The following is a 72089-nucleotide window of genomic DNA, read 5'->3' as shown; positions in this document are numbered from 1 at the left end:
TCAATAAGCTGAATGACCTAAGGTTTGCTTTTGCATGTGCAGCTGTTTTGGGTGTTTTTGTGAGTTATCATAACAGAGGGAAGGGGATGCATTCCATTGTTATTTCTTAAAACTATCAAGACCTAGAAAACATGTCCAGAAAAGCTTACAAAAGTGAAGGAGAGGTTAACATTATTTCTACTCATCTTTCCAATGGTCTTGAGATACATAAGTGGTATAAAAATATTTAATTTTAAAAAATAACTCTATCATTACATACACACATTACAAATGATGATTCTTACGGGTCTCTTTCAACTCAGCAAATAAATAGATGTTCTTTATAATAAGAGGAAAAATCCAATAATGGATTTTGCTACTTCAGAGGACGATGAAGTTCTCTGGCCCTTAGGTCTAGTGAAAGTGTGTTAAGGAATCATATGCATACCTGTCAGAAATTGCTATTCAACAATACTGGTCATGCTGGAGCCTATAAAATACTACAATTATTTGAGTTTACTTCCTGCCAAAAGGGACTTCAGTTATGCCTCTTACACTTTTTGGAAGGGACTGCATTTGTGTAAAGCAAAATGCTTCCAGCTGAAAAGACAATCCCTATTAAATTACACTTGAATTTTCATAGGGCTTTCTCTCTGAGAGCTTGCAGTGTAAATGGTTATGCTATCTACATCTGCTGCCTATCTAGCTTAAGACAGACATCTACTTTTGAGATGATTTGACCTTTCCTCTTACAAATTATGTTCACAGAAATAAAGGCAAAAAACCACAGATTTAAAGAGAAATGTCAAGTCCTCCCTGCTTCACGCAATTTCAGCACTGTACCTCTTGACAATCTAGGCAAGTTTTCCCACTTTAACGAGACTAAAACTGACTTTCTCTCAGTCTCTCACACAGTGAAAATATGAAAATACTTACCTTTAAGCAAGAGGTTAACTTCATTTAAATGAACAGAGATTGTCTTTCTTAATATTAAAGACTAGCTTCATTTTTTTTTTCAAATTGACAGATTTTGACTGGTTTAGAGCCTTATCCCAGCACCATGCAAGGGAAACTCTTAGTCTTGCTCAAATCAGTGTAGATTTTACTATCAACGTCAGCAAATTTGAAATGTCACCCTAGGGTAACTTAGCCTTTGTGCTGTCTTTTTCAAAGCCACTTATACTATTTGAAATTAATGGAAAATCGAGCATTCAGAATACTCAGGGAGCTTTTGAAATTTCAGACCTATTTCTAAGCAATTCAGTTCAAGAAAGAAGAAAAAAAATCAAAGCGAAATTATTCTCAGAAGTTCATATCAACTTTCAGGCAAAAAAAGAACATGTAATGGATATAAGTTACATGAAAGTGTGAAACAAAGAAGCATTTCTGATAGATGTCAAATCACAATAGACTAATAAAATATGCATTTTATTAGATAATTTTTCTGCCCAACAGCACCCAATATTTAAAGTATAATAGCAGAGCCCAGGATTTTCTACCTAGAAAAAGGTCTTAGTGACCTGACTAAAATAATAAACTGCTGGAAAATAGTACAGTCAGGGAATGCTCCTAGAAAGCAGATTTTTGTCGAACTCTCTCAGTGTTAGTTCAGTCACACATAGCCTTTTTGGTATGTGTACTGTGAGCACTTCTGGAAAGTAAAAGTGTTTTGTAAACTGGTTTTAGTTCATGTGGTACTGGAAATTACATGAAAAACATGGAGACAAATGCTGTAGCTGTAGAATGTGTAGTAATAAGGGCTTCTTTGAGCCAGGTCTCATAAACTCTTGGAAATCTATTTCTCACCTAAGATAGCTCAGCTACCTTTGGAGGCATAAAATCAGCAGGATGGCTTCTGTTGCAGTGTTGGAAACAAAAAGGTTTAATGAAATGCAAAATAATAAACCCTTTACAGAGAAAAACTGATCTAAATGCAAGAAGTTCTTGCTCTTAGTAAAACACCTCACAAAAGCCATTAGTTTCTGTGTTCTTTTTCTAGTAAATTGACCAAGCAAGACTTTTTGGCTCCTGTCTAATTAGTTATCCTAAAACTTAAGGTGATGTCCTCCAGACCTGTAAATGACTTTTTCACCTAATTGAAGAAAAAAACTTCTAAGCTTCTTTCCTTTTTAAAAGGACAAAAGATAGTTTTGTCACTCCATGAACAAGAAGCACATTCCTATAATGTGTCTATTCCTATATACAATTGAAGGAAGGGAGGGAAAGAAAAATCCCTTGCCTTCTATTTACCTGCTGCTGACTTATTGCTGGATAAGAAATAACAAGGAGTACTAATCAAATAGCAAAGAACCTGAGCCTCAGGCCTTAAGATGGGTCTTTCTCATCTTCCTACATGAAGTACCCCATACCAGGAAGTCCGACAGATGGATAAAAAGAAATATTGAGACTCTGATGGAGACAGCAACACAGACATGGAGAAAGATTTGTACAGTATTAGTGGTAGGGTCTGCCACTCTTCGATCTCAAGTGCAAAGCTGCACTTGAAATTGTGAAAGGCTCAGCAAAGGCTTAAACACAAATGAGAGAAGCAGCTGTGGTGACTCGAATTTAGCCAAAGCAGATAGAGCGCCTCAAACCTTTAAAGAGCTGACTATGAGGCAGAGAATTCAACAGGAGATGCATCTTAATTGAACATCTTCCAACCTTTTTATGTCTAGAGATCAGACTTAAGGAGTTATCTTAAAATCAAATAAGAAAGCACCTTAGCAATGGTAATTAAATCAGGTAGTGCAGAACACAAACCAGAACACTGGCTGACTAACAAGGAATGTGTGCATATTTTGAATCTGTGGCTACATCTTATTATAAAGCAGTACACTGAGGATATTTTTCTGCTGGGAAAAAAACAAGTATTAAAAGTATTAACCAAAACCCTAGTAATTTTCAGCAATAAAAAAGTGAGTTATTCCAGGTCTGCACTGAAATATTGTACAGCAGTCTGCAAAATCTTCCTGCTAATTTCTTGAGTTAGAGCATTAATTTTTTTATTTATCAAAAAGGTATAACACACCTTTTCTCTAACTTCAGAAAGTATTACCTTTACTTAGAACTCAAATATCCTCCATAGTTCTGAATATTGAATTTTTTCTTTCTTTTTTTTTTTAGGCTCTTTAAAACAGTGATAAGTAGTTATTTTAATTTTGCTTATATATTACAGCTTTTTCATTATTCCAATGAAATAATCTCCTTACCTCTTTCCCAAACAACCCATCAAAACTTCTTGTCTTACAAATCTAAGGAATTGACAGTCTATACTGACTGGAAATTCCAAAAGGCATAATGTTCTGTTGGGGGTAAGGGTAGGGAAGACACCAAAGATGATTTTGAAAGTTTATCTCAACAGATGAACTACTTGGATTACAAATAAAGTGGCTTCATGACCAATTAGGGGCCCTTGGTTTATAGCTACTTAAGTGAGACTCCATTTCAGTTCAGAAATAGAAACATACCAGAAACAAAAAATGAAACAACTTTATTATTATTAGAGAAAAGTGTTTGCAAATAACTAAACAAATTCCTACTCTTCCTGTATTCCTAGTTGTACCAGTCAAACACAAGGCTTGTACATACCCAGGTGGGCACTTTGAAGTCATTCAATATTCAATACTAGTAAGTTATTCTGAGAATAAAACAGTATTCCTCCATCCTTGAAACGTAGGCTGCACATTTTATGTGTAGTGCATAAAAGTACTTTAGAGAACTATTGTAAAGAAAAATGTAGATTTTATCTGTGTTACTTCTTTCTAGAGATCTACTGTTTTCCCAGTTTTCGCCTACTCATTCAACTTTTTTTTTCAGTTTAACTAGATGGAGATATTAATTCTTTTGTCCATCATGCCATGCTCTCTGAGTTCTACATCTGGTGCTAGAATTTCATTTATAAGTCACCATATGGCCTTTGCTCCGTGTTCAGAGAGTGTTGTACCAAATTGCACTTTTCTCAAAGACAAAGGAATATGACTAAAATATTTCAAAGAAAGACTAAATTAGAATCATCTGTTTTAAAATTCCTGGCATCATCTTCAAGCACAATCAGTAATAAGCCTTTGGAAGGGCACATAGACTTGCAGTGAACAATTTAAATAGCTTTTGCAGGTGGTCAGTGCTCTTTCAATATTGAATAGCTGAAATAGCCTTGAAGTATAAGCAATAATGGTGCAATTAAAATTAATAATGATGCATACATATAAGTGTATGCTTTTAGACATTATGTTTTTAGAGACTGGACTCCATTATAATTGTTAGGTGCAGTGAAGGAGGAGCAGAGCCACACACACTCTTTACATAGGTGCAGAGTAAGTGACTGTGGATGTGCTTGAGCAGTCATTTGACTGACCTACAAAAGCACATTGACTGGGAGTATTGAGATAACAAACTATTCATCCCTTTTATGTATGTGCATATGCAAAAATTTAATTGTATAATAGACTGTAAAACTACCTTACAGCAGATCACAATGATCTTCATGACATCAAGACAAAAATTATCCAGAATACATGAAAAATATATATGGAAAGAGCAAATACATTACAAATTGTGTCTTCATCCAGACTGATAGCTTGGAAAACACAAATTTGTGTCCAGCTGCAAAAGAAAGAACAAAGAACAAGAAGATTATCTAAAACATTGACATCTTTAATTTTCTGACACACTGAGCTTGACACAGACTGTTTAAAAAGAGAGATAAGAATATAATGATTTAAGTCCTTCATCAAGAGAACTTAGTATTTTATAAAACTATTTATTCATAAATTACTATTCTTCCAAATAGGGCTGAAATTAAAGATACAGAGATAAACAGAACACACAAGGGTTAGAAGACAATGAATTGCCAGGCTAGGTCAAGATCCAGGACTAAAATTCAACAAGTAAACATTCTCATAATATACACTACAAATATTTGTGATCTAAAAATCAGAGCAAAAGTGATCTTAAAATAAAGTAATGCTAATCCAGTGAAGAATTTTACAGCAATGTATTTAGGACTATAAAAAATCCCAAATTAAGCAGTATAATATATTAAATGTAACTCACAGGAATTCAGTCTCAGCTGTATAGAAAGATTCTTCTACTGTCTCATAATCACACAGTGAAACCAGTCATACACACATATAATACACCCAGATTTTCTATTTACCTTTACAAAAAAAGGATTAGAATCAGAACCATTTATTTTTATTTTGGAACAAAATTACTATTAATCTCTCAGTGACACTATCACCATCCTTCTCCCTGATCCAGCTAGAACTTGGGAAAACTTATTATAAATTTACAAGTTAATTTTTATTATAAAGTTATAAGTTCTGGTTTTCAAATTGATAATTTCTAAGAATCTTATATAAGGCAAAATAAGGCAAAACATACAATCATCTGCAGCATATTCTATCACAGCAAAATATTTTCTAACCTGAAATAATGCTGTAAACAAAGAATTACTGCAATCTTAGCTTTCACCAGTGAGATTTGATAATGAAACAACAAATAAGCATTCTGCAGAAATCTGCCCATTGCAGCACCAATGACAATATGTAAACATGTAAGAAACATGAGGAAACCTACCAGCAGACACATGATGCTTCTAACTTGAGACCTCCCAGAATGATAAAAATATTATCAGAATATTTAATTCTGATAATACTTCAGAATTAAAATACTATGGGGGCATTTAATCTTCTTTAGACCAAAGAGTGAATAGTGAAATGGAAATATTTTGCTTGGCTTTTTGTTAAGATCCGTGCTGTTACAATTTTGCTAAAAAAATTCTATTTTCTTTATCTAGTCAGCCCCCTTTAATACTATTGGTTAAGCAGCATTATCTTCTCATCCTACAGCTTTTCATAAAGTTTGTGGTCATTCACAAGTTTATGGCCATTTGATAATGACAAGTTATTTATATTTCAAGAAAAACTATTGTGTGTCTCTCTCACCAATACAAAGTTTGGAATATACACACAGTATATTCCAATAGTCAGTGGGGAAGGGGGGAAATCACTCTAAACTGTGCTGCAATGCAAATAGGACAAGACTTAAGTAAGAAGGCCAAAAATTTATCACTCTACTATTTTGTTTCTATATTTATAGCTAGTTAATCCAGAAATAAATTTGAGACATTTTTGGCAGCCCAGAAAAATACAGGCAGGACCTTACTGTTAAAAATACTTTTAGAAGCATCATGTTTCTCCACAAAGGAGTCTGCAGGATCCATTAGCCTCTGTTTAATACCTACAAACTAAGGAAAACCACAATAAAAGTGGGTAGTCCTACAACTGCTATATTTAAAAAATCCTCTTTTTTAATTAATCAGGAATAATTTAGTGTATGTTATAGTTGTGGATATTAAAGCCACTTGAGTGTAGGACTGCAGACCAGTTTTTCATAGATCTTAGTGCCTACCAAGCCTTGTTTTTCTTGCAAACCCAAGGTTTACATTTTAATTCTGCCATCCCTCTCCACATCTGAAGAGAGGAGTTGTTTGACAAACAGTACAAAAAATAAGTTTTGATAAGAAACTGTTTTGCCTGGCCTACAAAGTTTAGGATTGTTTTAACAACATGTAAAGAATAAACCAACGTTACAGAAACTCAAGTTTACCAGCAATTTAAACAAGAATATAAAATTGACTGCAGTATGAGCTGACATTCAAGGATCAGTGGTTGATACAGAAAATTTATTATTTTCCAGAGATGTAGGTTTGCTCACTGGAAATGGACATGAACAAAAAAAAAACAAGAAAAAACACCAAACTACCCAAAACTGAGGTAAGATTAAAACAAGAAAGCAATTAATACCTTTAACGCCAGTGTTCCATAACAACAGCATATGTTTTTGCAACAAAACTTACAGATCTTTATGAAGCAGTGTCATAAATTTATAACTGTTTCCTGGAGAAGGCTGGGTTTATTAACTCTGTGTTCTTGAAGGACAAGATGGTTGCACACAAATTCTCTTAGCCAAAAAATTTGCTGTTTGAATTAATATTTGGGAAAAGGGAGATTTAGCATCTTAACAGTAGGGAAAAGGATAGCAGATGTATGGACAGCTACTGAGATTGGTTTAAATCAAAAATTCAATGAATAATTTCTATATAAGAAATAGGTCAACTTAAATCAATTTATAATTTTTTCCAGATTAGAAGATGAATGTTAGAAATAAAGTTGCATTGTTTTGGGTTTGCTTGGATTTTTCCTGGGTAACAAGTTTTAGTGAGACAAGATCCTTTATAAAGACAGTTCAAAATAACAGTTTACAAATAATTTAAAAGTGAGCTGAGACTTATACAACTTCCTAATAGTCAAGAGCATTCAGTTTTAATATAATAGAATAGTAGATGTATAATATAGTGTTCTCACTAAAAAACTCATTGAGCTCTGGCGCACACCATGCCCTCATGCGGTCTGGAATATCCCTTTGGTCAGTTTGGGTCACCTTTCTGGGCTGTTTCTCCCCCCACTCTCCCAGGCACCTCCAACTTCCTCAGCAGGGCTGATACCAAAAGCAGAAAAGGCCTTGGCTCTGTGTACGCCCTGCTCAGCAATAACAAAAACATCTCTGTGTTATCAACCCTGTGTTCATCACAAATCCAAAACAGCCCCATAGCAGCCTCTGGGAAGGAAATCAACTTGTACACAACTGAAAAAAAGTAAAATTAAGTAGTGAAAACAGAACCAAAAAAGGATAACGACATTTCTTTCATGGAAGACATGATTTCCTAGGTTTCCATCATATGAAATATAAAGTACGTCCAGGGAATCCCTAATCCAATATTTCTTCTACTAAAAGTAACATCTAGAGGGGCTACAGTTGAGAAGAGCTAAAAATTTTCTGTAAAATATGTTTTTAACAGCACACTATAAAGAATTAATAACAAATATGTGTGAATGTACTGAACATAGCAGGGGAAAATTATTTTTAATATGGATATTAAAACTGTAGGAAAATGGTTATGCATTTAATAACCATATAATGAATTATTAAAATAGATGCATATATTTTCATCTATTGCAACAAGACATTAAACTCTCTATTTAGTAATAGAATAGGAAAACAGCCAGAACATGCTGGTAAATAATGCAGTATTTAAGATGTTATAACAACTCTTAAATTCAGGAAGTAGAAAGCCATGTGGTTTTCATGCTTTCTAAAGCATAATAAGTACTCAACTAAAGAATTCCTTAATTTAAAAAACAAAAATATTTATTATTTAAATCACACAGAGCATGAGAAAGCAAATACCAAGCAGTAGCATCATTAATCACTCCATCAGCCAGTAGCTCCAAGAAAGAATCTCTAAGTACCTTGTACATATCAGAAGACAAAACTGAGGCACTCAAAACCTTTTATGGCTCAACAAGTTAATTTATCTAAAACTGGCAAACTGTACAGTCAGCCAAAAAAAGCAACATTGACAACAACTTCATCGGAAATAATTTTTTAGCTTATCACCATTGCTTCTTGAATATTAAGGGATTTTCTTGCCCTACCAAAGTCCTACCTACTCTACAAATTTTTGCAGGTACTGTTTAATTAAATTTTGCCTGTTGGAACTGGCAAAACCCATAGGCAGTCACACTACCAGTTAGTTCTGGAGTTGTACTCAACAGAAAGAATTATGAACGTTTGATTTCCTACAATTACCAGATAATATTAATTTCTTTTCTGGTTAAAAACAACATTCAAATAATATTTTGCATTAGGATTCGGCAGAAAGGAAAGTTTTTTAATGGAATCATCATGAGCAAGACACACGCACATGTTCAAAACAGAATACCATAACTAAGTTAAAATAGGAATTGAGTATGTCATTGAGTATGTAAGTAGGAATTTTGAAGTATGTCAGCAAAGAAGCTGCTTAGTCATTAATAGCCTAATCTATTGATCCTAGTACCTAAATATACTTCTTCAAAATTCCCTTTAGAGTTTAAACTTCACTTACCTTTCCACATTTCCAGTTTCCCATAAGATGCTAACCTAATATGCTCAAATCAAAAAGAAATGTTAGTATTATTTATTGGGTTTAAAAATAAAAATGAAGTACAAAACCTGATCATCAGCAAGGAGTCATCTGGAAATATATAAAATTATGCCCCAAAATTACAAAACTATAGACTAAATTATTGACATCTGTAAAATATAATCTGTGCCAAGATTCTCTGTGCTTGCAGAATTTTTCTCTGTAAACTATCTGACCTTCTTCTGTAATAGACATGAAAGTCATGGAGCCTTTAGAAATGATGAAAAATGTTGGACATCACATCAAACCAAAGCTCCTGACACAAGTGACTGTTAGTGTAGAATTTGAGAGAATTTCTATACACAAAATTCAATGCACTCTGCAAGGAGAATTAGAAGAAAAGGACAAAAATGTGAAAGATTGCCAAATTAAATTACAGTTATTTGAACAAAAATTTTAGAAGTCCAGTAGACTACGAAAAAAGGAAAAACAAAACTAAGGTGCTTCTCATCCACATGTGTACATTGACAAAACAGTTGCCATCCAGTCATGTCTCTTCCATATCTTTTATTCTAAACTATTTTGTTTCTGTTAAACATATTTTAATTGCAGTAGATGGTAGAAAAACAGTTCTTTACAAACTTAACTCAATATTTACTCGCTAGAATTGGGCTGCTAAGTAGAAACCCTTATTTAGACATCAGCCTTAGCTTCTCATCCTTGAGGTCACAGAAATTATTTTTCACAAGTCAGAGGCATTTGCATCACAAAGTCGTGTCAGGAAAATTTGCTTTTAAATAAATAACTGCAATTAGGGTTTGTTAAGTCAGTTTAATTCCCACCAAACAAGATATTATTAGAACTGTTATCTTCTGCCTTCTACTTTGTGACATTCTTCGTGACATTTTTTCATAGAGCATTGTGACGCTTACCATAAAAAGCGTTTCAAATCCACCTCAATTTTCCCCCCTTTCCCTAGAGTAATGAAAACACATAGCTAAAAAAAGAATGTTTGCTGTATAAGTGAGGCTATATTGCAAGACTCTCGCACAGAAGAAAATTTAAAACAAGTTTACTGTTCTTAAAAAACAGATTACTTGTGCAATACTAGGAAATGTAACACAAAATGTCTACCTCAGTAATATGGGACCATTTTTCTTCCCTCAATTACATTACAGCATCTGTAGACCTATGCTATAAATCTCACAAGAACAGAAATTGTCCTCTGTCAACTTTCAAGCCTGCACAGATTCCTAAATACTTCCAATACATCTGGAGAATCTGTACAAGTTATTTGCAGTTATCAATATTGCAAAACTTGACTTTTACATCTCCTCAGCTCATCAAGCAACTTAGGAACTTAGTTAAAAAACTTAAGTGAAAGAGGCTAGTAAGTATGTTATCAATTTAAAATAGAATCTTCTGCACTAAGAAATAAAGGTTTTCCTGCTGAGTTTCTAGATCCTGACAAAATACCAATCTTTCAAGACCCAGAATTCATTACTTTAAATTTACCTCTTTACTTTTGACTGAATTATAGGAAGAACAAAAATTTTTAGACCATTGCAATATACTCACTTGCTGAACCAATCCATCCAGCCTCCTAAGCAAATACATTTGTAGCAAGTTTTTGCTTAAAGTACCTGTTGCAAAGATCAAATGAACTAACTCTGGTTTTGGTTAGCTGTTTATTTTTTATAAAGACAGTGCCAAAAGGAATAGATTAACTTACCTGACTTGGAATAGCACTGTTTAAGGACTTAAATTTTAGCAAATATCTTGGAACATCCAAATGTTCTGGTTTGGTTTTGGTTTTGTTGTTTTTTTTAGTTTGGTTCTCTCCAGTAATTTAAATTGACATCGCCCACTGCTAATAAAACCCTTTTATCCCATTTATGTCAGATCTAGTCCAGTAGTGTAATGCTATTGATATTTGCATATTTTGCCTCAGAATTCTGTGTATTACAGTCTTTTTGCAGAGCTGATGTCCAAAGAAACTAAACACCTAGACAGAAATTGTTCTGTATGACAGAGCAGGCCACTGCACATTTTATTTCTTCCTTTCTATATTTGATATCTCTGAAGCAACCACAATCCAAGGTAGATGCACCAGGACCATCAGTCTCTCTATGGCTTCTTTTCCTCTTTGTTCATAAAACCTATTCTTCTTAAGAGAAGAGACAGAGACATATGCACACAGTCTCATATGTAGCTCATATAGAAAAAAGCTTTATCTGAAAAAAACATTAATCTCATTGGCCAACAACTAATCCATTGATTTAAATGGTGGCCACATAGCTAATTCACTAGAAAACAAGATAGGAACAATTCTAACTACAGGGGGAATGTGCCAAGAAACATTTTGTAACCACAAATGCCATCCTTTCCTTCATGAGTGAGATGTTTCCCTTAGATAACCTAAAAGCAAACCTGCGCTGAAAAACAGATACTAGAAATCAATAAGAGGCAGGGAGAATTGGTGACTGAAGCTTAGCAAAAAACATGTGCATTTAATTCACCCAAATTTTAAGTGCTAAAAAATAAGTGTTTTCTAATACATTATAATTCAGTGATAACATTATTACAATGTTTTAACAATAAAAAGTATGAAGAACCTCTCTTCAAAATTTGAGACCATGCAATTTATTGCAGTTTTGGGCAAAGTCCCCATATCCAACACTAAAAGTTCAGTTGCCAGACTGAGAAACTACAAACCAACCAATTTACTGCCATACAACAAGAACTTTTCTATCTATAGAGTCAGACAATACTTTATAGCACTGCTCAACATCTGCATGCCTTAACCCCCAAATTGCATTTCCTTTATCTTAAGTTTTAAATGGCCATGGTTCTGGTATAGTTGGCTATCAGGAAGGAGCTATCAGGAAGAGGCTGTTCATCATTTTATTTTAAAGTGACTTAATTGTCAGAATATTGCATAGAGAAAAACATTTAGGTTTTTAGCTCTCCTCTATCCAATAATTATAATGTACACATCTCATATAGAAACTCAAGACCTTTTTTTTTTACATAGATATAACCTAGGACTAAGAACAATTCAGCCACTTTGGGCCTGGACTCTGTCTTGGTGGTTTAAATCTGTATTTGAGATACTGGGAACAATTGATTTTGCTTTTTCTATTGGGGAAAAATTTTTATAACACTCGTTTAATTAGGTCATATTTCATTAACAGAAAGCATGTTTACCACTATTGACCTAATTTGTGCTTTATTCACTATCTTAAACTGACCAGGTATATTAAAGCAATGGGGAAGAAACAAATGCTCAACCAAAATAATCACTATCACTATCGCTATCACTTTTTTGCTTCAAATATAAATTGAAATGCAAAAGTACAGAAATTATTCAAATATTTATTACTACCTGAACATGTCATAACAAACCTACAGTAAATTAGCCTAGGATGCCAAAGTAGTTGTGATTTAACCTGTTCTTAGTCAGAATGGCTTTTTAGTGAAAACTTCATCAAACTCATCAAAGAAAAAGGGACCATTTTCAAAATTTGGGTTTCATTATCTTCACATGCAGCATAAAAGGAATTTGCATTCCTGTTCTATCAAGATGCCTGAAGTGTAGCTACATTTCTTAGTACTATTTATACCAGATGCAGCTGAATTGAAACCCCAGTAAAAATAATCTATACAGAAACTTTTTCCAGAGGGGAAAGTGCAAGTTCCTTCTTCCTCTAAGTTGAACTCATTCAGTCCCACATTGGGCTGTTATTTCCACCTTTGTAGAAATATATTAGTCAGAACTGGGTAGTCGCAGGTGTAAACCTTTAGCAACCAAGGGGTTTAATGAGTTAGAATAGCACATATTTCCTTAGGTGTGCAGAAATCCAAACACCTTTCTCCTCTCTCCAGCTCTGAGCACTTGTCATGCCCCCACAGTGTTTGTAGAAGGAAGGAACATAGAGGAGAGTTCATTTGTTGGTCCCTGGAGCAGCACACTCTGCTAAGATGCTGAGTGTAGGGATTCATCCAACAGTAACACAGTTACAACTCTGCTTAATATCATGTACTAAAGATCACTTGTAAATATCATGTACTGCAAATTTGGCAACAACTCTTCATTGCTTCTATCTAATAATGTGGGATTTTCTTTGGTTTAATTCTGTCTTTTTTCCCCGCAATATCATGCTATGATGACTGCATGTTTCCTTATACAAAATGCAAAGCCACTGACAAATCCAGATGTCAGGTTATTCTTGATATATCAGAGTAAATATTGGTTTCCATGGCACCAGGACATGCTGAGAGCTTTCTCTTGTTTTAAATACTCCAGGGATTTTAAACATCATTTTCAGTGTCAAGAGAAGATTGCTACTAATACCTGACTGTCATAAGGAAAATGCAGTGATAAACAATGGCAATCAAAGTCATAAAATAAACCATGATCTTGGTCTATTTTTATGTTGAAATAATTTTGAAAGTCACTGTTTAAGTAAACTCTCTGTTTTAATTAAACAAGAATTCAAAAAGCCTTATTAAGGATTGGAAAAAAATATATAGAACCTCCGGAAGAGACTAGAAAGATTTTTTTTTTTCTTTAAAATGCTTCTTAAGTGACATCAACACAGTGCAGAGTGTACTTTCAGAACTCTTCTTGGATATTGACATCCCACCAGCTGCAAATGACATCATGATTTTAACTTTGAGTTGAATACTTACAGCTGTAAGCCTATACTCATTAAGGAGTGAGAAAGGAGCTTCCCAAATAATTTTAATTCACTAATATTAATTCCCTAGTTTATTGATAACTGTATTCTTTTGTCAGGTAAAATATCTCTCTCTATGAAGTGTTCCATCGCAGAAACAGATATTTGTGTGCTGGAGTTATTAGAGTAAACTAAGGAACTGAGATTATAAATTATGTGTTTCTAATTCCTTCCTTCCTTCCTTCCTTCCTTCCTCTTTTCTGCTTCAGTTAGTTCTTTCACATTTTGTCATTAAAATGAAAATACAGGTTTACAGTTAATTAGACACAATCAATCAATGGTGTCACAACAGAAACAGATTTACCTTGGATCCAGGTAGTACTTTATCAAGCATAGCATTTGAATTTTCACTCAAATTTTCATCATAAATCCAGTATACTACAAAGATGAAAGATGGGCACAAAATTAATATTTTATGCAGGATTAAAGGAAATTACACAGTTTCATCTCTATACAAATGCCACAAAGATACATCAAAAGCTACCATATTCTGCTAAGGCATAAATCTAATTCCTAGCTGAAGAAAATCTCTCCCTCAAGAAAGTAACTCAATTACCCTGTCTCCTTCAGTGATCCCCAACAAAATACATCAACCGTAAACTTCAAATTAGGCAGAGCAACAGTCAAAAATAATGAGAAAAAAGCAGGTTGAAAAAAGCCAGCATTCTATTTATTTTAAGCAAAGGAATAGAGGAATATTTTCCCCATATTTATACTGTCTAGCACATTATATTTATGTGTTATGTTACAAAGCAGTATTGTTTTTAACTCAGGAATGTATCTATATTATCAAATTCTTGAAAAAGGTGCATTTTGAATATTCAATCACTTTTTAAATTCTGGCCATTTCAGTGCCAACCCTTGGAATTTTGAGGATCCCAGATTGGAGAACATCATTCATGTTCCTTGATAGGAAAGATGTCTGCCTATCTGGGAAAAATACCCCTTTCTCCTGAGTAATGTATAGACATATACAAAATGCAACACAGAACCAAATTTCAATCAACCCTCCTAGAACATGACCTCTGAGGGAGTGCTGCATCAGCTCCTTGGCCAAAGGAAAGGAACTTATTGTAAGGTTTTCTTTTTTGCTTTATCTCTTAGCTGAAGCTTCATCTTCCAAGGCTTGAAAAAGTTCCATGTTTTCAACTGTTTTATATAAGATTCTCAAGCACACACATGCTTTATCTTTTGCCAACAACCATCACTTCTGTAGATCTGTAATCATATACATTAGGCCTGTTATTTGTTACATAAAATACCTGTGTATTAGCTAATCAAATACAATTATCAAATTCAGATCCTTAATAAGGTTTTGGACAGCTTTTAAGCAGTACATACATCTGAAATGGCAACTGCTCTCTGTTCTCTTTTCCATGCAATTTGCTTAGTTACCTTGTGCAAAAAACCTCACTTTGGGTTACAAGATGACTCTTCTTCCTTGTGATGGCAAAAACAGATTACACAATAGCTTGATATTTCCTTATTTCATTTTTGACTAATCAAGATTCTAAAAATTAGTTTTGACTTAACATGAAAATAACATCTTTCAAAATTTCTCACCTAAAAGAATTGGGAGTTAAACACTTTATCTGCAAAATTTTGATCGAAAATGAGCAGAGGGATTTAAAAACCTTCAAATCACAGAAGAAAGAAATGTGAAATAACACACTTTCAGAGAAAAGGACAGGACAGTTAACTTGCAGGAGGAGACCTAAGTTCATGTTTGTCTGCTAACTTGCTTCACAACAGAAATTGAGCTCTGCCACTTTACTGCTAAGTGCTAATGAGCTATATTAGGTATTCTGCATGAGCCATGTAGTGCAAAAAGTCTTTTATTACTAGGTAAATGTAAAGGAGATCTCAGGTTTTCGCCTCTTGCACAGGTGTCCTTAAAAATGGCTACAAAGTAAATTTCTCCATCTTAATGAATATTCATTGAAGTGAAAGTGTTTCTGCAGGAAAGACAGAAAAGCACAATAATATTCTGTATACACAAATAAATGAGATAGCATCATGGAAGGGTGAAAATCTTCTTTCTATTTTCTTTTCCAATGAAGCAGAATGAAGAATTGAAATTACCTCTTCCAATATCTGCATATTGCAGCTGTTAAGTAAAATAATTTAAAAATCAACAGAGCAGATATTTATAAACAAATAGGAACCACAGAGTTTTCTCTGCTTTGGAAACAATATTTCCTTGCTCTTACAAGATTTAAGTCTCTAGCTGAGTGTATCTCTGGAAGTCCTTGAAAAACTTATACTTCTGGGTCTGCAACAAGACCTTCTGACAGAGGTTTATACCAGGTGCACTCCTTATTCTTTTATTCCTCCTTCCACTGTCCTTGTCTTTTGAGTTGCACAAAATTCTTGTTTTTTAACAACAAATGATTTTGATGTTAACTAATATGGACTTTTTACAACAAAGTTTGAATTAAAGCCTTAAACTTAAACTTAGCATAATTTAGAAAGAGCATAGATTTGTGAAGGAAATAAAAATTCAAAGGGAAATAATAATAATTTTTACAGGCCAAAAAACCCCAGATTGCATAATTTAAACTTGTATATTTAGTTAAATATAGAACTGAGTAAGAATTCATTATCATAAGATCATAACTTGGCATCATGGTTGAGAGGCCTAGAACAAAATTCACCTCCTGAGACACAAGGTTTGTGCAGATTCATAAGTGGGTTTTTCACTCAAAAGGAAGGCCACAGAAAGTGCCAGTACTCCTTCAAAGATCTCCAGCAATACTTTTGTCCCTTACTAGAAATGAATCGTAAACTAGTCTTGAAAATAATTTTCTATCTGTGTAAAAAATTGAGTTTGACGCACAGAACACTTTTTAACCATAAGAAAGTAACCTCTGGCTAACAGCATCTCCCTAACATTTCTACAAATCTCAAACTTGCCAGTTAGGAAAACCCTAGGGGAAAAAAGTTCAGTCTCCACATACTTTATCAGTTGCCCTGTTTCTTGAGAAAACAAGTAATGCCAATCTATGCCAACTGTAATTCTAGTTCCTGTAGCCTGGAAGCCAACTCTGGACTGGGAAAATTTTAGTTAAGTACCCAACAATCCTTTTACATTAATAGGTTCCTCAGCAAGATCACATCTTTGCTCATTTGGCACAGTAAAGTCTGATAAACTTAGTTAAATCCATAATATTTAGGAAGCATACTACAATTAGAAAACTATCACCTTGGAAATTAATTTAAACACTGACAGTTGAGAATCACCATTGTCTATAGAACCCTGACTGTAGTTCAAGATCCTTTATTTTTTCTTAAAAGCATTGGAAAATACACACTGCAACTTGAAATGAAGAAAGTTTGAGTTGTAATACCTGCCTTTAGAGCAAAGTTACAGGCACAGTGTGTCAAAAATCTTCCCTTCCCTTCCAAAAGGCAGAGGGAATTCATATGGATAATAGCTAACAGGTAACCTGGAGACCATTGCTAAAGATGTATGAATATTTTTCAAGCACATTTGTGGAGAAAGATCTACTTGATTTAGATCAGGGAAATAAAAATTATGTGCTTGAATCAATCCGTGTAATTTGTGGTTTGCTGGCTTTGAAGACTCTCCATTATAAATAAATGTAAAAGATGTATGGACATGTTCTCAAATTGACTGCTGATATAAGTGGGCACAACTCCACTTCTATTTAATGACATCATGCCAATTTATTCCAACACAGATTCTGGCCTCTTGCATCTCAGTTGGAAGCATCTCTAACACATGCAGGCAGCTTTATATGCCAATGGCAAGTCTCCAATTTGTCTTCCTTCTGAGCTTCAAAACTGCTATAGCTTCATTGTAAAGGGTCATTGGTATTCTCTGGATCTAGCAGGGAATTGCCTATCAAGTAAACATCTATTTTCCATTTATGAAAGTAAGCAGACTCAACTTTCAGTGACTGAAAATAAGCTGAAGATCTCTATGGATAAATTATTGATCCAAAATGATGCTACATGTAAGTTTTAAAACCAAAAAAGGGCCAAGTAGTGCTCTCAGAGATGAAAGTATTCAGTGAAAAATTTAGCGGATTTGCTTAAAAGTATGCTTTGAAGAAAACTGCATAAACTTTCTTCTATAAGGAATATAAAAACATATTTACAGGTTTAATAGAATATCCAAAGTTCTAACCTTTACATTTAAAGTGGTTAACTCACCAGTCAGTAGATGCTGGGAAGTTCCATGAATAAATAATGGCAGTAAATGAAGCAAGACTGGCCAACTTTCTGAAACAAAACTAAAAAATAATACATCTTTTTTTGAGAGGATGTAAATAATGTCAACTATAAAGGGTTTGGTGCAGGTTTGTGAATTCAGAAATACTGTTAAAATATTGAAACTTGGGTGTTACACTCTGCAGTTGCAAAAGAAATCCCACATTTTATTAAAAGGTTGCATTAAAAGTCTTTCCTGTTAGAGTCTGTCTCTAAAACTGTGAATAAACCTTATATGAAAACATCACATTTTGCAGGAATTTATTGTGAAACATAAGTTCTTTCCAGGAACTTGTCCAGATCCTGGAAACAGACTGACATTAATTCAAAATGTTTAAGCCTTCAATCAAATTTTGCAGAAGCAATTGAGTTCCAAATTAAAAAAAAAAAGAAGAAAAAAATCAGAAAGCTTTGCAGCTGAAGGCTTCACAGATGTCTGAAGATGCTTCAATGTTTCACACAGTACTTGTTAGCTTGTGAATTGTTTACATTATGACTCTAGAGAATTTAGATTCTGACAACCTGATTAAAACTGGCAATAGACTCTGATAGACTAATTACGTCTGGCACAAATGTTATCTGCATAACATAAGTAAAACATATTTTGTCTAACAGGCTGAAAATAATTAAATACAACAAAATCCTGTGAATTCATCACATAATCCACACCCCTATCCTGCTCTGTCTGTCCCCTCTCTTTTAAGTTTTCCAGTCCTCACCCTCAGTGCATTTCTAATGAAACTTCTGCATCTCATGTTATATCCTGCTGCCTCAGGATACAATGCAAGGGTTTGAGACCTCCATCTGCTTTACACTTCACATAATTGGATGTCATCCTTTGTAACAGATTCAAACAGCATCAGAGCCTTGAGTAATAGTGACAGTGGTGGTGGAAGGGTGGTCACAAACACAGCAATTGAGAAAACTAAGACATAATCCCCAAACAACCAGATAATGCACTGATGAACCAATCCCTACAAATGATATAGAATTAAATAAGTACAGTAAAGCTTCCATCAGCAGCTAAAATACCTGATATTGAACAGTTATGTACTTGAGTTCCCAAGGAGGGGTACGAACCAGCTAGGAAATTAGAATTTATAAAGTAATAGTCTGGATTGACTGGAGATAAAAAAAGACCATAACAGATCAAACTGAGATTTGTTCATTTTGCATTTTTTGTACATCAGTTTCACTAAAATAAACAGAGACCATTTTCTCAGCAATGAGATTTGAACATGGGACCTCAGCATGATAAATACATTGCCCAGAGAAGTTGCAGATGGTCCTTCTCAGAATTGTTAAGAGCCAGGTTTAACGGGGCCTTGAGCAACCTGATCTATTGAAAGATGCCCCAGCCTATGGCAGGGGAGTTAGGCTAGGTAATTTTTAAAGATCCCTTCCACCCAAACCATTCTGTGACTCTCTGATCATGGTGTCTTCATCCCATCTCTGCAGCAGATCTGAACAATCTCTTCCAATGGGGCAGAATAGAGAGGTGGCTTGCAGAGTGCAAAATGGGAAATAAACCATAAAGGAGGTTTGACTCCACAGGTCTTACTTGGAAGAGGGACAGTTTTCTGCAGATGCCAACTCCAGGAACTTTGCTAGAGATAAGATTGAAAAATTTGCATTTCACTCAGTTTACTAAAGCAGCTCATGATATCGGCAGACAGGGCCTGATGCCATAGCTATGATAGTGAAAGGACAAGTAAATATTTTTCCAGGATCATCAATAGTATTTGTACATTGATAGAAAATGCTGTTGTGTTTTCAGAAAAATTTTTTGAAAAGGGAAAAACTCCATGCTGTGCCTGAGTAATGTTTTGTATGTTGTACCTTTTGGAGCTGGGTTGGACAGACAAAAACCTGGAAGACAACACCTCAGTAAAGGACAGATGGATAGTCTTACATTCAACCTGCTCTTAAATGTTTTTCAGGTTTGTAGGTAACATGACAAGAAGTTTTCATGAGAACATCCTTAAGGAATACGGGCACTTTCTCATGAAGAAATTACATATTAGCTCTAGGTACCAAAATGGGGGAGCTTCTCTCCACAGACAGGATCTGCTCTGATCTGGACAGCACACCACAGGGAAACTCATGCAGGCTCCATCCAAAGATGCATGAACACAGGGTGCCCAGCAGCTGAAGGGACATAAGGTTCACTAATTGTCCATAGGCCACTTCCTACTCTGCCTTATCAAATCAGTATCTTATCAAGCATTTTGGTTTTGTGCCTCTCCCACTGGGGATCAGAAGGAACCCTGCACCACCTCTCTTTCCATCACCCCAGTGGAGAATATCATTTAACAAGTCAACTCACAAATAAATACAAAAATAAATAAATTACATCATAAAGACTAAAAATGCTGGGTTTAGCTGCCTTAAACACTAAACTACACAGACCAGCTCCACTGATTACAAAGAAATCAACTGTGATAACCAAAGCTGGTCATGATAAATTCCAGTCTTTATCTTCTGACTTTTGCAGAGCAGGCTGTATTTACCCCAAAATGGAAGACAATTTATGTGGTACAATAACCTTAAAATGAATGAAGGTTTTCCAGGGATATTATAGGTTAGCAAGCATCGGTTTTTTTTCTTAATGGAATATTTTTTCATAAAGACCACAGCTTCTACAGAAAATAATGATGGAATTTAGTCAGGATGTCAGGAATGAAGACCACATGGTTATTGTGAGAAATAACATTTAACCTTTCTCTTGTGTCTGATGAAGGCCAATGTAGTATTTTATTATCAACATTGGCAGATGATTTATTACCACTGTTTCTACTCCAGTAAAACCACATTAAGCTGTGCTTGATGTACCATTTGTTATCTTCAAACTCCCTATACACTTTCTGCATGCCTAATCCCATTCTTCTAAGACACTTCAACAGAAAATGGTAAATATTTAAGTCATGATTCCAAATTTATCAAAAGCTCAGGAACTGAAATACAGTAGCTAAATGGATTGTGCAAGAGTAACGATGCCAACATAAAGCTTAAGTCTTATAAAGAGTGATGTAATGCATCTGAAACAGCAGCCATGCATAATAATGTGTGAAGGTAGATTCAGGAGTGACAGAAAGTAAATCATGAGGAGACATTAGAGGAGAACTGAACTTCATAGAGTAAACTCTCACAATGCCATTTCCTTATGTAAAAGTAAAATATACATCAAGAAATCTATGAAATAACTTTTCAGATACAATTCTACTGCAATTCGTGCCTGGACTCCATGGAACACAGAGAGATTAATGGGAAAATTTCCATTAATGGCAATAGCAGCAAGTATTTACGTTGTATTTAATAGTACAAGGATGTTTCACCAAATTGTGTCATTACATTTCCTTCCATTTCATAGGTGAGGATATATGACAAAAATACAAGGAAAAGAGTATCTAAGACTTGTTTTACTGTTTTAACTTTGTTTCATGATCTTGTCTTTTAGCAGCTTAATGTAACATACATGGTAAATAATGTTTTTTACCTGATTAGAATTATGTTGGGGTATTTTATGAAATTTTGTCTGTTACAAGCTGAACTATGAATCTGAGAACATTTGACTTCAATGAAACCTTAGATCAGAATCAACACTGGCACCCCTGGTCACTTAGGAAATTAAATGGATATTATTAAAACTAGAGAGAGATGAAGAATACTTCCCCAAACACAGCTTGTCTCTTATTAGATATAGCATAACCCAACCAGGAGACATGAAGCAAAACCCATCTTCTAAAAATTTAGTTGCAAAGTCAACAGTTTGTCATATCTCTCCTAGGAAAGTGAAATTAGGTGTTATTTATTTTTGCTTGAAAATGTACAATCTATCATCTTGAGACTTAAGGATTTTGTCACTAGAGTTAACAAGAAAGATGAACTCTTTTTCTGAAAAGCACTCAGGAACTGAAATTCATAGAGTTAATCAAATCAAACAAAATCTAATGAATGTTGTATAGTTTCAGTAATAATTCATTCAGTCATTTTGAAATAATGTACCTCTTCTGATAAGAAAAAACATTAGCTATCTCATTACAATAAAATTTTCCTTGATAATGAAGATTTTTTTTTCATGATCATGAAAAAAATAATAAATAAAGACATTTTTCTGTTTGCATTCAAAATTAAAGAAAAAAATCTTCTTTTATTAGAAAAAAAAATACCTGGGAACAAAAGGTGTTTGATTTTCTCTATGATAATGAAAAAACTTTGCAGCTTTTCTAATCTTTTTGTCTTATTTTCAAAGGCTGATAAGGATTGCTAAATAACATGAAAACTTCAAAACAGAAGAGTCTCTTCTGTTTTTCCCTAACAATTTCCTCTTTTGTTTAGGACAGTTCTTCCTTCCCTACATGCATGCACTCTGCTTTGCTTTGCAGCCTCATTAGATATGTATGAGTTCATTATTTAGCAAACTGATGAAATATTTTTTTCCAAAAGCTCAGCATGGCAGTGTGATATTTGACTAAACAAGTCAATTAAACTGAAGAAGATAAATTACATTCCAAAAGAAAGGTAACATTAGATAACTACCACAAATTCCTAGCAATTCATTAGAGTGCTCCCGAGTTTATCTTTTCCAATTTAGTATGCAAGGAGAATGTGATAGTAATGAAAACAACACAGATTATTTATTCTCTTAATCAATCAGTTTCAAACTTCTGAGTAACAAGTTTACTCAAGTTAATTGAACTTATAAGTTTGTGAAATCCAAGCCTAGTGGAAGCACAGCCAAAATCTGCCAGTCCATAATGCAGCACACGAGGAAGGGCTGCCACCTATTGTATGTTTCAAAGGACTGATTTTCTTAGGACAGTCAGAGATAAATTACTTAATCACTAAAAAATAAAACATTATGGTATCTTCCTGCCTATCCTGCTGAAAGATAAGTATTACTGGAGGCAGAAAACACATTCAGTCTCATTTTTAAATTCAGAAGAAAATAATAAATAAACTCCACTTCAAAATAAAAACCAGCTTCATTTCTTAACATCAACTAGCTTCTGCATGGAAAGACTTTTGTTTTATCTTCAATTGTTTTTAACTGTTTTAAATAATGGGTGTGGTATTGATATTAAAAAAAATACTTATATGCTTATTATTTATCATCTTGAAACTACATAACTGTCTTTTATGGAAACAGAAAAAGCCAAAGTATTTGAAAATCAGTTCAGTGAGTGAAAAATTTATTTACTTCTAATTCATTTTAAAGTGAAAAAGGAGAAAGGGAACCAATGAGGAATTCAGTTCAGCCATTGTATGGCTGTCTGGACACATCAGACCAAGTTCTAATCCCTTCACTTTACCCAACAAAAATAAATTTGGTGGGAAAATTGAGTCCAGAGGAAAATCCACATCATTTTGGTTGGTAAATATTTTATGTCACTGATTCATAACCACTTCTCATGTGTTCCTGGTGTCCTGTGTTTTTTCTGTGTTTCAGCTGTGTTTTTAACCTTAGCTACTCTTGAATAATTATTTACATCTACATGTTTTTCTTCAGTTTGGAATACTCCATTGTTTTAAAGCTTTTTGGTTTATTTTACCCTCCATAATTATAAATTACAGCACTTCAGTAGATTTCATCAAGAGTGGTGCTGCTGGAGAGATTTATGTAAACTTCATGCTTAGGTGGGGGTCTCTGCAGGATCAAGGCTATGGTTTGCATTTTGAGCTTTATGAGGAAGACTGATTATGTCTGATATAATGCCATTATAAGTTTATCAAGTTCAGTAACACAACCACAGTTTGAATTTGTAGTCTGCTGTCACATTAAAATTCATGTTTTTCAGAGAAATTAGAATTTCAGCTTTCCAAACAGCATGCAATCCTTTGCAAGGGTGCACTTGTGTCTGCCACATGGTTCCTATCTTAATACAAATATTCTGAGTTCTACTCAAAATACAAATAGAAGAGAATATGATCGAATAGGGCTTGGCTCAAACACATAAAATAGATTGTGCTGCTGTGTTTGAATAATTTAGATCAGTTTCATGGATTAAAAACAAAAAAAACCCAAACCCTCAACAACATAAGACAGCATGTGGAGAAAAAGATAATGATTCCACAGGTTGTTATTTCATGCTGGGTGTCTAGTACTAGACCCAAGCCTGTCAGCTGACTTGGTGTCTCATTATGACAATAAATATCCACAGTGCACAGGGATTGCTGCCTACATAGGCAGAAAGCAAGGATAACCACTGCAGAGATTCTCAGCAGTCTACTTTCAGTGAGAGATTTGGAAAGCAGATAATCACTTGTGGAGAATCCCCTGTGCTGATGAACATGCTGCTTAGTTCACTTCCATGCTGAGTTACTATTAGGTGGCACATTGTTATCAAATAAATAGTTCATTCTTCAGCATGAACTAGGTATCATTTTCATATGAATCATGAACCATTGTAATTCCCCCCTTTCTTTTATCCTCCCCAACAAAAAGGAAATACTGACTGTCAAAGTGCAGGGTATCTGAATTCCTGCTGTGCACAATTTCCCCCTCTATTAGGTAAAGAGTGTAGGAGACAATAAGATATAAATGAGAGGAAGAATATATTGGGGAATAGCAGGAACAGGATGATGCCTACCGGCACCTACACCTGCACATCCCAGTTACTTCATATTGAGCACACAGACCTTTGGTTGCAAGAGCCATGCAAAAGTGTGACGGGATTTATTTCATTTACAGCGAGCAATGCAGAATTACCTGTGCAAGACACACCACTAATAACAGCTGTCCTTCACTCTTGTTAGTCAAATATGCATTTGTGTGTCAGCCACAAAAATGCTAGAAGATAGTGCCTGCACAGTGGCATGGTATTTCCATAAGCTGTGTTTCTCTTCTCATAATGTAGTGTTACTTGCATTACACCTCTCCCCCCACATTTACCTTCCTTAGCACGTTCAAGTTTAAAGTTAATAAAAATTAAAGGAAGAATTTATAGACCCTGATTGTCTCACAGAGACAAAATAAAAAAATATATTTTTATCATTTATTGTGAAAGTAATATGAAAGTATTCAAAGTTATAGTTCAAAGTCCTTTTCAAACTTGCTCTTATTCTGGTTCTGCTTAAGGGAAAATTAAAATTTAAAGTTTTTTCAGTAGGAGGTATATGCCTGCACTTCACTCGTTCAAAAGTAATATTGACTTTGCAACTCTAGTAATAAACAGTCACGTGTTTGAATTGCCTTGAAAAATTAATTATTGTTGTATCTTTAGAATGGCGCAAAATGTTATATGCATCTCCTGCCAAATCATAATTTTTTTATATCAAACATGGTCAATTTGAAGTAAAAAGACTCCTCTCAGCATTCTCTCTAATGCTTTAAAGGTAATTTAAATGAAATAATTGTCTTAAATGCAATATAATTATTGGCAGTTATAATAAAATGGATTTTTTTGTGATAAGATTTGGAGTTAGATAATTAGAACAGTTGCCAGGTAAAATTTCTTTTTATGTTGTTTGGTTGTGTTTTGTGGGTTTGTTGTTGCTTTTGTCATTGTGTGGTAGGGTGGGGGTGATATTTTGTTTTTGCTTTGTTTTGTTTTGTTTTTAACAAAACCATACATGTGTTGAGAAATATGTGATTGTCAATTTGTTGTGTTTGTTTTTCCACATTTCAATTGCACCAGTCAATATCTGATTTCTACTATATCATAACTGAGCCAAACTCTAACACAACTCTTACACACCTTCATATATCCTTAGTGCATATGTTTCCTTTTCAAATTTACTTAGAGAATGCAAAGAAAAACTCCTGTCTTCCATTACCAATAGTTAGTATCTCATCTATGTTTGTTACCAGTGCAAAATACAAAGACGACTTTGAAATTCTCTGGTATTGCTGTAGCATTTGTTTTCATCTCCTTAAATTTTTCAATACTGATATTTATATAGCTGGGGCCATGGTAAATAGCTGACATGAACATACAGAAATAGGGATGAAAATAATTTTTGCTTGGGAGACCCTTGGATGACTTCAAGGTTTTACTGAATATCTTGATCTACCTTAAACTGGCTCTGCCAGCACAGTTTTGGTGGTTCTGGAAGCTGGTAAAAGCACAGGATGCACGGATATGAGCTCATTGTCTGGGCTCATTTTGCTAAAGAAGGTGTTAAGTTACCTGTATGGAACTACTTTGATTGCAGAATAGAATGTTACAACAACCTCAATTCTTTTCTGCTGATTAGTTCCACAGTGCACTTTCCCATTTCTTAGTCATTTAAGGGTTGCATGTAAATTATGAGCAGTCAGACAACATTAAGTGTAATGTATTTTATGGCTATGTATATATATATATATATATATATATATATATATATATATATATATATATATATATATAATGAACATATGGTGTTACTTTGATTTATTGAGCTATGATTAAATATTAAACTTTTATAGCTTCATCCCCCATGAAGCATAAATTCTGCATCATATTCTATGTATGTTGCTCTATAATTTCAGATAAGTAATATTATGAAGTGTGTAATTTTGCTGTTGAAGAATTGTCAGCAAAACTAATCAAAGTACTCCAAGATATAACAGAATAATTTGATTTTTTTGTGTTAAAGACTATAATAAACTCTGCTCCTCAAATAAAAAGAGAAGTTATAAATTATCTCCATGTTCTAAATCTTTACCTACAATTTGTGTTCCATACCTATAAATTCAATAAAAGCTGTGAATAACTCTTCCCCAAAATTAGAAACCTGGTGGAATTGATATTCTTCAAAGGAGGCAGAACCTTTTCCTACAAAATCTAGACACCTCCTCCTGGATTTACAGTTTGGAATACACATATCTTCCTTGATGACGCTTACCTTAGGAAAGGCAAGCTGGAAGGCTTGATTTCTGATCTGCCTTTTCACTTCATAGCCAGCACAAAATGTAGAATAATTGTAAATTTAAGTGCTCTTGGATTCAATCAAGAACTAGGTTCAGCTTCAAACTGGTTTCTGTTTTGCCCACATTAAATGAAAAGGGTAAAATGGAGTTTGATGGGTTACATGTGTAAGATTTGTTGTCTGTGAGAAATAGTAAAAATAGATCATGAAGAGAAGGAAGAATAGAGGACAGTCAGCTAACACGTATTTATATGTCCCTAAATTCCATGTCAAAATTACATATATTTTAGACACTTTGAATGTTTCCTTCCAGTTGTTTGATGACGGCAGAAAATATTATACACTGAGTAATCATACTTATTATGGCTCATATTTAGTATGATTAGAGATACTAAAGATAGGTCTTTTGGTATGGGCTCCAACACATCTTCACAGGACATTTACACACTACAGTTAAGAGTATTTGCAGATGTTCAAATATGAGAAAATGTTACAGACTATCTTAGTATAAATATTGACTGTGAAGAAAATTAGGAATATTACTAAATCCCAATTCATAGAGCATCAGATTTCAGACTTAGAGTCTGTAGACCATAAAAACAAATCAATATTAGATAATGCTCTAATATATCTACTGGAGAGATAGTTATTTCCATAAGTGCTCTCATTATTAATTAAAATCAAAACACTAAGAAAAAAACCAGACAAAACTGTTTCTACTGAAAGCCTGGAACCATTAAATGAATAATATATGTCACTGGGAATTTTTACTTGCATGTTTGCTTATATTTATTTATCTATTATCAAGGTAGAATAATTAAGATAGATGTAGAGGAAGTGTCCAGAAAAATACAAAAACTCCATGGATATTGACAGCTCTGGCTGCTGAGTTTTAGGAACTGACTGTATGGAAGGGAAGAGAGGTAATATACCATGGCACATTGGAAAGATAAGAGTACTAGATATTTAAGGAAAAGGAAATAATTTGGAGAAAAACACTTATTCTCCAGAAGGCTAACTGTACTGTCAGGTTTTTTTTTCAAAGCAGGAGTCTTGTTTGCATTTTGCAGATCTGTGGAATTTGCCAGATTATGCAAGAACCTGTGAAGTTTCACTTATTACAATATACCTAGCAGTTGGAGAGTTTATCTGGGACATTTTTGGAGTCAAGTCAATATTACCTGAACCAAAATGTTACTAAATTCTTGAGTGTCTTTTGAAGAGTCCTGCCTCAGAGAGGGAAATTGGCCTGAATATTTCTTTCCAAAGGTACAGGAGATGGAGAAAAACAGAGTACTTAGTGGCAGTCTCACAGAAGTCACTGATTTCTTATTTCAAAATAAGGAATATACCAACCTGGACCTTCAACCAGTGACTGCACTCACTGACATTTCCACTCTTCCCTGAGTTCCATGTGACTCAGCATCAAACTAGCTGTTTCTACTTGTTTTGGAGAAATAAAAATCTCAGCATGTGCCTGTCATGTTGTTTTCTGTTCCCATCTATTTTCATCCAATACATTTCATTATGAAAAAAACAGTACTTTAAATTTTAATATTGTTTTCCTACCTTATGATAGGGTTTATACAGGAAAAGACTGGGATATTCTGCTTCTAAAATACTCTCTGCTATCTGGAGTCAAGCTGACAGTTTTGGAAATAACAGCCAGTAACTAGAATATATTTTCTACTTGTCAGATACCATTCTACGATAACTTAATGATGTAATTTAATTGTGCAATATCAACTATTTCTGTATCAATTTGCTGAAATAAAACTGGAGTCTTAGTGCTTCTGTGTGCAATAGTTACGAGGTATGGTATTCTCATTTTATCTGGTGGGTAGGCAGCTCCTTAAAGTGAGATAGATTGATAATTATTTTAATGTCATTCTTTCATCTCTTAGAAGCCTTCTGAACAGTCTAATTAGGATGACAAATAAGGAAAGGCCATAGTGGAAAGACAAAAATATGCAAAGGTAACTGCTGATAAGAAAGCTGAAAGCAGTAGAGTTCATATTGAAAAGTAATATTAAAAGGTAATTTTCACTAGCAAGTAAGGGAAAGGTCTCACTATTTCCATTCCAATAGAGTGTTGCCAGTTACCTGACAAAACAGGTAAATGAACAGTAAGGGCTTTGCGAGAGGCCTGCAGAGCAGCAGAGAGCCATGGGTGGCACCAGAGCCCAGGTGAGTCACACGGGACCCGGGTCCCTGTGCCAAGGCCAGGGCAGGCTGGAGCCCGGCAGGCGCTGGGGCAGGAGGCGGCCGAGCCCCCTGCCAGGGATGCGGCACCGTCACACCAAACCTCACCTCGGCCACGTGCAGGTTCTCATGGTGCCAGCGCAAGAATAGAGGGAGCAGGCTCTGGCTCACAATTGTCGTGAGAGGATTTCCCCCCTCTTCCACTACCATCTCCATCTCTTTGCAGAAGAGCTGAATGGAGAGCAGCTGCACCTGGCTGCTGTCCTGGAGGAAAGGAAAAGTCCTAAGCACCAACTACTCCAGGCCCATTGGGCCAAAGGCCCAAAAGTGCACAGGGCACAAAGTTTCCAGGCAGGCAGCGTCCAGTGCCCTTGGCTGGAGGCACAGAGCCTTTCGTTCTCAAAGTGTGGCAGGAGGGGCTCAGCCAGCTTCGGGGCGGTGACGGTGGGTATCTCGAGGTCATTGTCCTGGAGCATACGTGTGAGCACACAGAGGCTCATCCAGACCACCTCTGCATCTGGATCAGCCAGATGCTGCACCAGGTGTTGACAGGGGTCGCATATTCCTTCTCCCTGTGTGCAAGACCAGGCTGTGCTGTGAAGCCGTGAACGGCCGCAGCACCAATAGCTGGTTGGGGCACTCGGGCAGCTGAAGCAGGAGGCAGGAGAGCTGGGAGCAGCTGCCTTTTCTGCCAAAGCCCAGCCAAGCCCAGAGGTCTACATTGCCCAGCCCCACGCTGCTGCCATCACGGCTTCAGCCACTGCCCCCTTCTCACCAGTGAGGGCTCCTGGATGAGCACCATGAGGCCCCTGAGCACTAGGCACAGCCTGTCCCTGCACTGGCTGTGCAGGTGCCTGGATACCACCAGCAAGGCACTGGGACCGTGTTGGCTCAGGTCCAGACACTCCAGGAGCTGAAAGGCACAGGAGGGCAGTGCCAGGGGCACCGGCCGGCAGGAGCCCAGAGCCGCACAGGGCCGGGCCCTGGCAGCAGCACAGGGCATGGGTGGCGTCCCAGGCAGCTGCAGCTACGAGAGACCCAAGAGCTCAGGAGGGAGGCAGCTCAGCCAGGCAGTGCTGGCCATCAGGCTCACCTCCACAAGGAAGGCCAGGGCAGGCAGATGCCAGCGGGGCTGCTTCCCGACGAGCAGGCTGAGCAGGTGCGAGGCCATGTAGGGACACAAGGGGCTCAAGCCACAGCGCATCTCCCTGCCAGGGGAAAAAGGCACCAAGGCCCTGAGCCGGGTGGGCAGACCTCTCCCAGGAGTAACTCACAGAGGTCTGATCTTTCCCCAGCATTCTGCAAGGGCACATGGGCCCCTTGGGAGGCAGCTGCTGCTGGGCATCCTCCTCTCCCAGTCTTTCCCAGTCTGCTCAGCCCTCCCTTGCTGACAAGGCCGTCTTGCTTACAGCCCCAGGGACTGTGTGGGGCACTCTGGGCAGGGGGCACAAATGCTGGCAGTGGCGGCAGGGAGTAGGGGATCTCACCTGGCCAGCAGAGCCGCTGCATAGGGCTGGCTGTTGGCACAGAGCAGGGTGTCCCAGAGCTGATTGTGCTCAAGAGCCAGCCGGTTCTTGCTGAAGCCCAGTCGGGAGAGCAGAGCCTTCATGGTCTGCACTGCAAACCTGTGTGCCGAGCCAAGGCCAGGTCACTCTGGGAGCACTGGCCCTGGATGCAAGGGCATGGGAAGAACAGGGCAACTGGCACCTGTTGGGCTTGCTGGAAAGGCCATATTCCTCCTGGCACGCTCTCCAGAAGCTGCAGGTCTCAACATCCTCTGGCCTCTGCTCCGTGGTGATGAAAATTTGCAAGAGCAGAGCCATGAACAGGTGGGGAGCATGAAGGACTATTGCATAGTGCCACTCAGGCATGCTTGCAATCCTCCACAGCACCAGAGTTGCCTGCAAGAAACAAAGCAGCCCGAGGCAGCGCTCAGTGTCGAGGTGTCCATGAGGCAGGGCCTGAGGGGAGAGGCATGGGGAGCACCTGGCCTGCTGCCCCTAGCCCAGCTTTCAGCCCAGGCAGGGAGCTGCAGGGTGGGGAGAACATGGAGAGCTTCTGAGAAGGCGACCTGGAGGGCCAACATAGGTCAGCTCCAGAAATTCACAGCCAGGGCAAGGACAGCCTTGTTGTCCCTGCTGCAGAAGAAGCCACCATACGGTGGCTGCTCCTCTATGGCAGAGAGCAGCACTGGAAGTACCTCCTCCACGGCTACTTCTGAGGTGCCAGTGGGCTATCCACATCAGCGCGGCAGCTCTGTGGGACCAGAGCTGTGTGTCAGTACCATGCCCCGTGCAGGTGCGTGGGGCCAGGAGGGAGCATGACAGCAGGCTCAGGAAACAGAGGGGCCCGAGGGTGCCAGTGCTCTCCGCCTGTCTGGCAGAGCCCGCTGGACAGGCTGTACAGGGCCAGGGGCCCTACAGGCTGGTGAGCACTGAGCTCTCGAGGCAGTTGTGCCCCGTACCTGTCACACGTTGGGGCACAGCGCAGAAGGCTCATCACCACGGGGGCAGGGTGTTCTTCAGTCAGGCTGAGAATGGCCATTTGCAGCCCGGCATCCACAGACTCACAGGATGTGAGTCTCTGCAGCATGGCACTCACCGCAGCTTGCACCTGGAGGAAGCAGCATGGGTACGACTTGGAGTGCCGTCCAAGGGAGCAACTTGCCCAGCTTCCCCCAAGAAGTGCTTGCCTTCCCAGCCCACTGTGATGGGGCTGAGGGGGCCCAGTGGACATGGCTTGAGGGGCCATGTGATCCTGGGAGGCCTTCAGCCCTGGCCCCAGGCTGCGGCAGAGAATAAAAACCCTTCTGGAAAAACTCCAGAGTGGGTCCAGGACTCACAGTCAGCGTGGGCATGGCCTCAGTCTCTGGGATGCCCTGAGTGATGGTGTTGGTGGTAGCCATGCCCTCCATCAGGGCCGTGTCAGCCTCCTCCCAGCCCTCGTCTATTTCCCAGTCTGAACTTGCGGTCATCTCAGAGGGTACTGAGCTGGCAGCAGGCTCTGCCCACAGCTGGCTGGGCCTGGAGTCGGGCTGGGCCATGCCCTTGGTGCCAGTGCCGCTGGCCTTTGTGCAGCCAAGGAGCAGAAGCCTACGCAGTGTCTGCAGCAGAAGGAAGGGCGGGAAGAGAGGGACGTTCCATGGCCTGCTCCAAGCACGGGGCTCAGCTGAGCAGTGCCAGCAGGCCCGGCCCAGGTGGGGATGGCCGCAGGTACCTGTGCTGCTCTGCGGAAGCGGTTACAGGTGGGCTCCTGCTCTTGAGTCCGGTCCTTGGCTGCATTTGGCAAAGAGTGAGAGCAGCCAGAGCTGAGGGGCTGCGGGAGAGGCCAGAGATCACAGCCCAGCCCTGTGCTTCCTAGGCAGGGACAGCCCCCCGGGTGCCCAGGGGACGGAGCACGGCCACCGCAGGGGGCAGCCCTGGCCCCTGTCTCATCCCATCTATGGGCACATCCATGGGATGGGATGGGATGGGATGGGATGGGATGGGATGGGATGGGATGGGATGGGATGGGATGGGATGGGATGGGATGGGATGGGATGGGATGGGATGGGATGGAGCCAGGCTGGCTGCAGGCACCGGCCCTGCGGCCCAGCTCTGCCACTCACCATCCTGCAGCGGCTGCAACTGCTCTGGCTCCGCAGGCTGCTGCGCTGGGGCAGCTGCAGGGCCTTTGCTTTTCTTCCCTCCAAGCCCCTTGAACAGGCTGAGCAGTCTGCCCACAATCCTACTGTCTGACCTCAAGGGCACCTTTGAGACAGATGCCTCGGCAAAGGCTCGAGTCAGTGAGTGCTGCAGTCGTGCCTTGCACACAGTAATGAAAAATATGATCCAAGAGCATTAAAGATTGTATTGAATGGCCTTAATACCAGTACAGTTCTCATTTTTGGTGATGGAGGTGTGTTGTTTGGGCACCAGAGTCCTGATAATGGACAGAGAACTTGTAGCTTGCTGAATTTACAGTTAGTTCTCCAACCTGAAAACGACTGCCAAAGCCTCACTTACAACAGTGGGTTTGTGCTGTAAATTCTTATCTAAAAATCGCTTTCCAATCATCAGTCAGAATGAAGTCTATGTTTTTAGCTGCTTGACCTTAAGCCTTGTCATGGTTTCACACCAGCCAGCCACCAAGTCCCATGTTGCCATTCACTCCCCCACCAGTGGGACTGGGGAGAGAATAGGAAGGATAAAAGGTAGAACATTTCTTTGTTGAGATAATAATACAGTTTAATATGGAAAGCAGAAGCACTGCACACAAGAAAAGCAAAAGAAGACATTAATTGCCTTCTTCCCCAGGGCAGGCAGGTGTTCAGCCATCTCCAGTGGGGCCCCATCATGCCCAATGGGAGACGGGAAGACAAACACCATCACTCCAAATGTCCCCAGCTTCCTCCTTCCCCTCATTTTATATTCTGAGCATGATATCACATGGTCTGGAATATCCCTTTGGTCAGCTGGGATCACCTGTCAGGGTTGAGTCTCCTCCCACCCTCCCAGGCACCCCCAACTTCCCCCAGTGTGGGGGGGAAAAGCAGAAAAGGCCTTGGCTCTGTGTGCACCCTGCTCAGCAATAGCAAAAACATCTCTGTGTTATCAACCCTGTGTTCAGCACAAATCCAAAACAGCCCCATAGCAGCCTCTGGGAAGAAAATTAACCCAGGCAAAACCGGCATAAGCCCACGGGAAAAAAAATTCACAGTACTTATTAATGTTACTGCAAACAACGTGGGTGCTCAGTAGACTGGTTTGTGTGCTGTAGATCTCCTTGAGGAGCAGGGAACATGTGAAGGAACATGACTGTAATTCACTGCAAGTATTGATTGCAATTGACTCATTAAGAAGGAAATCAATTCCTCTGAAGTATATAAATTTGAAAGTGGGAATCAAATGTGAGTGGAGAAAGGGGTTTGGTATTCATGAAAGACATCTAATAATAGGTTCTGAAGATTGAAACTAAAATGTTTTGCACTAGAAAAAGACCGGTTCATTCTTAATGCCCCTGATTTCTATCTGCTGCTGCTTTTTCTTTACTACATGTTCTGCATTCCTTTTCAGTAAACATGATTGTTGTACTTTGTACTACCTAGGACTATTTTGATGTATCTACAGTACTGTAAATGTCTTGCTCCTTTAAACTCCTTATCAACCCTTACCATTAAATATTTTTGTTCCTTTTTTATTCACAACATGAAATTAAACACTTCATGAATATTTGAGAATATTAAATTAAGCCACTCAGCAACCCCCACTCTGTACTTCATATTCCATGTAAATTGAACATATAATGAAGGGAAATATCATTAAAGTATATTTACTTAATTACAAAGTACTAGTTTAAATTATTATGAAATGGAAATTGGGAGAAAGAAATTTCTGGCAAGAAATGACGTGAACTTTCTCTGTCCAAGAGATGTTTTCTAAATAATTTCTGAAATGTTTTACTTCCATAATTTGAGAACTTTGATTCTAGTGTCTATATATTTTTATATGGAAACACTAAATTTTTTGTACATTAATAATAAGGAATAAATGATCTTTTAAGTAAAATACAGACTTAAACTATAAAATCTGTTTTGTCGAACCCTTAATTTTGATGAAAGCCTGTTTCTAGGGAAAAAAAAAATATTTTGGCATTACCAAGTTGACTTTAGAGACTTTTCAGTAAGACTTCCTAAGGAAAAAAATTATCCCATTCCTCACCACCTTAAAATGGATGTGCTTATCAGTGCTTTCTTGTTCAGTTAATTAGCCTCCAATTCAATTAATTGACCTACAGTCGTGCTGCCAGAAGTTGTCTGGGCTGCAGAGGGCTGCACAGGGGTTGTTCACTCACATCTAGGCGCGGTTTTAAGGCCTTGTCATCTTCAAAAAGAAATGGGAAGAACAAATCCTCAGGGGTTTAAGCCTGATAGTGGACACAGAGGTTTGGTCTACGTGTGACTGACTGCTAAATGCTTCAGGGTAACTCCTAGAAAACACTGAATTTTCCAGTACTCATCCAGTGACAGATGGGGTGACACAGAAATGCAAAACCAGATTTGTTTGCATAGGTAGAAAGATTTACAGATTTTATCCAACACCACTAGTCTGTAAGAGGCATAAATATCTCCACAGCTACACAGCAGACACCTGACAGAGCATCTCTTCACCCTTAAAAAAAACCCATCTCCTGGGGGCACGGAAAAGCACTTGCAAGGAATTCCAGGAAACTGAGTGCTCAGAAAGAGAATTAATGTTAGACATCCATCTTATGAAATATTTGGAATTTTAGATTTTTCATGTTTTGTTTCATCCAATCAAATTAAGATGGTCGCTCTTGTGGCAGAATGAATGATGTTTGCCTGTAATATAAATGGCATCTATGTTTATAGTATTTAACTTCACCCATTTCTCTCATTCAGTTCCTATAGGTTCCATATCTGACATTGTCATTCTCTTCTGTCAAGGCAAGGCCTTCCAGCTTTGTGTCATCAGTAAATTTCATTTACACCATCCTATTCTTGTGTGCCAAGATAACTAATGAAATTACTTAAGATTTATTCTGCTACGATTCCTGTAGCCTGATACTCTCTACTATCACTTAACCAGTTGTTATGTCTAATTCATCCAGCTCCTTAAAACCTTACTATTAATATGCCAATCAGTGTTTCCTCCACTTCAGTTAATTTCTTCCTTATGACTATTAGTAATTTCAGGTTACTGCTGCAGAACACTGAAGAACCATGCACAGAGTGCACAGCCTTAGTAGCATCTGCTTTTCCCCAGTCATACCCATGACTGAAAAATTCTCATCAATTCTGGCTTTTTTCATGAGAAGCTGATTTGTAAAATACAGTATATGTCCAGACCTACACAATATTAAATGGGCAGCTCTAGTGCACACAATTATGTGTAATTTCTATGATTTGTTTTCTTGTTTTTCAAATGGCATCAAATCTAACTGCTGCGGGAGTAATAGATTTCTGTATGCTTAAATTATTATTTTGAACAAAATAAACCAATATAAGTCTTGGAGGACCACTCCATACTTTATGCATTTTATCTTGGGGTTTTGGAGCTGCTATAAAATAGCTGGTGTTAAAATGTCCCACACCTTCAACCAGTAAGACTATAATCCATGTTTTTATCAGCTGACAGCTTGCCTATGTTTGTGTGCAGTTACAATAAATTGCTCAGAGAATTGCTGGTAGAACAAAGTTGTAGATGTGAATCCCCAGCTATGTTTTTCTACCTACAGTGTCATTTGTTTGTTTCAGGCACATTTTCAATACAATCAAATCAAAAAGTTCAGATATTTCCTTGACATTTTGCTGTAAATATTTATATTCTTTCATTTTGTTTTTGTTTTTTAGACTTTATGAAGTCACAAAAATCAGTTTATCTCTATCTGAATAAACTACAACAGCAAAAAGTCTTGTGCAAGTCAGAAAAAGTATAATAAAACAGCTCTATCTTGAAAAGAAGGCTTTGTTTCAAACTGAGAAGTGAGGCCTCTTAAAGATACTAAATGGGAATGATGGTTATATGAGACATAGAAGATTTTTATTTATTTTCCTCTTCCTGAGCTTTTTAAAAATAATGGATTTATATAAACTTAGTTCAGAATCACCATTAGGCTGCTGCTACAATGGGCTTCCATAACATGGTAACAGCAAGATTTTTTTTTCTAAATTTCTGTATGATAAATACATTTGGGATGGATAAGAATATCTTCTACCCTAACTCAGCAGTTATGGCTTTCATCCCAGATATGCCAACAGCCTAAAGACTTGACAATTTTTATGATCCCTGCACTTTTATTTTGACTTTGGATGTAGATGCTTGTAAGTTTACAAAACTTACAACCCTTCTGATTTGACATTTAGGTATAAACCCAGAACAGGGCCAATGATCATCTTATTTCATTATTATCACATCATTAGACTTTGGTTATCTCACCATAACTCTCCAGATTGTGCTACTGCAACTATACATTATTTACAGTCTGGGTCTTAAACAACCACATAAATTATAACAAGAATACCACACAAGGAAGTGGGACCCCCACTCAGTTCTTCCTAACCTGGATAGGACCTTCTTGTCAATCAGAAGGGCAGCAGATATTTTAGACCCTTTAGTCATGCGGTGCAATTAGGCCTTTCAACTTCAATACTGTATTTTCAGGAAGGAAAAATAAAAGGCACTGTCTTAAAATATTTTCAAATACTGACCTGGAAATCTAAAGGAAATGGGACAGATGAGCTCTATTTTTTATTTTTTTTTTTGTCTGCTTAGGACATTCTCATCTGCCAGATGAGATGTTCAGAGTACCCAGGCAGATATCCCCAGTGTGACTATTTTAAAACCTTGGCAAAGGTAGTAACATACTGAACCAAAATTTGTCAAAAATTCATGGAACTCATTAATATAATTTAAATTTTTTTTGAGGGGGTCCATTAGAACTGTTGTTTTTTCCTCTAACCTATTCATTAGACAATGGTTTTAAGCTTGTCTGGGTTTTTTTTTTTTCCTGCTTAACTCACTGTCTATATCTGACAACTATTAACTCTGAAGAAGCCACTGGAATAAATAAATGAGAAAACAATTTCACACTCTAACATATATATATATATTTTTTTTTTTACTTTAAGAAGTCTTTTAATAACCTTACTTTGAATTTATTATATTCTTTTTTTATGCTTATACCATAGATCTTCAGATTTCATAGAAGATCACTCCAGGATAGAAGAATATCAATTCAGGGGATCTTCCTTTCATACCCTGAAATCTGAAGTCTCGCCTTTTTTTGACGTAAAGAAATGAAGACCCAAAAGAGATGGTTTGGTGGTGGGTCAGAAGTGAGGGTGGAATCACGTCCTCAAGTGCATCTTTTCCTAACTTTATGGGGAAATTAAAAAACAGAGGGTCATGTTTTTAAGACATTAAAAACATTGTCTTTAAGCCCCAGTGCATCTGATTAAAGTTCATTACAGGTGAAACTGTAGATGAACACAAGAACTGACAGGGAGCAATGCACCAACTGCCAGAACAGCACTTAGATGAAAATGTACAAAATAATGAATGTGTTTCTCAGTACCTCTGACTGGATGCTCAAAGCAAAGCTAAAGTCAATGCACCTCACAATTTATCACTACAGGCACGTATTAAACACCAGTTTCAAGCATTTCATGTATTGAACTAGTTTCTCTCCTGAAGCTGTTGTTCATAGAGAACAGTAGAATGAAATGAGTGCTCTCAGGGAAGTGATCCTGAAAGTCTGGATGTCACTACACACAAGATTTCTTAAAATGCATTTTGAAAACCTGTGAAAATTACATCTACATTTTTAGTGTCTATGTACACTCACCTCAAAGCAGGCTGCCTCCACAAAATACCTTCCAGCCTGCCATCAGCAAGGCTTAAAACTTCTGGGACAAAAAATGCCCACTGAGCTCCAGTGAATCATTTTATATGTAGCCCAGAAGATTAATTTCCCTCCTATAGTTTGTATTTTATTGTCAGCATTTATTTGACAGGTTCATTTGAAAGTTTTAGAAATTCTGTTCATAAGGGAATTTAAGAAAAGATGAATAGGCCTGATTCTCATTTTTTCTAGACAAAAATACAGACAAAGAAAGAAAGTCTAATTCCCTGAGTGCTATGTATAAAAAAGTGAAATTCTGCCTTTGTTGCATAATTTAAGGAGCAAGAGCTTAATTTCCTCACATTCTCTTGGACATTCATTGGGCATTTTTATTGACATATTAAGTGGATGTTGAATTCTTTAGGAACCTATGTAATAGTGTGAAGGACAAAGAGATTCAAAAAACAAACTTTTAAAGTTACCCTGTAATCAATCACAGACACTGAAGACATTAAATGTGCACAATAGTTTTAACACATATGATGAAAATGGAAAAAAAAACAAAACTGAGATATGGAAAATATCGCACATCCCAAGTAAAAAATAATTTAAAGAGTTGAAATTTAGGTTTCTGCTACTTTGTCTGCTTTCATTTTGTGGAGTTGTCTTTGTTTCCTTGCAGTTTTCCATGGTGGCAATCAAAATGGCTTGAGACAAGGATAGTTCCTGAAATACCATTTACAAGACCTAAGCTTGCCAGTATTTCAGGCTTGAAAAGCCAGACACAGTTGCCCACTTGCATTTGACTATCATTTAATTCCAAAATTAACTGTGCCTTTCTGCATACTTTACAGAGATTTGGCAACTTGGATTAGTCAAGTCCACTTTTGGGGAAGGACTTTATGAAATCAAATGCAGAAACACTTTTTGTTGAAATAATAGGGATCTGATTTTGGATCTTCATGGTGGTTTTTTATCAGTCTCCAAACATGCTATTTTCTCTGTACTTCCTCTGCAAAATCACAACTTAAAATGACAAAAAATTGGTATTAGCTGTACAGCCACAGTCAAGGTCTAAGAGACAAACAGAGGATACTTGTAACAATTGAGTGAAAGAGTACTTCAGGCCAAAGTGTTTTCTTGTTTCCAAGTCAAATTCCCTGTGCTCAAACACCAGAGGACCCACTGAACCAATGACACACCTAACACACAGCTGAGGACTTGGAAACACTCAATTTGCACAAATAAAGTACAGAATCAGCAACACAAAGGTTAAGCTGGAGCTGTAGTTGCAGACTTCAGTGTCCTTCAAGGTGAGCACAATTTTTCCATGGTCAAACATATCAAGAGATGCTCGCTGGGAAAATAAATGAGGTAACCCCTCAGTCTCAATTACAAGCACAGCTAATGACAATCCTACAAAGGTCTGTTTCAGAGCTGTAATTAGCTCTGAACTCAACCAGAACCTTGTGGCATTTCTCAGACAATGTTAATAGATACAGCCTCTAAACAGGCTCCAGGAAAGTAAAACAACAAGCAATGGGTTCAGAAATGGATTCCAGGTTTTAGGGGCTAGCAGCATAGGAACCGAGCTCACAGTTTCAAAGGTTCTGTTATTTAGCATTCTAACTTTCTAACTTTACATAAGGAAAGCATCCAATATATTTAGGGTTTGGGGCTTTCTTTTACATCATAAACGTGAGATATATTTTATTTTACCTTTTTTTTTTTTTTTTTTTTTGTACTAGTTTAGAAGAAAATAAGGTAAACTATATCAAGAACGTGACTTTTGCCCCACAAATCAGGAGAGTCTGAATCAGATCCTTGTTGACTCTTAAGCCTGCTTGCAAGCTCCCCGGGTGATTTTATCATCACACGCACGAAGCAATCCCTGGATGCACACTGCCTTGGATGCAGTTCGCTTTTCCAGTCTCCAGAGGTCTCTGCATATCGCGGTTTAGTCCGTGACAGCTCCGCTGGAAACGCATTTTAGGGACAGGCTGAAGAGCCGCCTGGGAAAGGGCTGCTGGAAGCAGGTCCCACTCTGACAGCGCTGTCCTGAGAATTTAGATCTCCCAGGAATTTAGAGAGACCAAATGGAGGGAGGGAGACTTATACTGCAGCACTAGCTGACACCAGCATTGCACAAGCCGGAGCATTTTGTCCTCAGAATTCAGATGATCATAGCTGTTAGCATTCACCTAGAGGCAGTGCAATCTGTTGATGTTAAAGGATGGCTGTTAAGCCCTGCTGACAGAAATATTACCTTTTTCACTCTGACCTCAGTCACACCTGCGTTGGTTTCTTTTTATTTTTCCTGCCTTCATGGTTGATGATTTTTTTTTCCTCAAAAAGAATATTTCTTACTTAAATTATTATGATTTAGCTAACAATTGGTCTACAGTAATTTGAATGTAGGTGCAGTTTTTGGATAGGTCATATCCTCCACCTGTATATTGCATTCAACTCTTTTATAGGCAACTGCTTCCTGGCTGCTGACTGCATCCTTCCTGATTGACCCTCTACTATTATTTATATCTGAAATATATTGAACACATAAAAATGTCTTTTATTTATGTACATAGATAGATAGATGTCTTTTATATAAATATATATATATATATATGCACACATATTTTATATATGTAATACATATCTATAAACATATATGTACACATATGTATATATTTATATATACATATATATATATATATATATGAAGAAGAGATTCTGAAAATAGTAATAAAACATTAAATCCAAGGAAAATCAAAGAAATCAACTGCTTCTTCTACCTGAAAGCATAGGAGGTCCCTGCCCAGAGTAGGGGTTTGGAAACAGATGATCATGAAGGTGCTTCAAACCCAGGCTATTCTGTGATTCTACAGTCTCCTTAATACCTCACACCAACTTTAGATTCAGGATCCAGTCTTGGCTATGGAATGATTAAACCAAATAGGTAAATAAGTAAATAAGATAGGATGAGATATGGGCTTACTCAAAGACATTTGTTTTTCTTGAGACCTTTTTAAGGCATTTTGGACTTCATAACCACTCATACTGTCACAGAAGACACTTGCTAAGACAGCCAAATTCAAACAGTAAAATTTGTTCTTCAACAAAGATTCTGCAAAACTTGATTCCGTTATTTTTCATGTACCACAACCATTAGAAAGAGACGGAAAAATTAGGAGAGCCTACTGTTCTACTGTAGCTTGAAGAACATTTAAAGACTTATAAATAATATATTTTTGTTACAGTAGCTGTCATTTTTTGAGGTATCTTTTGAACTCTATATTGCTGCTTTTATTGACCCTAGTTTTACTCTTTACTGAGCTATGTGCAGAAGATTGAATCCTCCCAGTAAACTATGTGTGCCTGTTCTCTTAGATTCCCCTTTGTTCCTAGGAAGCAAGAGAGAGGTACAATAGTGGATTACAGAAGAGAGAAAAGCATATCTTTTAGCATCTATAGTTTAATGACACATAGAAATTCTTTACTATGAGAATTAGAGATGTGCTTCTCTCTTCAAGTAGTATAAAACAGGGCAAGTCTTGGTTTGTTCTGTAAAAACTGTGACTAGCACCTGTTTCCTTATTATTTTACTGCTCTATTCCTCTGATCATCTTTTGTGGACTCACTCCAACAGCTCCATGTCTTTCCTGTACTTGGAACCCCAGTGAATGCAGAACTCCAGGGGCGAGATATGAGACCAGACAGGCTGAATCCCCAGCTTTGCCCTGCTGGGCACACTGCTCTGGATGCAGCCCAGGACACATTTGGCTTTCTGGGCTTTAAGGGTTTCATGAAAAATGTCTATTTTATGATTGGCTTTTCACAAATAATAAAATTAATATTATATGTGTTATGTTAGAAAGTTATGCTGCATTAATTTTCTTAAATAGTGTGTTCAATATAGTTTTAGGTTACAACAAATTTAAAACAGAAACTATGCTATGTAGGATACTTTTTTTTCTAAAGAAAGGACTCACACTGAGAGAGCAGCCACAGGACACCTAAATCTTTGAGAGAAAGAGAATTTATTGCCCCATTATCAGAAGAAACAAACATCTTCCTGCCTCACTCTGCCATGAAGATGCCATTAGGATTGAGAGGAAGAAGTTGACGATGACCAGACAGAATCCTGTGTTTGAATGGAATTTATGCATCATGTATGAGATGTATGAACATGCAACAGGCTGTTGTTTTTAAGGGTTAATCCTCTGTTAACGGGTGTCCTTTTTCAGGCTTATTTTGTCCAGAAAGAGGTACCTGCACCGTCTGCAACTCTTTGTTTCTATTCTCTCATATTGTCCTAATCCAAATTGTCCAAAATTTTTATTACTGTAATTATATTGCTATTCTTATAACCATTTTATTACTATTAAACTTTTAAAATTTTAAAAAACAAGTGATTGGCATTTTTCACAGTTTTGTTAAACCTCGTGAGATTCCCATGGGCCCACTTCTCCAGCTTGCTCAGGTTTCCCTGGATACACCCCATCCTTCAGGTGTGTCAGCAGCACCTGCCATATGTGTACACCTGGTTTCTTGAAGAGTGATATAAGGGTCTCCTCGAGCCAAGTCCCATAAGCTCTTGGAGATTTATATCACACCTGAGATAGCTCAGCCACCTCAGATGGCATAAAATCAGCAGGATGGCTTCTGTGGTAGTGTTGGAAACAGAAAAGTTTTAATAAAAAGCAAAATAACAAAGCTCTTTACAGAGAAAAACCGAGCCAAGCCAAGAGGTTCTTCTCCTGGTAAAACACCTCCCAAAAGCCATTATCTTCCTTGTTCTCTTATTTTTCTAGTGAATTGCTCAGGCGGGACTTTTTGGCTTCTGTCCACTTGGCTATCCTTAAGTTTGAGGTGAAGTCCCCAAGGTCCTATGAGGTGTCTTTTAAACTAATTGAGGCGAGAAACTTCTGGGCTTTTCTCCCTTTTTTAGGAGACAAAGGATAGTTTTGTCACTCCATCAACAGGGAACACATTCCTACCGAAGAGATCAGTACAACCTACACGTTTAGAGAAATATTTTCCCTCTCTGCACCACTGCTATATCAATTTCTTTGTGCAAGGATTGTCTGTCATTATATGGCTGCAGATGGTTAATAGCATAAACCTTTGGAAGCTTACATACACAGTAGAAACACTTCCTCGTGTAGGAATCCTTCAATAATCACAAAAGTGTTCAGTCTTCATGAGTGATTTGTTAATATAAGGATTTTCGGCTGGGTGCTTGCTTTTCCTTTACATTTAGAAATGCTTTGTAAATTATACAGTATAATTGAAAGTATAAAAATATGGATTAAACTTGAAAATTCTATGCATAGGTCATCAGCAGGATTTAGATTATGAGTTTTATTATTTGGCTGAGGAAGTAATTCAAGAGATACAAGACTACCAGTCTCATATTTTGTCCAATTCCAGGTGTAAAAGATATTTCCTGTAGGAATTTACCATGGTCCATTTACATCAGTGAAATTAGCACTCATATGACTGTAAGAAAATATTATTTAGAGGGGAAAAAAATAGTAGTAAAGGCCTTTGGGTAAAGAAGTTGATTATATGCTGTTTATAAACATTGATAACTATGAATCAGATATAATCCAAGTTCAATAGTCTTTTGTTCTAAAGAATTAATGACAATAAAGAATTGTACATCTTTGCTACTCACCAGAAATTTCTGTCAAAATTCTAATTCAGCAGTTGGTAAGTTACTTAGAATATACTTAGTTTTGAAGGAGAATAACGCATTTTAAGTAGTGTAAGGCTCTCCTGAAGAAAGATAAAAACATATTGGCAAAAATTGATTTTTATTTGTTTGAGTTCCTGATGGAGTTCCTAATGTTCTTATTTACCTAAGGGTTTTTTGGCTTGGTTTGTTTTGGTTTTTTACCCAAATACTTACATTCAGTGTTGTAAAATTTTGTCCCCTATTGCCGGCGAAGAAGTGTCTCTTCAAAAACAATAAATAGCTTTTAGTTCTCACATTTTACAGTGGCATTAAGTTGCTCTGTCTTTGACCAGGTGTGTATTTAAAGATGAGGGAAATCCTCCATCTTATGTATTGTGAATGAAATTGTGAAAATTCTCAGCAGTAGACAAAGAACTTTAGAGTTTGTCCACCATGTTTAGTATTTAATAAAATTATTTGATATGTAGCTTTTGAAGATTTGTCTCACAGAGGGCAATTAACTGTTGTACCTTAAGTGATTCATAAAAAAATCATAAAAAATTATGTTTTTATTACTGACTTACTATGATCTTCATCACCCAAATATTCTCTAAATTCTTCACCTTGGATGGTGAAAAGATACATTTCATTAGCAGATAAATATATTTATCTTACCTTCAGATAGACTTAATTTACAACAGGAAGAGATTTCCCTGTTCATTAATTTTTGGTACTGTTCAAGCAAAAAATCCCACAAGATTTTTGTTTGCTTTTAAGAGTGCAATAAGGAAAGCAATCAGGCATTTCATGGAGTTCTTGGTACTCCAGGATTTTCCAGGTTTTCCTCTGGCATGGCCCCAGCAATAGTAGCCTCCTACCATTGGAGGGAGCCACAAGCACTTGTTCCAAAATTCCTAAGTTCGAAAAGAACTCTTTCAGCACTACAGCAGTTGAATTATACACTGAAAAGCTTCATCACACTAATAAAGACAATCTCTAAAAAATAATGGCCTATTCCTTATGATGCAGCATAGCTTTGCTTATTTGAAGTTATAAAGAGCATGTTTAAGCTTACAGCAAGCTGCATTTGCAACTTATTTTAATATTTTTATAATAAGCAATATATTTATTTTATAAAGCTGCCACATATGCATTTTATTTTTCTAAAGACATACATAAAAAACATATGTTAATTACTAATTAAATTTTTTTAATGTTTGAATTAAAACCACATTCTTCTTCAACATCTTACTTAATTGTACACTTAGAGTAAAAATAGGAGGAAAGCAATCTAGAAAAAGGCATTATGTTTGGATTTTTTTAAAATATAATTTTATTCATACACCAAGATGGTCTCTTAATGAAGATTTTACCTTTTGTACGGTTATCCAGTGACATGGGAAAAAATAGAACATCATTGGCTATATTGTCAAATAAAATACTAGGTTCTCACTACGTTATGCAGCAGCAAGATCCATTGAGGATCTACATAGCCCATTTCCAGATTTCAGAAATGTTTTCATATTTTTTGTCTTAGACTACAGTTTTAATTACATCTAACCAACACATAGAGGGCCACGAAAAACAGAAAATATGTTAATTTTTGTCTTCCACATCACCAAGCTAATATTACAACATTAAAGAGTCTCAAATTACTCAAATTGTCTCAGCCAAATTCCCTCTGTTCTTAAAGGAGTCCTTTTTCTCCTTGCTGAATAGATCTCCTCAAGTTCTGGGTTGGCTGCATGAGAAAATCAGAGTAACACAGACCTTACACTTATTTAATTAGTCTTGACCTTTTATTTGCTTTTGAAGGGCGTTTCTATTCAGTAAAAGGAGTAGCAGCTGACAATTCTGGTTGCAAATGTTGGTGCTCCCAGGATTAGCCAAGAAGTCTACAGTAGAAGGTTTCACTGCAATCAGGTGACAGCTATTCTTTTTTAGCATTCCAGGTTCAATGGCATGAAATGGATGTGTTGTTTTCTTCTTTCTGGTTGGCATATTCCAAGAAGCTGAGTTGTTTTCCCTCTCTGCCTAACTTGCCAGCAAAATATTGTGTTTCTTCTCACAGACACCATCTGTGAGAATAGACTGTCACTGTCCTTGATGTGCTTAGAGACAAGCAACACGCAGACGACCAACATAGGCAAGATTGTTTATAATACTGTCTCTGCTTTTCATCAGGTCTCACTCTTTCAAAATGTCCTGATTTAAACAAGTAGCCTAAATGGGAAGATTTAGCAAAGGAGATTTAGGACTGTAAAATTTTCATGTGTTTTATTCTTGGCATTTAATCCAACTCATTCAGGAAAACTCTTGGTATCATAAGATAATTCCAGCGGGAAGGAACCTTGAGAAGTCTAATCCAACCTTCTGTCCACATCTTTGGGGGCATCTTTGAGGTCAGACCAAGTTGCTCAGGGCTTTATCTTGTCTTTGCATTGTAAGCCTCAGAGGGTAGAGGCTTTACAAGCCCTCTGGGCTGTCTGCTGCACTGCTTGACTGTACCCAAGGAAGGACAGCCATGAGGCGATGCGTGCAAAAGCAATTTAATTCTCTTTCAATATGTTGGAATTATATATTCAAGCAATTCAACATTTCTGATCTGTTTTTTTCATATGGCATTTGAAAAACTCCTACAAGGCACTCCATAAGAATTTTCCAGATCTTTGAGGATAAAGACCAAGATCTTTTTTGAGGTTCCTGAAGCAGAAACTTTTCCTGTTCAGAAACTTTCTGAGTGAAGCTTAGTGTAGTACTATGAACCAATTTTTGAAGACTAAAAAACTGACAAGCAAATATGTAAAGAAAAAGGGCAAAACATTTCTCCCAGGTGGTTGATGGCCACACTCGATGACTAACCTGAATGACTCAGACAGCATCACAGCATACCCTGAGCCAGAAAGGATCCCCAAGGAACTGAACTCCTGGCTCTGCACAGGACTATCCCAGGAATCACAGCAAATTCCTTGAAGCACTATCCAAGTGCTACTTGAACTCTTGCAGACCTGGTGCTGTTAATTCTTCCCTGGAGATCTTGACCACTTAAGCTACACCCACTGTGATTCTCAGGGTTTTTTGACTCTAAGTAATCTTTGAATCAAGGAAAGTTTACAAACAAACAAAAGTAAGAATAGATATTCAAATTTATCCATCTATGGTCTATGATCTACCATAGACCAGGATAATCGTCTGGCACCAGAGTTTTCTGTAAAGGAGATCCATAATTGCATACCAGCACAACAGTGCAGCACAGAACTAATAAATCACAATGGTTATTTATCCAATGTGCAGAATAAAACATGGGATTTTTTGTGAGATAACTAGTAAAATTGTGTTGAAGGAAAATCAGGACTATGTATTCATCTCATTTTTGAAAAGTTTACAGGCATTTTTATAACGTCTCTCAAAAAAAGATTATGTAACAACCTAATGCCTGAACTAATTCAGAGTCTGATTTTTTTATTTCTCTTCACAAAAGGTATCACCATATTTTCAATATATGTAACAAGAAAGACTTCAGAAAAAAGCATGACTAAGAAAGACTAAAAGAGCTGCAGACCAATTACATGGAAAACAGACAAAAAACCTACCTAAATTTGATAAAGAAGGCTCTGTATGTACATTTAACCTTGTATAAATTTCCCAGGAAACAAGTGAGATAAGGCATTGATTTATAAAGTGTTATATTGTTTTTTAATATATAACCACCCTTCAAACAGCCTGATACATTGACAGGTCCTTTGAATGTCTTTGAAAGGATGCATCTTATAAACTTGAACTATTCTGTGAAAGTTCAAGGATGACCATCATTTAAGGTGTAGAATGATGACTAAAATCTAGTTCAAAAGCACACTGAGTGCTTTGAACTCAGTTCTTCATGCATTATAGTGGAGGTTTATCTTATCACTGTCAATTTGCAGTCCAGACCCTCAGTCAGGATCCAATTATTCAGGGTGTGGTGATCTTCAACACAGCTTTTGTAATATAGTCTTGCTATAATAAGCAAAAGTTGTTCATGAAGATGTTTAAGCCATAAACTAGAAATTTAGTCTCTGACAGTCCAACACCCTAAAAAAGTCTATATTGAGTTGATTTTCTCCTTGCCTCCTCAAATTTACCATTTTAGACCTGTGTGTACCAAAAAAAAATCTTTTGTGTCAAAGGCACCTGGTTTACTGATAGTGTGTGGTATTTGCAGACATGTTAACAATGTTAATTAAATCATAATGTCTGCTATTTTTTAAAAAGTCAATACAGCTTCCAAGGAGGGCAAAGTTAGCAAGCCAATGACCAATCGCTATAATCTATTCCTTCAATATTACATGACAACACACTGTGGTTACATGGAGGCATAAAAGCTTTTGGCAAATTATTTCTTTAATAATTTAAAGGTCTTTCAAACTGCTATATCAAACTCGTACCTCTGAGTATATAAATTTTAAAAAGTAAGATAATTAAAACATGCTTAACTAATAATATTGTTTCTCAGACTGAATCTCTTTTGAATGAACCCATTCAAAGCAAAAAAAAAAAATTAATTAGGGGTGGTTCTTTGTCATATTATTACTTTCCCACAAGACTTATTTAATTTTAATTATGTTATAATGTGCTTAATAACAAGAGCTGGGTTTTAATGAAAATCTTGTCAGAAAAAAAATGCTTTAAGGGGGATCTTTGATTTCTTTATAATACCAAATATAGATATAGCATGTAATGCAGTTGTACTTTGTAGCCCTGAGCAAAATAATCTCCTACAACACTGTTCATTTTCTTTCCATAAAATAATTTTGCTTTTGAAAGATTCACACTGGCATGCCTGTAAGAATTCTCTTATGCAGCTAAAGAGAAATGTTGTTGCAATCCTGCATATATCCAAGAAGTTCCAAGTGCCTTTCAGTTGTCATCTCTCATGGTGCACCTTCCTCCACCTTTTTCCACGTGTATGTCCCTGTTACCTTCCATGGAGCATCAGAATCTCTGCTGCAACAAAAGTGTTTGCAGAAAAAAAACTCCATAAAGATAAAGATAATGGGATAAAGACCCCATTAGAAGCTATCATAGTATTAAGTGGCTTAGGTGTTTGTATTCTACAGTAGTGGAACAGGCTGAGAACATGAATAGAGAAGGAGAAGACGCTCAATGCATCTTCTGTACCAGGGCAAGGGGACACGGGGGAAGGGGTGGGGGGGAGGCTGAGAACTTCCCCCAGCTGCAATTGAAAAAGCTGCACAGGAAGAATTCCTCCACACAACAACATTGCTGGAAAACCAAGCAGCTGGTTAAAGTCAGGCTTTGGTGGAACACAAAGGTTCGCAGAATCAGGACCGCTTTCCATCACGCTCTGCAGCTGGGCATAAGGAGGGATGAGCTGGAGGGCGTGACATTGGTAATGGAGATCTAAACTCCCCAGTTTGTGCAGAGGGCCTCTAACAAAGGGCTAAAAAAATCTTTAATGAATGGTGGTACTCTGTCTCTCCAGCCTTACAAGCTTGGTGCGCTCAAGTCAGATCTTCACAAATGGCCGTGAAGACACAGCGATTGTAACAGAGGAAAGAGAAAATTCTTAAGTATCAAAGAGCCTCGGTGGTGGAGTGGAGAGGTCAATTTTCATGTGTGTTTAGGAAAGTTATGAACAGTTTTATCAGGGATGACATAAAAAGGAGATAAGCCTCAGGCACAAGCATGCACAAAAATAATAGATGAAGTAATGGACTGATAAAAACATTATGTGTGAGAAAGTCGTACTTCAGTACTGAAATAACCTGCCAACAGGATTTTTTCTTTGGGCTGAAACTTTAAAAAAATATAATAAAAGCTCCATATATCTTCCCTTCTGCCCCCATCTGTTTTCTGTATTCTCAATTCAGTTTGAAAAATAGAAATATGTTTGAAAAAGTAGAAAATCTCAAAAAAAGGCAACCCCCCAAAAAATCCAAACCCAACCTAACAAACAAACAACCAAAATAGACAACATACATAACTTCTTTTTTATGTGGTTATTTGGTTTTCCATTCCTTCTTCTCACACTGTTAACAAAAGAAAGCACACTGTTAAAAAAAGAAAAAGAAGAACCAAGATTTATAGCTAGTGATTCCAGCAGCACAGTTAAAGGTTAAGAAATTTAGCTATAGATTTTCTCTAATGCGGATCCTTCTAAATGTGAATCAAATATAACATAACTTCATGTCAAGGGCTCTATAGACTAAAGGCTTTTAGCAAAATAACTTGTCCTTTAGAAGAGTAACTCCAAAATCTACATTTCTACTACACTGTTACACATCTCTTTAAGCTGGAAAGTGAAGAAATTATTCTAGTGAATAAGGCCAGAGACTTCCACATACCTATGAGGGAGATGCATTTATATGGATGAAAATATAGATTCTGGCTTTTTTTCATCTCGTTCTAATTCTTTTCAATTTCCTTTCCTTTGATCTCCATTTCACCTTGGTTCCCACCCTCAGGTCACTCATGTGTTTTGCACAGACCTTGTTGATACCCCAGCCTGGACTCAATGTGATTTCAATAATTAATAACTGAGCTATTCTTTTAACTCACCTTAAATGAATTAGACAAGATAAATCAGTTGCCTGAAGGAGAATACAGTGTTTAAAAATTTGTAAGTCTGAAGTACAGATAGATTTTACTTGTGAAAAAACATACTTTTCAACCTTCTAGATTTCTATATTATTTGACATAACAAATTAGCAACGATATTGACTATTCATTTGTCAATAATATTCTCAGTGTTTTTGACAGGTAAATCTTATCTGTGACAATATGAGAAACATCTTTCAAAAGCCAAAGGATTAAGGAAATTTCCTGATTGCTGAGATTTAACAGTGAGTACAGACCACCCCATCTGGCACTAATATGGCAACACCCAGGCTCCTTTCTTGCAAATGTTGACTTTGATAAGGAACATGGTATCTAAGGCATAAAATATTGCAATATTGTATTCACCTCATTATTTACCAAATATTTAAGTGGCTGGAAACTGTGGTACATTTACAATAAACATCTTTATCTACATATAATAGGAATCCAAGCAGACTTTTGTAGCATCTGAAGATGTGTTGCTCCCAACCACAGTTGCACTGAAATAATTATATGTTTTTTCTCTTTCCCAGTCTCAATGATGATTATAAGGTGCTGCGTACAGAAAAGTCCTACATTCTTCTAGTAGTATATACCAAAATGTTTCAGATATCTAAACTCTTGGCTTATTTTGAAAACATCTCATGTGGACATTTAAAATATAGGTGCAGGGAAAAAATAGAATATAAATGCTTTTTATAGAAAAATCTATAGAACTCTGGTACTAAATAGCTCCATAATATCAGTGCAAGATTTATATAGATTTTCTCTGCTTGCCTTCCTTTCTTGATAGAAAATCCCTGCCAGTAAATAGCAAATACCACATGGTATCTGATTTGGAATGTTATCAGTAAGCACAGTGCAGCCAGTGCTGAATTACTGCATCATTACTATCAAGATATGAGATGATACTATCATTCACTGTGCACTCAAATTATTCAGGCCAGTTGAATGTCATATTTCCCATTTGCAATATGCCCCTTGTCATTGTACAACTATTCCAATATTTATTTGCCCTATCTCTACATAGCCTGGCTCATTACTCTAAAAAAATCACAATTTTTGTGTATCAGTCCCCTAAGTCCTTCTCTGACATGCTGAAACATCCTACTAAAATAAATCTGAATTCTACCCTGAATAAATAATTCATGTATGCATTGTGCAGATTTGGTATCAAAGCAGATAAGTAAATGCACGCTACTGTCAAAGCAGTGCCTGCTATCAGCACAAAATCTCAATAATATCAAGTAAAATGTAATTTACAGTGTTTGTGAAAGTTCTGTTTTTAAAGAAGCATCAGAACTCTACATCCTTCAATTCTGTGGCTTCCCTAATCATAAAAGATACATGCACCCAACATAAGCCTAATTTGTGATGAACTTTCTAGAGTTTTCCTCAGGAATTTCTTGTAGTTTACATAGCTATGCTGTAACTATTATTGTATAAACCATAAGAAAAAATTCAGATGCCTTTATAAAGATTAAGATATAGCATTTTGTGATGGTACTTAAGGCATTCTAGAATGGCAAACTCAAAAATATTTAAGTTTCTAAAATCCCAAGAATTATTAAATGAAAATGTATCAAACCAAGTAGTTAGGAATCAAGGTTATATCAAGCCAATCTCTTGACAGCTGATCTTTCTGCACATGTTGTGCATGCACAGTTGTTTTGTTCCAGTGGTTGATTTGTTTCTAGTCCCCCATATCCAAGGCTCAATCTTACTTTATGCTCCTTCAAGTGAATTTTTCATAAAAACTGTTTTCAGTAAGCTTTTTTCTCATTACCATATTCAATATTTTTCTCATTGTAGACCATTGTATCTCCCTATCTCCCTATTACCATTGCCACATAACTCCTGAGAGAAGTGTTAATCCTAAGAGTGCTCTCTATTTATACGTAACTATATAACCAAATATGAAAAGAATTAATTTATAGATCATGAAACATTCATAGAAAATAAGAATCTATTTTAAAATGAGTGACGGCAATTGCCGTAAACAATGACGAAAAGGCAAAGAATTGAAAATCCATTTCCATATCATAGCCTGTACCTCTGTAATGCCCCATTTGTTGCTGCATTTAGAGCCACGGCCAGTTCACTGTCAGAAAGATGAGTAGAATGCAATCCTGACACGCCCTACATTGATAAATTCCATCCTAATTCACAGCACTAATCACATTACATGCCAACAGCCAATGACATGTATCTAACACAGAACTACCACACTCTAATAAAAACTGAAGGGCCAGTGAAGTGCTAATACGCCACGAGGGCTAAAGGAGTTCTGCAGCCTTGTGAAAGTCCAGACCCTTAGGGCACAATAATTGTGTGGCAGGGATGCTGAATCCTACCAGGAGAGAAAGCATCACAGGTAATGTAAAGTACACGAGCCCAAGGAACCAGAAGGAATGCATCTTGTTTTAAGAAAGCTGGCCAATATTATTGTCATACCTTTCTCCATCATTTTTGAAATATCACGGTGATGGGGATAGGAAAAACATTGTACCTATCTTGGAGAAGGGCAAGAAAGAGAATTCCTGGATCTACAGCTGGATCAGCTTCCACCTAATCCCCTGGATGTCTACAGGGTAAATCTGAAAGTCATTTCTAAGCACATACAGTACAAAATGATGGTTCAGAACAGCCAATGCAATTATCAGCTTCAAATGTTCCCTGACTCCAATGATGAGATAAATGGGTTTATGGGTATGGGGGATGCAACAGACATATTTACCATGACAGAAGTGAGACCTTGGCTATTGTTTTCCATAATATCTCTATATTCAAGTTGGTGAGATGCAAATGAGTTGGCCATTAGAGATATCAGAAAGGCAATAGAAAAATAAATATTGCAAAAACTTAAGTCAGAAAAAAGAAGCAAAAACCTCACAGTAAGTAGCTGTTTGGAAGATACCTTTGGAGAAAACTATTTTTTATATTTATTTGCCTTAGCCCCAGGTTTGGACAATATGCTTCAATGCAATCAAATTTTATCTGCTTCTCCATAGGTCTTTAATCACACAGCCTCTCTTCTGCCTATTTCTAGAATTTTATTATTATAAGAAAGTCAATTTATAAAATCTACTCTTACAAAGTCTTATTTGTATTTTAATTTGTTATTTAACTGTACCGCTGCATTTTCTGAATATTTAATGCAACACTTAATCTTTACACAAAAGAGGTTTCACTTAGGAAACACTTCAGTCTTGATTCCTGTTTTTCTATCTGCTTGACTATAGAAATGCCTAAGCCTTCAGCTTAACTAATATGTAAAATAGCATCAGTCAAATACTTCAGACTAATCTCTAAATCAGTTAAGTATGTGCTATTGTAAAAAGAAGAATGTGAAAATTCGTCTATTTAAATATCTTAGTTGCTTTTAAATAGCATAATCAAAAACTGAAATCAAAAAGTCAGTCTACTTGAATAAAAACCAAGCCATAAAAAATGCAGCTAAATCAGCAACACAGTGAGTTAACAAAATACTCAATCTCACTAACAGGTTGCTACTTACAACAAGTCATTTTAAAAAGCTGGGAAACAATACATGTTGCTCAATCTGCAAACTATGCAATCAAGTAATGAAGCTGCAAGAAGCACAGACTACTGAAGACTACCATAGAAAAGCGAAAAAAATCTCCCTTAGTAAAAGCATGACATATTTCTTTTAAATAGTCTCTTTCCATAGGTTGAAATTTCCAACTGTGGGAAAAACAGTATCAATAGGCCTGATTATTAAAACATATGAAAAACATAAGAAAATTGGAGTGTGTACTAGATAGAGTGAACTATTTTCTGATGTTCTTCCTTAGGCTTTCCCAAATGGAATTGGTGTCTGGGGTTTCAAACTCAAGGAAAATTAAAAGGGTGAATACCATCAGAAGAGGCCTTCTTAAACCCTCCCATCATTCACAGGTCTCACTGACAAACTGTAATCAAAGTAATCTGAAAATATTGTGGTGAATTTCATTCTTGACCTTCAGAAAAGGAAAAACTGCAAAAAAAAAAGCACGAGTCAGCAACTCAGCCCTTTTACTTGCAAGAGAGCAGAGTGCATGCTCATTAAATGTAAAAAACTTTAATTTGGGAGAGAAACTAAAAAACATTCTAAAGCAGCCTTACATTTCATTTCTGCATGCCTGAACTGACTACCAAGTCACTATTTTCATGGCTGTGAACCACATAAAGTATGTGCTTGTCCAGACACACAAATAAGGAACATGAGCAGAGGAACAGTGAGTTACTGAGGCCATACCAGCAAATAGAAAAATAGGCTAGCTTTTTTAGGTAATGTCTTTATTGGGTAAAGCCTCTTCTCCACAGAAACAATTATTTCCCAATGCAAAGGAATAAGTTTTACTACTCCTCTTTAGTTGTTTTCTAATTACGAATCCCTGACTAGTTCATTGGCCACAAGTAGGGTTAATAATCCACTCTGGTATGCTTTACCTTGAGTGTCAAAATTCTAAGTGTTTGCCATGTGCTATTATAAAGCACAAACTCCTCTGAAATGAATTCCATGAAACAAAACAAGAAAGTTTTTTCTAGCGCTATATAATTTCACTTTTGCTCAATAAATAAAAGTTGCACGCATTATTTACCAAGAATACTGCTGTTAAGTCACTCTAAAACAAAGGCATTCAGATATTCATTAAGGTACTGATGAATTATATCAGTATCACTAGGTGGGTGATACTTAAGAAATGACTGACAAAAATTAGACACCCAATTTGATGTCTAACAAAACACTTTTAATCCAGGCCTCCAAGTCTAAAATTCCTCTTAATATTGGTACGTATTTTGTAACAATTGCAATTTATCATTCAACTGAAAAACATTGCAAAACATATCAGGAATCTAGGATAAAATCCATCGATTTAATTTGCCTGCTGGTGAGATAACCCTGCTCCACAAAAAAGCTTTAGGAACTCTGTTATTGATAGCAAGTAGGCTTGGAATGCCTTTGGGCTACCAAAGCACCTTTTCTGACAAGTTCCTCCTGAGACTAAAATTTTTCATATTTCTTTTGTTGTTCATGATCTTCAGCAAAAATGTACCCCATGCCAGAAGATCAGCAAGGGGGGCACAAGGCCAGTTTCTGCTGTTAGCAGCCGGAGCTCAGCCCTTCGGGAGGATATACAGCTTCCACTTGGTGCCATGACATCCAAGACATGCTTGTGGCACCCTGTAGTAAACAAAACTAAGCATCCATGCAGTGATAGAAGTCTTTAAATTAAATCTGTATTCTCCTAACTTCCCAGGTCCTCATTTTACAATCCAACTTCTATTTTGGCTTTTGCTGGCAACTGTGGCATGAATCAGATACCTGAAGGAAGTCAGCTACCTACTCAAACTCAGAACCTTCTCTTGGTACTTGAAGCTAACTTCTAAATTTGAGTCTGTTTGTGAAGTTTAGACCTGTCCTTTATGGCGTAATAGGTCATGTTTTATATGGCAACAATGGACAGGAGAGGAAATCCAAAAAATGGTATTAGGACTGATTTCATGGAACACTGCATAATCTTTGGGTGAGCAGAAAATGACTAAATGAAAGAATCACATCTTGTTTGCTTGTTAGGAGCATTCTCTAAGTTTTTACTAGTTTCAGTGTCCCCTGGCAAGCTGTATTTTATCATCTCTGTAAAGGCTTCATAAATGCAAACTTTTTCCTTTTTTCCATGCTGCTCTACACAGTAGCTGTTCACTGTTCTGCTCAGTTACCTGACTTATTTTTTTCCTGTCTATGTTTTCTGCAGGACCATAGCAGCCAGAATGAGGAACGAATAAGTATTTAATCCAAAGGCTGATGTATCAAGTGAACACAAGCCAGAAATATGCCCTTGTGACAGGAAAAGCTCTTTGTCTGTCTCTACCCAATTGCATTTCTCAGTGGTTATTTTGAACAGCACTGGATTTTCTTTAAATATGGATTTATGGTTCTGTGTGCAATAAAAAGGCAAGGGAGAAGGGTATTGTAGTCTTTGCTGCATCTGAGCAGTTTAAAATCAAGTCAAAGTATGTTTTTGGCTTTATACAATGGTTGGAACTCTCATTTTCTAAATAATAACATTTTATTGAAAATACTCTTTTGAGATCTTCCCCCACAGTAAGAGGAATCACAGAGTACTTCCTCACAGTAGAATTTTTAGCTCTCTGTGGTTACAATTAACTTTAAAGGCCTTTGCCTCATTGTTCTGCTCCAGTTTATCCACAAACAATACATATCTGAAGACAAATACCCTTCATTTCTTAGCAGAAGGGTGCTGTAATGATGTTATAAACCTGCAAAACCAAGCTGGTTGTCATCAGCTCTGCGAGATCATAATGTATTAAAGCCTTTTGTGCCTTTGAATTCATGCACTGGCAAGAAATTCCAATTTTATCTTTAAACCTCAAACCAAAATTACCTACATCTAGTTCTGCCTGAAGATGAACAGCAGTTTCCTTGCCAACTTTTCTAGTAGTCTACTCATCTATTTTAAGTGATTCTGAACAAAATATTGAAATGCAAATTAATTTTTTTTCAATTGTAGAGAAGTCACATTTCCTTAAATTTTATTTTGTGCTTCTTGCAAACTCCTTTTTTCCCCTCAGATATTAGGTATGTGTAATCTCTAGGACTGATGCTTTTTCCTATAAATCTTCCTCATAACACTATAGTTTTTCTTTTGGGGAAATCTTGCTGAGAAACAAAAGTAGACTTTATATCTAAAATAAAGACCATAAGTAGATTTTAAAATGCAAAATGGCTTCTGGCTTCTGTATCACTAAAAATTCCATTTACTTAAAATAGCATTTTGTGCATCAGTAAGAATTCATTGTCCTAGAAAACAGGTATCTATGAATATGGTTTTGCTGCAAATTCTGTGGAAATCTGTATGTGCAGTGAAAGTGAACAGCCAGGATATTCTGTGGATTCATTGCATCTCTCTGGGCCAGCTGAACCAATCTACCAAAAGCACAAGAGAACTTATCTGATGATGCCTAAAGATTTTTAAGCATCTTTATATATTTGTACCTTTGTAGATTGCTAATATAGTTCCACTACATATAGTTTCAGTTACAGTTTATGGTTTTAATATACTACAGCTGTATAGTTTTAAAGACTTTCTCCCACTTTAGAATAGTAGATTACCTTTTCTCACACATTATGCTGCGTTCTGTTCAGTCTTATTTTCAAGAAAATAATTTCTAGCAAGGTAACAAATGTGGAAGAGATTTTACAGTGACTTCTGTGAGCCAGAGAGAAGTTTGATAAGAGGATCCATGTTTTACCCCTGAAAGAATTTTCTACCAAGGTCGTTGCCATAGAAACCAAGAAAGAAAGAATAATAAATAAGAGAAATCTGCAACTGTCTACTCCAATAAACAATTTGTTTGTCTCTTCTGACCAATAAGTGTAAGCTTAGGAGTTTTGTAAGAATACATAAAAAACATGCATGCTGTAATAAAACTAGGGTTTGAAACCTTCTGAAAATGGAGTGTTGCTTTGTATTGTGACCGTGCCAACTACGACAAATGAGGACACCCTGTTTTGCACCACTGCTTGGGGCACATAACAAAACATGGGGCTAAAATCCCCTGCAGGGACTCCAAGAGACATGCCCACGGGTAGGACATCAGGCACACTGTTCTCCCATGGGATATACTTGCTAGATAAGCTAATTAACACATTTATAACATTTGTGGGAACCTGAGGGTGCGTGTGCGAATATCTAGATTTTGTGAACCTCAAAGCTTTCATTGAAGGACTACTTTTTATGTTGCCACCTTTAATATTGTTTGAAACGTTTGTCCCTCAACTCTAGATGGCAATTTATCAGTCACTAGTGGGATGTGGTGTGACAGCTGCAATAAAGCTGTTGAGCTTGACTCAACTGCCCACTCCTAAACTTTAAACTACTAAAATCTTAAGTGCTACAGTAGTGATTATGACTTAAATTTTAATTAATTAGTCTTTTTATTTCAAAAAGAAATAACATGTATATAAATGCTTTTTATAAAATTAAACCAGAATCCATTTACAAGGCCATAATAGAGATAATTCTGTAACCAAGGTTCCCTAGTCAGTCAAAAAGTTGCCTGGTACAAAAATATCCAAGCAAAATATCATTTTTTTCCTTGTACTCTTCACTTCCTGATCCTGAAATCAAATACGTAAACAAGAAATGCTGCCATTAAAAACGAGCGCTTTAAAAAGTTACAACTAGCAATTTTACCTTCTTAACAAACTGATAAAATGTCATCAATTCAGTACTCTCAGTGAAACTTTGAAAAGGTCAATAAAATAAAAAGCAAGTTTGTAGCTATATGAAGAGATGTTTCAGAGGTAATACAATTCTATCACTCAGAGTTTTTTCTTAAAGCTGTGATAAATGTCCTCTTACCATACTTTTGCCTAAAAAACCCAAGTCTGTCAGTGTTGAAATTGCAAATGGAAAAAAAAGTTAAAAAGGCACAATTGATTTAAAGAGTTTTTATATTGTCATAGTTTCAACAGAAAGAAAAAAAGTTATTTGTATTAATTTTAGTGTCAGATTCTGAATGAGTGTATAATTCAGAATGAAACCATAAATAGACAAGATAGATATAAACCTAGGAGAAATTACTAAAACCATAACAAAAAGGGACATTTTATTAATAAATTTTAATATTTTAATTATTTTTGAGGTCTTTTAAACTACTATAAGGAAATATAACATTCCATATTCAATATTTTATCACAATTCACCCACTCCAGAAGGAAGGTGAGTAGATTTGTCATAGGCAAATGGACATTCACTGTCTGGATATTTTAAAGCCTGATTCAAAAAAATATTTGGTACTTCAGTTGAAAAGACCACATATAGAAAAATGTCAGGAGAGAAATATTTTTTGTGTATGTTATTTTCCCCATTTAATTATCTTAATTAGTCCCACGGAGTCCTCAAGGAAGGAAGAATTGCTTGTGGTTACAAAAACAAGGCTCTAGATATGATGTTTGGGAAACAGGGAAAGCATGAGAACATCAACAGTGTGCAAGGACCTTGTGAACATGTGAGAGAACAAAGAAAATGGGAGAAAAGGCATTTATGAGGCCACAGTGCTAACCAAGGCAGTATTTTCTCTGTGAAGGGACTCATATGGCCTGTTACAGTCCAAAAGACAAGAATCAATGTGCAGAATCTCATCTTTGTGAAAAGAGGTCAGAAACAGCTTTTTGCATATGGAAATGAATATGAATAATAAATGAACAAAGCACCAACACAGATTAGTATTGAACACTGAAGATAAGTTTTAATCTTAACTCTACATCCTTTTCTGTTGGAATTAGAGTGCATGGGCGGAAGTGAAGGTAACAAGTGAAAAATTTCCCCGTTCATGGAACTGATCTATTTTCATGAATATGTCATTGTGCACAGTAGGCATAAGGTTAAGAGATACAGTGGAAGCAATAATGGTGCTTTGCAGAGTGGAACATCTCCACTAGAGTAAAACTAGAGCTGGTGTCAGCACCTACCTGGCTGTCTTGCAGCTGAGCAAACCTTAGCAAATGGGTCTCTCAAGATTTTGTAATGACAGGAGCACTCCCAGCTTTCCAAAGGAGGCAGATGTGGGATGAGCAGTTCTGTGCCATGGATATCACTCTGCACGTTCTGCAGTGGATATCATCAGCTCTGGAGCAGCATCCAGCTCAACACTCAAAAGACAAAATGTATTCTTTGTAGCTGCTGTTTAGCATAATCAGAGAATGAGTACAAAGAAATACAAGTGTATTTAGGAAAACGGGGCTAGCAGGAGCTTTCTGTATGAAGAACAGCACCTTATTATCTCAGGTAAATGCACTGTGTAAACCTTTCCAAACACAAATCAACTTTATCTTACAGTTAATAAGACCTTTTACCCTAACAACTCTACTGAAAGATTGCATTATACTTGATTGCATTGATGGTTAAGGCTATTATTATGATATCTTCTAATTGCCAGGAGAAATATGTTCAAAAAATACCCACACCTGTTTCTGTAAGTGCTATGATGGATTTACAATGAGACAGTTTCTCTTCCTACCTATTTTGCTGAAGTGTGCAAGTGGAGATGAAGGTGGTAAGTCATGAATATATGTTTCAGAAAGAGAGTCAGACTAAGAATACCTATTTTGTTCTACTTCTGCATTCTACATCACTGACAGAAGAATTGCAATCGTTTTTATTCCAAAATAAGTTTTGCAGAGAAATAATGCAAATGAACCCTTGCAAAGGCTGTAGCTTCTGAGATTGTATAGTAGAGTGACAATATTAAAAATGAGAATGAATCCAGAGATAAATAAGTACTTTTTTCCCTCTGATTGTCATCCATTCCAATTTTCTCTCTTCTCCCACTAAAAAAAAATCTTTCAGACTGGAACATATATATAAAATAAACAGGTTATTTTTCATGCTGGAGCTAAAACTCTAAAATATGTAAGCCTCAATCTTTTCCTACTGAAATGAATCTGAGCCTGAATCTGAATGAGTTACTCCAGGGCAAAAAAAATCCTTCAAAATTTATTCCAACAATCTTCAGCTTCTCAAATATAGAAAGGGAGATAATTACGGCAAACTAAGTAAGGGAAATGAAGATAAATTAAATGTCTGTATTTAGCACATGCTACATTTGAGTTTCATGGCTCTTTAAGTAAAGAATTACAGGGGTTGCATCACAAAATATTTTGTTTCTTCTTTTAGTTAACTCAGCTGATTCTGTAAATTTGAAATAAACTATATGTAGTTTAGTCCTTCCAATGACCTTATGAATTCTGCACTAAATCTGAACTGTCCATGGCACTAAATCCTAGCCCCGACCTCCCTCCCAGCATGTAAATCAGAGACATTCTGAGCTCCAACTACAACTGAGCATCATTGTTTGTAATTTTGGTTTGGTTTGGTTTTGTGAAATACAATTCTTACTGTTACAAGGCAGTAAAATAAAGACTAACCAAAGATACAGGGCCAAATTCAGCTTCTGAGAGACAGGAATATTCAACGTTTGGATATTAGGAACTATCAGGCATTTGAAAGAGGAGAAAAATTTTCACAGTCTCAGACTCCTACAGTAATTCTAAAAGTTTATGTTTTCTTCTGCTTTTTCAATGAGACTCTGCTGCTTAATTCTCAAGCTCAAACCCATTCTACCTCTCACTCAAATTGGGCTGTTGGATCATCTGAAACTATCTGTCATGAGACATTTCTGTCTTTGTATGCCCATCATTTATTTCCTAAACCTAATTTTTGTTCCTATATTTCCGAAACAAACACTCACACATACACCCAGGAATATGTACCAATTGTCCAAGAGCATTTTTGGCCACATTGTCAATGATTTGGTCTACGAGATGTGAGTTTCCAAGGTCACAAGATGTCGCAGACATTTCTCCACAGAAATCCTTTTCTTTCATATTTCTGTGTCTTCGGGAGCCAGAGGCCCCGAAGAGAAGGTAAACAATTATTATCAGCTGCTGTGGAATGCAATAGGATTCACCTTGATTGGCTCATTTTCTATGTTTATAATTAAGGGCCAATCATCAGTGCAAGCCAGGGGACTGAGTCCCTGGACACAACTTTGTTGTGGATTCTTTTCTATCTATTCTTAGCTTAGCTAGCAGCTCTGCAAACCTCTCTCTATATTCTATTAGTATAGTAATAATGTATTATATATCATATATTAATAAATTCAGCCTTCTGATCAAGATACAAGATTCACCGTCTCTCTCTCACCAGCAGCGACCCACTCAGGCCGCTGTAATAACAAGATACTTCTTTTTTTATTCTGTATCTACTTATTCCAGAATTGCTGACAAGAGGAAAAATATGCTTTTATTAACCAAGCAAGGCATCACAGACACGCATGATACATTCTGCAGTGCTCAGAAGCTCCTCTTTAGAGTGAGGCACCATTCTTTTACAGGTTTTGTAAATGAAGACACTTGCATATTTTACCGAATATTTTTTTTGTCTCATTGTGATATCAAACATGCTGGTGTGTCAAAATGGTAACAGACCCTCACAAAACCTTCAAGGAAACAGATGTTAAAATTGTAAATGTAAATTAGTAGGTGTAAAGTTTTTTGAGATTTTATGGGACTAATAACCTACTATAATGAACAGTATATTCCTGTACATGGGTGATTATAAATAGAACATCTTACAGAATATTCTCAAATTAATTTAATTTTTTTCAACAAATTAATTATTTTCAGAGTTTAGCATGACTGGTTGCTTCAAAGTTGTTGCAAGGGAAGATCATGCGACTCGGAATAGAGCGGTTTTATTGTGACTAAGCAACTTCTCATATTGCTTTGAAATCCTGTGGTTTGTCTCACAGTGGCCCTGGCAGGTGGCATATGGCTGATACTGAGCTCGTCACCTTCTCCAGGGCAACAGACATTCCTTAAATTTTCTGTGAGATGAATTTTTTTGGTGGACTTGGATGGTAAAGGCACGTGAGCATCTGCTGCCTGCTCAGTCTCATTACCATCAGCAGAGTTAACTCCTACAGCTCTCCGCCCAGCAGACACAGCCAGGAGCTCAACCTTTTTCACCAGAAGCAGTGACTTTGACAATATCTCTCAAACAAGTCCTCCTTTTAGAAGACAAAGGAAGATTATTTTGCTGTAAAATAATGCAAAAATTTTATTGTATAAATCTAATAACTCTAGAATGTATTAGATTTATAAATTATAAACTCAAATAATTTAATATGAATTCTTGAAAAATGCTACTATCTTAAAGACAAAATGTTAAATTTGGATTAAAAAATTTGCATTGTTTTTTCTTGGTCACTGTTTAAAAGAAAACTGAGTAGTAAACCAAAACATTTCATCCAAAGTTATCTGAAGTACAAAACATCTTTTAAATTGAGTTTTATGTTGCCATCAGACACCATAGTATTTAAGTAACTTCAAATAAAATCATGCACAATGAAGGCATATAATGTGCTAGCAGTTTGAAACTTTTTGTCCCCTACTTTAGACATATCTTTTGGGTTTATAGAATGATATTCCTTTTTTCTGTTGCTGTTAAATCACTGACAGTTTTAAGTCAGGAACATGAAAGGCATTGGAGGAATTAAATTAAAGGAGGTATTAGTGTCCTCTTAACCTTTGTGCACTGCTTTTCTTGGGGACTATTTAAACTCATTATTTCCCAATAAATACACACCTGGCTTTTACCACTGGTGAATTAGAACAGAGAAAAGCTTCCTAATAATCAGCCATGGCCATTATTGAGATTCTGATAAGATGCTTGATGAAAAAGAAAGAGAAAAAATCAGGTCTCAGTATTTCTATGTACAACCTTGGGTTCTCAAAGCAGAAACTAGGGACGAATGTGATGCTTTAAGTCTGTGAACACCACATTTTTCACTCCCCAGGCAGCAAAGAGCTTTGAAATGTGGAGCACAGGTAGAAAAATGCATCATGTCCTTGGCCAGACCATGACTCTCTGATACCTGCAAGACAACAACTTCGACCAAATTTAATCTTCCTACTATTTTTTAACTGTTCTGTAATTCCTCTATGAAAGGTGCTAAATACATAGCAGATTCAAAACCTGAAATAAATCTTCAACACGTCCCAAAAATTTGCTTCCTTTAAAGAGCAGGGTCCAGAAATGTTGCATCTGAAGATCTTTTTGAAGATAAAAAGTGTGGTGTAATGGCAATACTTGATGCTTGAGACGCCATGTGCCATGAAGTCTACTCCAATGTACACCATCTCCAGTGATTTTAGGATGTCTCATTCTGTTAAAATAACCAAACCAGAACAAAACACCTTCACTGTAATAGCTTCTGTTTTGGAGGGTTGTGAAAACGAGCCCCTCTGGCTTAGGGACTAAGGCCAGATGTTGTCATCTGCAGGATCCTGCAGGAGAAGCAGTGGTATGGGCTGGGAAATGCTGTTTTCAGGACAGCTGCAAAGAGTGCCCAGAGATCTGGCATATGAGCAAGAAAGATGTTACTAATTTTGAAGAATCTGGAGAAGCAGAGAAATCTCTCCTTTGGAACCAGTAATCTTCTCTTTATTTGCTTTTATGACAGATCAAACTGGGGCTAGTACCCAGCATGCAGAATGACAAAAATACTTTCCTTTAAAAACATTTATGGAAGAAAAGCTTTCTCAGAGAAAGCATCTTTGCTTATTTTCTTGTTCTATAAAGATTAGAAGAAAAAAAAGGAGCTTTCATACACAATACCCTTTACTCGTTTTGACCTGTCACAAAGAACAAGCCAGATGTACCCAATAGAGTGGTTTTACATATTTTTCTTCATCATAAAATGTTGACAGTGGCAGTTATTTAAGACCTTTAAAAAGGAGTGCATATGTACTTTAGAATATGTAAATATTCCCAAGAATGTGCCCAGCATCAATCTCAGAAGTCTCATTGCAAATTTAATGACTAACAACAGGTCTTTTAATGAGCCTTTTGAAGGAGGGGCAGCTGAAGGAGAGCAATTAGAACTTGGGCAGGCCAGAAGCAGAAGTAACACTGAGCACTTGGAAGCCTGTGTTTCCATGGGATTTTTGGAACAGCTGAAAAGAGTTGCCTGAGTAAAAGGATGGTAGTTTGTTTCTACCGGCCCTTGGCATGAATTAGCAGGTACTGTTCATCCTGTTCCTAAATACGTTACCACAACAACACAGAAATTTTAAGAAAATTGTTACAATAGTCTTTCTGAAGTAAAAAAATTGTCAAACGACATCCTGTCTGTCTCAGAAACATAGCTGACATAGATTAAAACCTTTGAGAATCTTCTGTTCAGCATGGTGGCCAGAGGCAGATTCCTTATTTCCAGGACTTTTTAGCAGTCCAGACCAAGAAACGCAGTGGCTACATGCAGAGAAAAACCTTGTGTTTGGGTTTGCATTAACTAGACAGGCATTGAGGCACTTAATTCTGAGCATGTAAATATCTGATCAAAACTCTCCTGAAAATCCTAGTTTTTAACTCCAACATATGAATCTTACTTCTCTCTCTGTTTATAGTTTACAAAAAAGTGCAAATTTTTAGGGCTAAACAACCTGTTAATTAATTGGACCATATATAAAATAAAGAAATACACTTAAAGGAATACAATACTCATCTATACCTAAAGGTTCAGTCATGTGGAATACTCCAATTACTGAGACCATTCCTTCTTTAACAGTGTTGTACAGTGTTGCGAAACTCATGTTTCAACAACTCATTAGTATGTTGTTTCTCACAGAATTTTACATTGGATACTTTGGTTTTATTCAGTTCAAGATATAAGTCAGAGAACCACTGGATCTTTCAAACATTCATCCTAAGACTAAAAACATTTTCCATGAAGCAAATCTGAACATCCAAACTTGACTTTCAAGTTTTCCTATTATCACGGATCCTGAGGCTCCAGATTCCCTAATGTTCTGATTCTGAGTGGCTGTTCCATAAATCACATAGTAAGAGAAAACTGCATTGAAAGGGTTTTTTGTTTTTTTTTTTAAGTCAGAGAAATTTAGGCAAACAGCCTAAAGATATGGTCAGGCATGAAGCCAGCAAACTCTTCACAAGCACATTGTTAGGTAACTCTGCCTAGCTTTGGTCAGTCCTTCAATGTTATAAAAATATCCAATTTTGATGACTAAGCAAGGTTCTAATGCTTTTTTTCCTAAATGTCTCTCAAAGTGTTCATTACCTGAAGGAGATTTTTCTAACATTGTTGAAGAGATATGGTTCTTTGTTCTATACATGTTTTGAGTAATCTCTCTGTGGAAGTCTAATTGTGTGCCATTAATCATATTTATGACATTTTCATATCTTTAACATCTTATGTTAGAAATGAGAAAATGTGAGGCAAGGAAATAAATCCCAGAACAAGTGTTCTGAATGCTTGCCATATGTGCCTGCTCTGCCTCTGCTTCTGGTGTCAATATAGTAATATGGGATTTACAGAATATGTACAGTGTACTGTCCACTGCAGGTGTCAAAATTCCCATTTTCCTATATTCCTATTCTCCCTGCAAGATACTCTTGATCTTACAAAAAAAAAAAAAAAAAAAAACCACAAAAACCCCAGAAGTCTTGAAAAATACATCACAAAAATATTTAGAGATGCTAGTTTTTGTTGGGTACTCATCTATTATGACAGATCCATTATAAATCATTCCAAGAACAGACTGGTTAATTGCTCTCTTGAAACAGGCATGATATTTGCTTTTCTTATAGCCAATTTTTTTTTTTTTTTTTTAAAGTTAGCTGTGTTGTTGAGAGTAAAAGTCCTCTGTAATTTGCTAACTATATTCATACCAGTCTGCATACAAAATATATGTTCTAAAGATTTTGTAGCTGAATTTGACACTTCTGTCATTTCTACATTAAGTATCCTATTTGCACAATTGCCACAGCCATTTTTTAAAATTTTTTTTACTACTACATTATTTTTTTTAAGTTACTCACCCCTTAGAAGAGAATAAATGACAGTTATAATTTCCACAGTGGTCAGTTTGCTTCTGACTTTCTGTTTAGGCACTAACAGCTGTGAATAAAAATATTGCTTATGAAAATGATCTTAAGGTCATCCTGGGATCAAGAAGATGTTTAATGACCTGCATCAAGTTTTGGTATCCATTTTCTGACATCTTGATAGGCTTTCCAAGGGTGTTTTTTGGGGTTTTAAACTGCCTTATTATTTATGCAATTTTACTTAAGATGTTGCTTTTTTATGTTTTAGTGAAACTTCTCTAGAATTTTGCCATCTGTAATTTTGCTTACCAATTGTATCACTGAAATTTCTAGTTTTCAAAGCTTCATAAGTTTCCTGAATGTCACATGCAGGTCATACTAAAAGATCTTTCAGTGAACATGGAATTATCTGAGAAGTCTGCACATGTTTAGCAGAGGGGAGAGGTGAAAAACCAAGCATTCCAGAATATGTGTACACAAATAGTAACAGATGTAAAGCAAAGACAAACATGCTGATTGTTACTAAAAGAGACTGCAATACATTTTTTTTCTAGTCTTGGTACATTCCTTGTCTTTTTCTCGTCTTTGAGATGAGAAATTTATAGTCTGTTTCTGGTAAAGATAATCTTAAACAACAGGTTTGTCTGGGACTCAGTATGATACCAGTTCATATGTGCTGAGGATAGAGTTCCTTGTTTATATTGTTGAATCCAGATGCTGACTTTTTCCTTTCCCTTTCAGACAAAAAAAAAAAAAGAAAAAAGCTATTCATGCTTCTATCACATTCTTCATTTCATGCAAAAGCAACAAAAGGTCACGTTCCTGCATTTTTTCACAGAAAGAAAAATGGCCATTTGTGGAAACAATAAACACTGTAAAAGGTAACATGCTCTTTCCAATCTTACTGCAGTGCTATACAGAGGCCCTTTTTCAAGGTAGGTAACAGTGGTGTATATTTGGTTCCACTGTACACAAAAAGTGGTTATCCTGTAGCATCTGAATGTTTGGGGTTTTTTCCTGGTAGCTGTCCCAGGCAGGAATACAAATGCCATTGATATTTTATTTCTGGGTCTTAGCAGAATATTATAAAGGACTTGTGGATTGATTTAAGACTCCAGATCTTGAACTTACTGATGTTTCTTATAAAGTGGCCTAATCGAAAAAATTCCTTTATTGGGTGGCATAAAAAGATAAGGCTTTAGTAAGCATAAGCTTTCTGATTAGATTAAAAACATATTTTAAGCTTGTCATTTCCATAACTGGAAATTTTCTGCAAAAAGGAGCAGCAACATAGGGATATATGTTTTATTTACTCAGACTAGAATTTCTGTCATTTCAGAACAAAACAGTGCTTGTGCAATTTTAACAGAAAAAGGAACTACCAAAAAAAAAAAAAAAGGTAATATTTCGACAACAATAAACCTTTCTCATTTCATGTTCCTATTCACACGAACTGGTTCTGTCTTAGACAGTTATGGAAGTTTTGCAACCAAGAAAAAAAGGACAACAACATTTACTTCATGCAGTTGTACAGGTAACTTTTCAAATGTGCCTATTGGACTAGAATTTGCTTCAAAGGCATCTAATTAACGATCAAAAATAACTGTGAGGGTAGAAATGGTGTTATGAAAATTTTTCACTTTTACCACAATTTTTGTATTGCTAAAAAACAGAATACATATGAACTTTAAATCAATATACAGGAAATGCCCGGTGAAAAATAAAATTTGCAGCTGGGTGTATTAGAAAATTGGGAAAAAATAATTTCTTTACTTAAATATCCCTTTTCTCCTTATTGATATAATTAATAGGCTTTCATATCTGCTTAGTTTTGAATTTCAACTAGTTACATTTCTTTTTCCCTGACTTAGATAAAAAGCTGCTTGTACCTACTGAGAATGATTGGATGTTGTATCCTGTCTTGTTCCCATGAAGTACTCCTACATACCCACACAGCTAGCCTTTCTATATTATTTCTTGTTCTTTTATAGTACAATGTCTAATATAAATAAGTAGAATTTCCACAGCACATGGACTGAAGTCTTCACTGATCATTTTGCAAGATGAATAGCAATTTATTTTCATAGCCCATTACTTATTTGTGATACTGGTGCAAAGCTATCCAGCTTTCAGCATCACTTCTGGTAGCATAATAAAGGTTATAATTGAAGAACTCTCTTTAAATAATGTAAGAGTTACAGTGAAAATCTGAAAGGAAGAAAGAAAGGAAGGAAACTGGGGTGTTTGTTTGCTTGCAGGGAGGAGATTTTTTAAGTTTGAGGACATTTCTGATGGGTTTTTTTGGGGTTTTTGGGTAGTTTTGTTTCTTCAATTAATTCCCGGAGAAAACAAATCTAAAGCATTGGATGTTTGTTGGCCAAGTCTGAAGAATTCCTTTATCGTGGTTATTTGAAACTAGCTCAAAAATCAAACACAATCTTCCTACTACATTATCTTAAATAATGCTGAATTAGCCAACATTCCCATGCTGTAGCAGACTGAAAATGGAGAGATGATTAAAGTTCAGCTCCTGTTTCTTGACCTATTTGCACCCACACCAGAATTCACATTTATACAGCAGGAAACATGCGTCAGCAATAGTTTATAGTAAAAAAAAAAAAAAAAAAAACAAAAAAAAAAAAAGGCAAACAAAAAAACCCACCAAACTTTTCATGCCAAGGAGAGGAGAATAGTATGGATAATATTGTATTATTTTTGTGCCTAAAAATTCCTCAGAATAAAGGAATTTCCAATACTCATAATAAGTGCCATACAGCACTGCTAACGTGAAGAGCTCTGAAAACTATGCAAAAGCTTTGCAGCTGCCTCAAAACACAGCAAAGCCCACAAATGTGAACAGATTTATGCAGTATCTGTATTAATAATCTTAAAAGTTCTCCCTTCTTTTAGAGACTCAATGCATGTTAAATTGTATGGGAAATCAACAGGAGCTGGTGCAGATCTGTGTGCCTCTTAAAGCCTTTTCAAATATCTTTTATCAGCAAAAGCCTGTTTGTATGTTATGTATACATTGCATAATTTATAAACTCTTGCCTTTCAAACTTGAAAAATTTTAATGAGACAAGGTTAGTCTTGAAACTGGGTTATGAATCCCCCCTTGATGAAATTTTGCCATGAACTTATTCCATGTACTAACAAAAAAGGACAAACCATTTATTGATAGATTAATCCCTTAACACACAAAGGATATTCCTTCTATTTCCCTATTCTTTCCCTTCTGCATTTCAAGCTATTCACAATCTACTTCCTTTAGTTAATCTAAATTGTTACAATTCTTTGAAAATAGCATAATTTAAAATGAATAGTAAGTCAAGGGGCTTAACACAGCTTTTATCCTAATGACTGCTCTGCATTATATTCTTAGTGGGCTTTTAGGAGGGGACTGGTGGAGCTATTTTCAAGTCTGAGAAACAACATTTCCTGTGAATAAATATAATTTGAGGGGACAGAGTTGCTCAGCAAAGCAAAATTATCTATAAAGCTTCTGCCACCACCTGGAGAAGTAAAGAGATATATTTTTTTCATTCCGTAGTCAACTTTATTTGGGCTTCCAGAAGCCTTGCCTCTCCTTGGCCCCCTTAGCTATTGCTGTGTGCTTTTTTTAATGAGATATACCAATTAGTGCCTCAAGATACAAAGAAAGAGCATGTGTTAATTAACTGAGCACTACACAGGATCCTGGCTGGGGGAAAGGAGAGGTCTCCTGCTATTAGCTTGGATTTTCTTTATCTTATTTGCAGGTCAAAATGTGTTTTAGTAAATTATAGAGGCTCTATTATCAGTCATAAACATTCAGTCTGTAATTTTCACGACACGTTAAACAGAATATTCAGTAATAAAAATATTTAAGTGTTGTTGAAAGATGTTTAGAAATAAAATATTCAGTAACAAAAATATTTAAATATTGTTGAAAGATGCTTAGAATCCTTTGTGGATGTATAACAAAGCAGTTTTGAGAAATGCTAATGGGCAAAGCAGTTTCATAAATGAAGCTTCATGCACCTCTGAATTGTATTCTTAGGACTGAATGAAGGAATGGATACAGGACATGAAAGGTCTGCTTCAAAACTTCAGTCCAGTCTAATATAAGCAGTGCCCATTTTTGCTGATTATTTTACAAAGGGAATGAATGAGTGAGTGCAGAGTGATGGTGGGGACAAGAGAATTTTCACCTTGCTGACAGATGCTAAGGCAGAGGCAAAGAGGTGAATCTGGGCATATTCAGGACGTGTGCAGGGCACAGGTTTGGACCTAAACACCCTTTAACCACAGCCATTGCCAAACAAACAGCTTGGTAATGAAAGACAACCCTGTGCTATGGAGGAAGAAGAATATTTTCTTTGGGATACATCATCAGCTGTGGAACTGCTGTGTGAGCACCATCCCTGTCTAGCAATTGGTTACTAATCTCTTATCTGTTTCTCCTGTTTTACTGGTACTGCGGAGAAATGACAGTTTTGAATGTTTATTTTTTTGTTACACAGATGACTGTTTAATAGCCCTTGATTAGCATGTTTTGTTCTGTGAATTTGGACTAGGTACTGTTTGAATCCATTTATATTTTTGGTGACTGTAGCTTTCTTTGCCAAAGACATATTAATTACCTTATTTTCATTTGTACAGAATGTCTCTGCAGTAATTCTCTTGTGTTCCCCTGGAGAGACTGCATGACACCTGAAAAAATTAACCGCTTTAACCAATCCTCTAATTTTCTGTAAAAATACCCTTAATTTTGATGTAGTTCACAAATTTACTTGGAATCATCACTAGACAGACATTTTTGCTTTGGCAAAAATATTGAATTTGAATACTGTACAATCACACTTAGGTTTGTCATTAGCACGTCTTCATCCAGGGCTTAGGCAAGAAATCTTTTGCCACTTGTGAATCCTCTTATTGGCTGCCCCTAACATACAAGTTTTGTTGCAGACATCTTTTATGGAAAATCCTTTCCTTAGGATTTTTCCTCCTGAGAAGCTGGGAGGCCTCAGAAACAAAATGCAAACATTGATTATCTGCTGCTGTGGAATGCAACA

This window comes from Ammospiza nelsoni, chromosome 4, assembly GCF_027579445.1.
Source record: "Ammospiza nelsoni isolate bAmmNel1 chromosome 4, bAmmNel1.pri, whole genome shotgun sequence".
Lineage (NCBI taxonomy): Eukaryota > Metazoa > Chordata > Aves > Passeriformes > Passerellidae > Ammospiza > Ammospiza nelsoni.
The sequence above is the reverse complement of the archived record's forward strand: the minus strand, read 5'-3'. Positions refer to the sequence as shown.